We start from the raw sequence: 71,276 nt of genomic DNA on the forward strand, positions 1-71,276 counted from the left end.
TTGCGATTGGCATTGTTCTACTTTCCCCTCCAAAGAATATCACTGCTCACTCTGTCCCTGACTGACGTCCCGCAGTTGATGTCCCAGCTGATGAAGCTCCCCTCCCGCACAGTGGTGCGCTGCATCCAGTCTGATTTTTTGGGGGCCACAGTTTATACATAGAATACATAGAACAGTACAGCACAGAACAGGCCCTTTGGCCCTCGATGTTGTGCCGAGCAATGATCACCCTACTCAAACCCACGTATCCACCCTATACCCGTAACCCTTAACCTTACTTTTTAGGACACTACGGGCAATTTAGCATGGCCAATCCACCTAACCCGCACATCTTTGGACTGTGGGAGGAAACCGGAGCACCCGGAGGAAACCCACGCACACACGGGGAGGACGTGCAGACTCCACACATACAGTGACCCAGCCGGGAATCGAACCTGAGACCCTGGAGCTGTGAAGCATTTATGCTCACCACCATGCTACCGTGCTGCCATGATGGTCCCCGGTACATCCAGGGCATACCAGGGTTGTAGGCTAAAACACTTATAGCATGGTGGAGAATGCCTGGTGATTGGCCTGGAGCTCAACAGTGCCAGGGGTGAAGGCAATACCAAGTACCCGGCCCCAGTTGAAGTGGCCTTATGGGTCTGGCTCAACGTTCGTGTTTGGATTTTGCCCTTTGCGAGGTGAGGGTGGGGGGCTATTAGTTTGCAGCCATTTTTCCAAGATGCCACAACACCCCCCCTTCTTCGGATGGGGTACGGCCTCTGTGGTAGTATGACTAGAGGTACTACGGTACCTGGGAGTGAGGGCTGCTATTGGTGTAGAAGGCTCGCTGCCCATTGGCCCAAGTGTTGCCTTCTCATTGGTCAAGAGGAAGGTAGCTCCGTCCACGAGGCGGAGTATAAGAACCCGTGTTCCCCAGCAGCCATTGTTCTTTCTGTACTCAAGCTGCTGGGTACACTTCTTGTAGATTAAAGCCTTCGATTCGGACTACTCCTTCGTTTCTGTCTTCATTGACGGCGCATCAGCCTCCTTTTCTAAAAGGTCTCTTGAGGGAGTCTTTGTGCCCGGGAGGTTGTCAACATCAGCATCGAGGAAATCTAAATTAGCTGAGAGATACGTAAGCATATGCAAACACCATCAGTAATTATCAGCTCACAGTTATTTCCAAAGAATCCATCTTACATCAACTTTCTCAATGTGTTCAATTGTTCATTGTTCGGATCAGGTATTTTGCTGATTGCACCATTCAGTCTTGAACCCAGGGACTTTCCCTAGAATGATTGCAGGTTTAACCTTAAGTTAGCCTTTATGACGTGAGCTTCAACTGAAACCTGACCTGAAAGCTGTCTCCTATTTCCATCTCCAGTTTGTAGAGTACCTCTCCCTCGCACCTTCCGATTCAATCCGTTTTCCGCTTTTCCCTCTCTCGTGACACCTGGAGTGTCCGCCTGGACTGATGTGCCCAAGTCTCCGGGGATGGGGCACAGATCCACAATTTTCCAACTCGGAAGTGAGAGTGCTACTCACACAACATCTTGCCTCTTGACCCAGGACAAGTGGAATGCGCTTCAGGTTAGGAAGCCCTGGGAACTGGTGTTAGATTTCAGACACTGATCCCAGGCAACCTCAGCAAGTTGGCTTCGGATGGGAGGGGACAAAACTGTTCTGGGCCAGGGTTTAGAGAACCCCAAAGTGCATCATGGAGTTCACCTGACCCACAGCTTTTACTAGATTGTGGTATGGGGAGCACACGGCCCACTCTACAGGTGTGGTACAGCAGAAATGGAAAAGTATTTTTAAAGCAAAACAATGTTTATTCTATGAACTCAAGTTAACCTTTTTAAAACACACAGTGAACATCTTAGCAACCATTAATTAAAATCCTTTAAGCTTTCCTTTTTAACATCCATAAGACTTAAAACACCTTTTACCAGAAGCACATCAGGTTAAAGTTACTACTGTTATTATTTTTAAATCACCAGGATCGATTTACAGTCTTTAGATTACAGAGAGAGATTCATACACCTTCTGGCTGTGACTGCAGTTATCCAGCTCTGAAAACGAAACTAAAACACACCCTGCAGCAAACAGCCTAAAACGAAAGTAAAAAGCCGACAGACAGCCCAGCTCCACCCACTCTCTGACATCACTGCAGTAATAAACACCCATTTCTTAAAAGTACTCTCACTACAGATATTTATATACACACCCATTTATAAACACCCATTTCTTAAAGGTACTCTCCCATGACAAAACAAACAGGGCCGATGGACACAGTTTATTTTGCAGTTTTGCGTCCGATATCCTTGCATGCTGACACAGAGTTGAATGCATCTCTCCTTTGTCCATCTGCCAAGGGGGGGAATTGTACACCTCAACTTATCAGATTGTGGGGAGGTAAATCTGGAAATAACTGGTTCACCGATCAGTGCAGGTCCCCAACTCAGAATTTATGGGGAGGTACATTTGACGCTGGAAACTTCACCGTATGCTGAGGTAGGTTGGAGACAGTTCCGACCTCTTCTCCTTAGGCAATCCGCTGGGATTGAGAATGACTTCAGTGGGTTCTGGGATGGCCGATAGATCTGCAGACTCTGCCATTGTGGGACAGGTGGTGTTGGAAGGGTCGGCTGGACGGGTTGTTTCGGGGTCTGGGTGTTCCTTCCGAAGCCTCGACCTCGCCTCTGCGCGCTCCCGGTCCCTCCAGGTGTTCGGCACCTTCCCGAATGAACTTTCTCCATTTTGGTCGGTCGCAAGCCGTGAGTCAGCGGGGGAACGTTTGAACCCCCCCTTCATGGATGCATGGAGGACATCCTTAAAGTGTTTCCTGTTGTCCACCTGGGAGTCGCCCGCCGCAACCGAGCTCCAAGTAGACCGGTTGTTTTGGGAACCTGGTGCCAGATGTACGAACGACATGTCCCACCCAGTGGAGATGCTTTTGAGTGATTAACGCCTGAATGTTGGGTACGTTGGCCTGAGAGAAGGCCATCTTTCCTGTCACTGGATTTGGAGGATCTTAGGGTGGTCCCAAAGGTGATATTGCTCCAGTGCTTTGAGGGTAGTCCAAGACTCCAAAAGACATAGGGGTGCGTGGATCAATGCTGGCCAGTAAACCGCATGACCTTCGTCATGGCTTTGGGATCCTGGTCCTCAAATACTGGTTGGTCAGAACGTTTTTGATGGCTCCAGATTAGATTGTTCTGACATTCCCCTGGATGGCCTTCCACGCTCCCTCCATAGACTTTAACCCATCTAAAGGGGGCAGCACGGTAGCATGGTGGTTAGCATCAATGCTTCACAGCTCCAGGATCCCAGGTTCGATTCCCGGCTGGGTCACTGTCTGTGTGGAGTCTGCACGTCCTCCCCGTGTGTGCGTGGGTTTCCTCCGGGTGCTCCGGTTTCCTCCCACAGTCCAAAGATGTGCGGGTTAGGTGGATTGGCCAGGCTAAATTGCCCATAGTGTCCTAAAAAATAAGGTTAATGGGGGTTGTTGAGTTACTGGTATAGGGTGGATACGTGGGCTTGAGTAGGGTGATCATTGCTCGGCACAACATCGAGGGCCGAAGGGCCTGTTCTGTGCTGTACTGTTCTAATTCTAATTCTAAAACTCTGCTGCCGTATCTCAACTTGCTCTAGGCCCTGTTTCCCCACTGACCCTGTGCTCGCTGACCTGTTGTATCAACAGCTCGCATTTACAGTTCTTATCCTCGTCTTCAGATCTCTCCTTGCCCCTCCCTATCTCTGTAAGCCCCAAAATAACTGCATTCCACCAATCCAGGCATCTTGCCAACGCCTCACTTCCTTCGCCCCACCATGACTGCCCATGCCTTCAGGAACCTTGTCCCAAAGTTTTCGAGCTATCTCCTCACATCCCTACCTTCCTTTAAGACACTTCTGAAAATCAACCTCTTCCGCGGAGTGGCAATTAGAGCTGGGCTGTCACCCCGCCCCGAGTCACTTACCTCGAAACCCAGCCAATCCTTTCTCCCCCGACCTTCCCACTCTGGCCGGTTGAGAACCCTGTTGGGTGGAGGGTCGGGTGGTTGGGGGGGGGGGGGGTGGTCTTTCAAGGGGTCGGTCCAAATGGGGGTTCCTTTGGGAGGCGTCAGTCAGAGGAGTCGGTGAGGTGGTCAGTGGGAGGTGTTGGCCCAGGGAAGTCGGTCAGGGGGCGGGGTTGGGTCGCCAGGGCGTGCGGTCAGTGGCGATGAGGGTCGGTTTGGGGGGAGTTAGTGGGGGTGGGGGTAAGTCGGAGGTGGTCGGTCAGGGGAGATCGGTCGCATGGAGGTTGAGTGGTTAGTGGGGGAGTGGGGTTCGGGTGGTCAATGAGGGCCTCACGGTAGCATGGTGGTTAGCATCAATGCTTCACAGCTCCAGGGTCCCAGGTTCGATTCCCGGCTGGGTCACTGTCTGTGTGGAGTTTGCACGTCCTCACCGTGTGTGCGTGGGTTTCCTCCGGGTGCTCCGGTTTCCTCCCACAGTCCAAAGATGTGCGGGTTAGGTGGATTGGCCATGCTAAATTGCCCGTAGTGTAAGGTTAATGGGGGGATTGTTGCGTTACGGGTATACGGGTTACGTGGGTTTAAGTAGGGTGATCATTGCTCGGCACAACATCGAGGGCCGAAGGGCCTGTTCTGTGCTGTACTGTTCTATGTTCTATGAGGGGGAGGTTGGGTGGTCAGTCGGGGGGAGGGGTGGGGAGGATGGTCGTTCGGGATGTGGGGATTAGGTGGTTAGAGGGATGATCAGTGTGGGGAGGGTGGTCAGGATGGACCCAGGGAGGTGGGTGGCAGGTCCCAAGGAAGGTCGGGGGGGTCGAGTGGGGGGGGGGGGGGTGCGTACTGCAATTATCCAAGAATTAGAAGGGTTTTAATTCTTCGGACATACACTGGGTAAGTATTTCTGTCAGACAGCCAGAACCATCCAAAGTTTCTGATTTAAGTCAGGGAAGGGGGCGGTGCCAGGGAGCGTGCACATAGAACCCATTATACCCTCCCTTGGAGTGTTATTGGTTAGCTTTTATTGCCCAGAAAATGATACCGGTTCTAACGCAATCCTCCATCGCAGTTTTCCTTATCACACTTTCCTCTGTTTCAACCATTTCACCATGTGATCGCGTGGGCTTGATTCTCCCTTCCGGACGTTAAGTGCCGATGCCAACGGGGGGTCTGTGGTGTTTCACGATGGGAAAAGCGGCACGCAACCCTCACTGATTCCGCAACCGGTGAGGGGCTAGAACCGGCGCTGCGTGAAACACCCGCGGAACGCGGTCGGAGAATCGTCGGGTCCCGCGCTGCGCATGCGCAGGGCTGACGCAGGGCGTACGCCTACACCTCCCGCACGTTCACCGACTGCAGCGGAAAAGATGCCGCCGGTCGTGCCCGCCCACTCCGACCCCACGGCCCACCTGCTGGTCACCCCCCACCGCTGCCCCCAGCCTTGGAAGAAGCCCCCCACCCCCCGGCCAGCAGCACGGATCTCGGGCGAGTGTGGCGACACTGGACACTGTCCATACTGTCCTCTCTCTCCCTCCCCGCAGCCAGCACGCCAGGCTCACGACCGCAGAGACCACATGTGGCCCGCACCATCGGGAACTCGGCTCAGCGGAGGCTCATGGGCCGGCTAAGGACATTCCAAATGGGTTGCGACTGCACGCGACGTGCGTTCTGATGATGCCGACTTGGTGGGTGGGGAGCATCGCGACCCTGCGTCAAATAGCCGTCTGCCCCGCTTTCGGCGTCGGGAACCATTCTCCGCCCGATCGCCCTTCCCGATTTCGGCGTCGGGGGACAGAGAATCCTCCCAGTGGCTATAAGGAATGAGAAATCCGAAGCGTATTAAATCTGGAGTGAGCCACTTGCTCAAGCGTGCTGTCTTAATGCTTCACACCAAACTACAGCGTCTCCAAAAATAGATCAAACTGATGCAAAGTTGATCATGTAAATCTGATTCCCCATTCACTTTGAGAGTTCAACATACGATTTTCAACCAATCTTTGCCTGGAAATCTAATTACATAATAATTCCTGCTCGGACACGTCTGTACTCTAGTGATATTCAATACTTGAACGAACTGCAACCTTTGGGTAAAGCAAAGTGAGAGTGAGAGACTGGGTGGAAACATTCGATATTCGTCCTCCTCGGTGCTTCTGAACTCTGTAAATACCTGTCGGTTGAAAGGGTTTTCAAGTTTTGATAGGTACAGGTTTGAAGGCTGTATACTTTTTCTCAGAACTGGAAACTAAAGGAGATGCGGGCATTTTAGTAAGGTTTTGGTTTAATGAAAACGGGGCTCGCGATGGGAAGAGAGGAGAGAATCAGACAGCGGGATGAATCACAAAGAGCCGCCTAATTGGTTGAGTGGCCGACACACTGATAGAAAAGCAATAGACGATAAGTAGGATTGTCAGCCAGGTCATAGAGGATCACATTAAGGTCAAAAGAACACGGAGCTAGTTCGCAAGATGAACCAAACAAAGATAAAAGCGTAAAATTGGAGAAAGAACGAGATTAAGTGAGTGCAGCAGAACTAATCGACGCAAACAGAGAGGGGTTTCCACAGTAACTTAATTGCAGTGTTAATGTAAGACTACTTGTGACATTAATAAACATTATTATTATTATTATGTTGGCTGCGATTTTGTGCTCTCCGCAAATGGCGGCCTGGGCGCAAAGTCCCGTGAGGGCTCAAAGCGAGATTGTCGCCGATGAGACCTTGCAAAACGATGGTTCCTGTCCCTCCCACCATTGATGTAATGAGGTTCCCCGGCGGAAAAGTCGGGAAGCTCATTGAAATCTCGTTAGAGGATCCCCCCCACCGTATCGTTCCCCGCAATGGGATCTACCCCATCGCCGATGTGACATCACGCAGTGAGGTTTAGAACAGGTACGAGTCATGTGCGGGGGGGGTGGGGGGGGGGGGGGCGCACGGGTAAGTACAACCCTGGGAAGGGGGGTAGGGAGGAGGGACTTGCTCTGGCGTCCCTTGGCACTGCCTCCGGCGCTGCCCCCCGGCACTAATTTCACACAGGGGGCTTGCTGAACATTCTGATGCTGTGCCTTTAGGCTTGGATGGCGAATTGGGAGACTTCAAAAGGAAAAAGCGCGGGGAAAAACCCAAAAGGAGTTAATGAGACAGAAAATGTTAGTTTCTGGACGCACTTGAGTGGATTTCACCCAACAACAGATTCATTGGCCAAAGATCAAACTCGGACTGAAGAGCGTTTCGAGACTGGACGAACAAATAAAGAAAAAAAATTCTCCCTTGAAGTAAATCGTGCCAGCCTCAGGCATGATTTTGCCCTAATTAATCTGAAAGTTTCTAAATATACATTTTCATTGCCTTCTGACTACAGTCTTTCAGTTCTGAAGCCCTTGAACGAACTCCCAGGGAGTTTCTGAGATTCTTTCAACAAAAAACTTCCACCGTGGCAATGTTCGCACGCAATTCAAAACCAAGGGCCGCCTTCAGGTGAACTGAGGCTAACTCTGCAGTTCCTCGTGAGTTGAATGCAAATGGAGGCTGTGGACCGTGTAATACCTCGGTTGCCATGGGGATCCAGCCAAACGAAAGCAAGCAAAAAGATAGATTATTTATTTGGAAGAAAATAACTCAAACCCTGCCATGGGACCACAAGATGTAGGAGCAGAAGTCGGCCATTTAATAATAACCTTCATTGTGACAAGCAGGCAACACTGCAATGAAGTTACTGTGAAAAGCCCCTCGTTGCCACATTCCGGCGCCTGTTCGGGCACACGGAGGGAGAATTCAGAATGGCCAATTCACCTGACAAGCACGTCTTTCGGGACTTGTGGGAGGAAACCGGAGGAAACCCACGCAGACACGGGGAGAACGTGCAGACTCCGCACAGACAGTGACCCAAGCTGGGAATCGAACCCGGGACCCTGGCGCTGTGAGGCAACGGTGCTAACCACTGTGCTACCGTGCCGCCCCAGTATTTGGCCCATCGAGTCTGCTCCACCGCCCAATGAGATTGTGACGGATCTAATGTGATAGTTCGCCATTCCACATTCCCGCCGTATCCCCGTATCCCGATCAGGAAATCAGTGGAGTCGGCTGAGTTGGAGGCGGTCTTGGTTCTGAATCTGCAGTTTGTGAATGGGAGTCCCGCTCCAGGGTCTTGAGCACGGCATCCATTGTAACGTTGCCCGTTCCTTCGTTGCCAGGTGCCGTCTGCCAGGCGAGACGTTGACCCAAATCTGCTCTGAGGCGGACGTGAAGGAATTCCTGGTGTCCGGGAAAATGTTTATCCCTCTGCTGGCATCATTAACCCATCGCTGGTTGTGGGAATCTTGCTTTGTCCCAATCAGCTGCTGAGTTTCCTACACTACAATAATGCAGCGCTTTATCATAGAATCATAGAATCTACAGTGCAGAAGGAGGCCATTCGGCCCATTGAGTCCGCTCCGGCCCTTTGAAAGAGCACCCTACTTAAGCCCATGCTTCCCCCCCTATCCCCGTAACCCAGTAACCCCACCTAACCTTTTGGGCATTGACGGGAAATTGATCATAGGCAATCCACCTAACCTGCACCTCTTTGGACTTGTGGGAGGAAGCCGGAGCACCCGGAGGAAACCCACGCAGACACGGGGAGAACGTGCAGACTCTGCACAGACAGTGACCCAAGCCGGGAATCGGACCTGGGGCTGTGAATCGACAGTTCTAACCACTGTGCTACCGCGCCGCCCTGAGGCTGTGAAAGGTGCTATACAAATGCAAACTTTACTGGCTAAAACTCAGTGATGGCAGTATGGTCAGATGCCAAAGGGAATACTGAATTCAGTTTATATTTTGCCAAAACTAACCGGTAGTTGAAAAATTTATTAAAAAGAAAGCAATTAATACAATCGAAACTATTCTGTTAAAAATAGGGCAATGTAAAGGGTTAATTGTCATAACCTGGGGTTAAGCAGGTCATGGGACACTTATGAGACTGAGGGATTGATATTCCCAAGGTTGGCGATGAAAGACTGTGAAGCAGTTTACAACACTGTCATCTGGTGGTCGCTTATGTAATTACAGCGTGACACGTTTACATCAATAAAACACATTGGCCGATATCCTCCGCCCTCGTTAGCAGCTGTGATTTCCCGGTGCCGCTGAAAGTGAATGGAGATTTAGGGCGGCGCAGTGGTTAGCACTGCTGCCGCACGGCGTCCAGGACCCGGGATCGATCTCGGCCCCGGGTCACTGTCCGTGTGGAGTTTGCACATTCTCCCCGGGTCTGCGTGGGTCTCACCCCACACAAGCCAAAGATGTGCAGGGTAGGTGGATTGGCCACGATAAATTGCCCCTCAGTTGGAAAAAAACAATTGGATACTTTAAATTGAAAGAAAAAGGAAGTGAATGGATGTTTGGCTGAAACAGCAAATTTCACATTCTCGCTCGCGACACCCTCCTCCACGGACAAACCCGGAGGATCCGTCCACTTGGCCGAGATTGTTGCTCCCAAGGCGGGTGCGCAGAGACGGGAGAATTGATTGCTGATTGAAGGATAAAGATTGGCCCGGACATCAGGAGTATCTCGCCTACTCTTCTTCGAAATACTGCCATGGGATCTTTCGCATCCACCTGAGAACCCAGACAAGGCCTTAGCTTAGCATATCACGCGAAAGGCAGCACCTCTGACAGTGCAGCACACCCTCAGTAATGCACTGGTACATCGACCTGGATTGTTGTTGTTCCTAATATCTGCACAGTAAGAAGTCTTACAACACCAGGTTAAAGTCCAACAGGTTTGTTTCGAATCACTAGCTTTCGGAGCACTGCTCTTTCCTCAGGTGAATTAAGAGGTGGGTTCCGGAAACATATATATAGACAAAGTCAAAGATGCAAGACGATACTTTGAATGCGAGTCTTTGCAGGTAATTAAGTCTTTACAGGTCCAGACAGAGCAACTGGAGAGAGGGATAATTACAGGTTAAAGAGATGTGAATTGTCTCAAGCCAGGACAGTTGGTAGGATTTCGCAAGCCCAGGCCAGATGGTGGGGGTGAAAGCTCGTGATTTGAAACAAACCTGTTGGACTTTAATCTGGTGTTGTAAGACTTCTTACTGTGCTCACCCCAGTCCAACGCCGGCATCTCCACACCATGGCTAATATCTGCAGTGTGACTTCAACTCAGGAACTCCGGGGCAAGGGTGGGACCGACTGAGCGACAGCAGACAGACGTTTGGATTTTCTCCGCCCCCCCCAACATGGCCATTGGGGACGGAGGGAGGGTGGGAGTGGGTGGTCGCCTTAATGTGACTGGACGATCCTGTCTGAAAGGGCCAGGGAATCCTGGCCAAATTGTGGCAAAGGGGCGTGACAGCACAAAGGAAGAAGTAACGTGACCACAGGCAGTGGCCCCAGTCGGGACATTTTCCATATGTTATGGATGAGCAGTTCAGCATCCGCAACATTCACAGGCATCTCTGCATCTTGGAGTCAATGGCGCCGTTGAGCTGTGACCTGTTCTTAATGTGTAACTACTCGCAGCAGGGGCATGGGTGTAAGTAAGCAAATCCCACCTCATTACAGCTGTTGAGAAATTCCAGAGTTAGTCACGGGCCAAGAGCTCCAGTTTATAAACTTTAGGCGTTGGGTTTGAAAGATTTCAAGAGTAACTTTTGGAATGTGACCGTTTGCAAACCTTGAGTTCACCGACAAGTCTCACCCGGTGTCCAAACTTGTCAAATTCGGGCTGAAAGGAGTTTGAACAAAACAACCTCAACTCGCTTTTAAATTATTGGAAAAATGAAAGAAAGTGGAAAGCGATGTGTTATGGACTCTGGGATAACACAGGCTGCAACTGGGTGCAGCTTTAACCGAAAGATACTCCAGACCTTGAAGTTAGTTCAATCCGATTTATTGAACCAGTAGCACAGTTAGCACAGTTCTCTATGAGTTCGACTCTCTGCTAACCTAAGTGTGGTTACTCTGTCTGACTGAACCAGACTAGCTCTTAGCCACGTGCTGGAGGTGTGATACTGTACATACACCCTGACTCACTCTGCAGATGTTCATCAGTGGAAAGAGGCGGAGTGTGAATGCCTCGTGCCTTTTATAGTCAGATCCCCCCCCCTCCCCCCCCCCCCCCCCCTGAGTGTCCTGCCTGCTCATTGGTCATGTCCTATTCTCTGTGTTCATTAGCTGCCTGTTCTGTATATCATTATCTGCATGGTTGCATATCATGACAGAAAGTGCTGGTCCTTCCAGTGGACAGGAAGGGGTTGAGAAAAAGTATGTCTTCTGCAAAAAACATAAGTTTGTTTTTTTATCTTGTACATATCCGCCTCTATTGCAATGGGATGCCTGTCAAATGTGTAATGTCTTTCAGGGAAGGAAATCTGCCATCCTAATCCGGTCTGGCCTGTGCGTGACTCCCATCCCACAGCAGTGAGGTTGACTCTTCACTGCCTTCTGACATGGCCGACAATCAGTTGAAATGGGGTGGACAATTTGTTTTTACTCATTCAAAGGATGTAGGCTTCGCTGGCATTAATTGCCCATCCCTAATTGCCCTTGAGAAGGTGGTGGTGAGCTGCCTTCTTGAACCACTGCAGTCCATGCTGTGTAGGTACACCCACAGCGCTGTTAGCGAGGGAGTTCCAGGAATTTGACCTAGCGACAAGTCAGGGCGGTGAGTGACTTGGAGGGGAACCTCCAGGTGGTGGGGCTCCCAGGTATCTGCTGCCCTCGTCCTTCTAGATGGTAGTGGGCCTGGGTTTGGAAGGTGCTGCTTAAGGAACCTTGATGAGTTGCTGCAGTGCATCTTGTAGATGGTACACACGGCTGCCACTGTTCGCCAGTGGTGAAGGGAGTTTTTTGTGGATGAAATGAAATGAAAATGAAAATCGCTTATTGTCACAAGTAGGCTTCAATGAAGTTACTGTGAAAAGACCCTAGTCGCCACATTCCGGCGCCTGTCCAGGGAGGCTGGTACAGGAATCGAACCATGCTGCTGGCCTGCTTGGTCTGCTTTAAAAGCCTTGTGAGCTAAACCAGCCCCTGGGGTACCAATCAAGCGGGGCTGCTTTGTCCTGGATAGCGTTGAGCTTCTTGAGTGTTGTTGGAGCTGCACTCATCCGGGCAAGTGGGGATTATTCCATCACACTCCTGACTTGTGCCTTGTAGATGTTGGACAAACTTTGGGGAACCAGGAGGTGAGCTGCTCGCCAGCGGGTTCCTAGCCTCTGACCCGCTCTTGTAGCCGTAGTATTTATATGGCTAGTCCAGTTCAGTTTCTGCAGTTTCAACGGAAACGCCCAGGATGTTGATAGTGGGGAATTCAGCGATGGGAATTCCATGGAATGTCAAAGGCCCATGATTTTTCTCTTGTTGGAGATGGTCATTGCCTGGCACTTGTGTGGTATGAACGTTATTTGCCACTAATCAGCCCAGGCCTGGATATTGTCCAGGTCTTGCTGCATTTAGACATGGACAGCTTCGGTGTGTGAGGAGTCACAAATGGTGCCGAACATTGTGCAGTCATCTGCGAACATCCCCACTTCTGAACTTCCTAACGGGCAAGGCCACACGCGAGAAGGGTGGGGGGGGGGCAAAAATTACTAAAGTGCTCATCGTTGGGTGCCTAAGTCAGGGTTTAATCTACTTGCTGAGCGCTCCGTTACGGAACAATGCGCGACACCTCCATTACTGTCTACCCAGGCTCTCTCTTCTCCAGTTGGGTATTGGTTCTCACTGGGCGACAGCTTCAAGTGTGCCCCATCCGAGCGCTCGTTCTTCACTTGTGAAGCTAGGCAATGGGCGACGGGGCAGTTGGGTGCACCACAGCCTCAATCAACCTCACCCACATTCGCCCGTCGCGGGAGAGAGGAATATGAGGAAGAGCAGGGTCCCGGCAACATATTTTTGAAAATCTCGCAATGGAGACGGCAGGACGGTTTTCCTAACCTAGCCTCGATTCAACAAAACTGAGCCAAGCAGGGGGAATTTCCTGTCGAAAGTGGGTGAATTCCACAACTTGTCTCAACTTTTGCCCTTGAAGATAACCGTGAATAAACATTTACTTATTGTGAGTTAAACTGAAGATTCCAATCTGTTCTGGAAAGGATAGCTGGAACATGTTATGGTATTTTTATAAAATAAATTTAGAGTACCCAATTCATTTTTTCCCATTAAGGGGCAATTTAGCATGGCCAATCCACCTACGCTGCACATCTTTGGGTTGTGGGGGCGAAACCCACGCAGACACGGGGAGAATGTGCGAACTCCACACGGACAGTGACCCAGAGCCGGGATCGAACCTGGGACCTCAGTGCCCTGAGGCAGCAGGGCTAACCCACTGCGCCACCGTGCCGCCCCTCATGTTATGGTATTTTGAGCCGTTATTTGATCTGAGTCAGTTTGGGCGCAACTCCATGCCAATTGTTTATCATATACATTTACTCTGGCTGTCAATATTGGCCTCATTGCCAGAATTGGGTTAGCCAATTGGAGGAATGACTTGACTCTTATTTCTTTGTGATTAGATCAGGCCACTCACAACCTCCGAGTACTATTACATTCCGAGCTGAACTTCCATCTCCACAGTCTTCTCCAGCCCCATGATTGTCTCCTCCTCCAATCTGCTGCAGGAAATGCTTCTCCACATCTTGGTTGCCTTGCTGGACTTGACTATTTTAGGTCAACCAGGGCATCGTTGTAGGAGTTCTTCAGGGTAGTGTCCTAGGCACCAACCATCTTCAGCTGCTTCATCAATGACCTCCCTTCCATCATAAGGTCAGAAGTGGGGATGTTTGCAGATGACTGCACAATGTTCAGCACCATTCGCGACTCCTCACATGCTGAAGCAGTCCATGTCTAAATGCAGCAAGACCCGGACAATATCCAGGCTTGTGGCAAGTTACATTTGCGCCACACTAGTGCCAGGCAATGACCATCTCCTACAGGGGAGAATCTACCCAGTGCCCCTTGGCATTCAATGGCATTACCATCACGTAATCCCCCACTATCAACATCCTGGGGGTTACCATTGATCATAAACTGAACTGGACTAGCCACATTAATACTGTGGCAAGAAAGAGGCTAGGAATCCTACGGCGAGTAACTCGCCTCCTGACCCCCCAAAGCCTGCCACTATCTACAAGGTACAAGTCAGGAGTGAGATGGAATACTCTCCACTTCTCTGGATGAGCGCAGCTCCAGCAACACTCAAGAAACTTGACACCATCCAGGACAAAGCAGCTCGATTGATTGCTCCCCTTTCTACAAACATTCAAAACCTCTTCTACCGATGAACAGTGACAGCCATGTGTACCATCTACAAGATGGTAAGACTTCTTACTGTGCTCACCCCAGTCCAACGCCGGCATCTCCACATCACATCTACAAGATGCACTGCAGTAACTCGCCCAGGTTCCTTAGACAGCACCTTCCAAACCCACGACAGCTACCATCTAGAAGGACAAGAGCAGCAGATACCTGGGAACCCCACCACCTGCAGGTTCCCCTCCAAGTCACTCACCACCCTGACTGGGAAATATATCGTCTGTTCCTTCACTGTTGCAGGGGCAAAATCCTGGAACTTCCTCCCTAACAGCACAGTGGGCGCACCTACACCTCAGGGACTACAGCGGTTCAAAAAGGCAACTCACTGCCACCTTCTGAAGGGCAACTAGGGGTGGGCAATAAACACTGGGCCTAACCAGCGACGCCCACATCCCGTAAATTAATTTTAAAAACAATAATGTCCTGGCCACATGCCACCCCCCACCCTCCCCCCCCCCCCCCCCCCGCATCCCTCCAACACATCTTACATTCTCCATAGGGTGACATGCTGGCACAGCGGTTAGCAATGCTGCCTCAGAGTGCCAGGGTCCCAGGTTCAATTCTGGCCTTGGGTGACTGTGTGGAGTTTGCACTTTTTCCCCGTGTCTGCGTGGGTTTCCTCCGTTTGCTCCAGCTTCCACCGCACAAGTCCAAACATGTGCAGGTTAGCTAGATTGGCCATAATAGATATTGCCCCTTAGTATCCAGGGATATGCAGGTTAGGTAGGGTTACAGGAATAGGGCAGGTGAGCGGGCCTAGGTAGGGATGCTCCTTCAGAGGGTCAGTGCAGGCTCGATGGGCCGAATGGCCTCCTTCTACACTGGTTCTATAGAACATAGAACAGTACAGCACAGAACAGGCTCTTCGGCCCTCGATGTTGTGCCGAGCAATGATCACCCTACTCAAACCCACGTATCCACCCTATACCCGTAACCCAACAACCCCCCCCCCCAACCTTACTTTTTTTTCTATAAATTCGGGTTCATCTCAAACTCTGGTGCCTGAATCCTAACTTGCAACAAATCCCGTTCACCCATCGTCGCTCCGCTTGTCGGCTCCCAGTCCACCAACTCCTCCATTGAAAAACTTTTATCCCTGTTTTAAAATCTCTCTGTGACACTGTCCTTCCTCCCACAGCAGTGTATCTGCATGACATACTTCAGCCCTGCAATCCTCCGAGATACCTATGCTGTTCCAATTCTGGCCTCTTTCTTGCACGTCCCCGATGTTGATGGTTTCACCATCGGCGGCTGCGCCCTCAGCTTCGTGAGATCTTAGTTCTGCAATTATCTGTCTGAATCTCACCGCCTCGCTCTTGTCCTATCAAAAACTCCTTAAAATACTTATTCTTTGACCTTATGTTGCTCTGTGTTACATTTTGTACGGTTACACTCCTGTGAAGTACCTAGTATCTTCAAGGCACTGGATAAATGGATGGCATTGGTCTCACTGTCAATTAATAAAGGCCAGTATGGTGGGGAAGGTGGGGGGTGCACTGTACATTCTTTAAGCAGTTTTGGGGAAACCCATACATTAATGCCCTACCACTTATACAGGAGACTGGGATGGGAGGGTTGAATGGGCAGCCTATTGCACACTCTGCCCATTTCTCTCTTTCACTACCTCCAATGCTATTAATAATCTATGATGTGGAGATGCCGGCGTTGGACTGGGGTGAGCACAGTAAGAAGTCTTACAACACCAGGTTAAAGTCCAACAGGTTTGTTTCAAATCGCTAGCTTTCGGAGCGCTGCTCCTTCCTCAGGTGAATTAATAATCTTTATTCGTGTCACAAGTAGGCTTCCATTAACACTGCAATGAAGTTACTGTGAAAAGCCCCCAGTCGCCACACTCCGGCGCCTGTTCGGGTACATGGAGGGAGAATTCAGAATGTCCAATTCACCGAACAAGCACGTCTTTCGGGATTTGTGGGAGGAAACCGGAGCACCCAGAGGAAACCAACGCGGACACGGGGAGAACGTGGAGACGCCACGCAGATAGTGAACCAAGTCGGGAATCAAACCCGGGTCCCTGGCGCTGTGAAGCAACAGTGCTAATCACTGTGCTACCACGCCACCCATGAACCTGCATGTTTCAGTCAATTGGCAACCTCCAGTTATGGCTTCACTTAATACACTTTCAACAGTTAGACTGCAGGAAAGTGACTTCTATCTAACTGTGATCACAGTGAAGGATTCAATAATAAAGGAAGAAGTCCATTGGTCACACAAACAGCTTGCCGAACCCACCATACCGTTTGTACATGACAATGTACATGCAGGACAGAGAAAGCTCATCCAGCCCAACTCCAATTCCTGCCGGTCATCTTCGCAACCCCTTCAGCTCACCCCATCAACGTATCCATTTCTTTCGTCGCTCAACTTTCTCCTCCACCTGAAACCCCTTTTTCAAAATATCCCATACATGTATTGCCTCCAGGCAAACACCCCCTCCCACACCAGGCCACCTTTATTATGTTCTTAAAGTTCTAACTTTTTATTACAATCTCTCACATCTGCAACATATTCCCTCTCCCTTCAGTTCTGACGAAGAGCCAAACGAACATAGAACATACATTGCAGAAGGATCCCATTCGGCCCATCGAGTCTGCACCAACCCACTTAAGCCCTCACTTCCACCCTATCCCCGTAACCCAATAACTTCGCCTAACTTTTTCTTTGGACACTAAGGGCAATTTATCACGGCCAATCCACCTAACCTGCACTTCTTTGGACTGTGGGAGGAAACCAGAGCACCCGGAGGAAACCCACGCAGACACGGGGAGAACGTGCAGACCCCTCACAGACAGTGACCCAGCGGGGAATCGAACCTGGGCCCCTGGCGCTGTGAAGCCACAGTGCTAGCCACTGTGCTGCCCAGGACTCGACAGGTTTTCTTTCCTCACAGATGCTGCCAGACCTACTAACCTTCACTGGCGACCTCTGACCCTGTTTCCTCTTAAGTATTTTCTTTATGGTTTTAATGACTAATTTGTGGCAACATGATATATGTTCTAACGTGCTTCGGATAAGAATTCCTTGAACCTTTCGCTTTGTAATTTCAATCCTTATCTTATTCATCCACTAACCAGCGGAAAGAGCTGCTAACTATATTTAGCTTGTCAAACTGTGTCACCGTTGTGAACAACTTGATTAGGTAGTGCATAATGATGCAACTTTCTCCATTTCCTATTGTTGGCACAAGCATCCAGCAATGTGAATGAAGCTGAAAGACCAGTTGCAATAGAGGAAAATATATTAAGCGTGCATCACACTTCCAGTGCAGGACATGTTGCATTTGCAAGTAGCAACGTATCAAAAGATTGAGATGATGGGATAGGTTATGTAACCCAAACTTGATTAGCATCACTGCAGCTTTCCGCATGTTACTGCATACAGCGTACTCAAGAGTTCATTGTTCTGGATACATTAAGGAGCAGTTACATTACCGATCACATCTCATCATTCTGTTATGATACAGTAATGAACAGTCATTTCTGACACTGAAAGCACGCAGTGATATCTGTTTTTTTTCCCCAGCCTTATTGAACCCTGCAAACAGAGCAGGCACGAAGGGCCGAATGGCCTCCCACTACGTCCTGTGCTCCTCTCTTCTCATTAACCACGTCAGCTTGGCTCGGTGACCCACACTGCTGCCTCACAGTGCTGGGGACCCAGTTAAATTCCGGCCTTGGGTCACTGTCTGTGCGGAGTTTGCACGTTCTCCCCGTGTGTGGGTGGGTTTCCTCCCGGGCGCTCCGGTTTCCTCCCACAGTTCAAAGATGTGCAGGTTAGGTGGATTGGTCATGCTAAATTGCCCTTAGTGTCCAAAGATGTGCATATTAGGTGGGGTTGTAGGGATAGGGTAGTAGAGTGGGCCTAGGTAGGGTGATCGTTCAGAGTGCTCGTGCAGACTCGATGGGCCGAATTGCCTCCTTCTGCACTGCAGGGATCCTATGGAATCTATACATAGTCAGAGGTGTTTTTGGACAGGTTGCAAGTAGCCTCGGTAGCAAGGAGAGTTCTCCCCAGGGTCCTGGCCAATATTTATCCCTAAACCGACATCACTGAACTCACCAAGGCTCCTTAGGCAGCACCTTCCAAACCCGTGACCTCTACCATCTAGAAGGGCAAGGGCAGCAGATACATGGGGACCCCGCCACCAGGAGGTTCCCCTCAAAGCCACTCACCATCTTGAAATGGAAATATACCGGCTGTTCCTTCACTATCGCTGGGTCAATATCCCGGAACCTTCTCCCTAACAGCACTGTGGATGTACCTACACCTCAGGGACTGCCACGGCTCACCACCACCTTCTCAAGGGCAATTAGGGATGGGCAATAAATGCTGGCCCAGCCAGCGCCACTCACATCCCGTGAATGAAAAACCGAAGCAGGTGGTCATTATCTCCCCAAATGTCTCAACCGACAGCGTAAAAAAAAGGATGATCTGGTTACTACTATTGCGTTGGTGTCTGTGGGAGCCTACCACACGTGAATTGGCCAAATTGCCTCCCTGCATGACAAGAACTGTGACATTTTAAAGGTGGCTGCGAAAAGCCTTCTCCTGCCCCCACATTTCCAAAGCACTTTGGAATAGCTCGCTGGCCTCGAAAGGCACCATATAAATCTTTCTGAGGGATTCTCCATTAAGATTTTCCCAAACTCGGAGCATTAAACTTTGCAATTTTGTCCCACACGGCCTTATCCCGTCTGTAGTCAGCTCGGTAACCGAAAGGAGCAAACCTGGGGTTAACGATAAAAGCCAAATGCTGGAAAAAGGCACGGTAGCACAGTGGTTAGCACTGTCGCTTCTCATGGCCAGAGTCCCAGGTTCGATTCCCGGCTTGGGTCACTGTCTGCGCGGAGTCTGCACGTTCTCCCCGTGTCTGCGTGGGTTTCTTCCGGATGCTCCGGTTTCCTCCCACAGTCCAAAGATGTGCTGGTCAGGTGGATTGGCCGTGATAAATTGCCCTTAGTGTCCAAAAAGGGGCTGTTTTGCTCACAGGGCTAATCGCTGGCTTTGAAAGCAGATCAAGCCAGTTCGATTCCCGTAACAGCCTCCCCGAACAGGCGCTGGAATGTGGTGACTAGGGGCTTTTCACAGTAACTTCATTGAAGTCTACTCGTGACAATAAGCAATTTTCATTTCATTTTCATTTTCAAAAGGTAAAATGGGGTTACCGGGTTACGGGGAAAAGGTGGAACCGGATGCTCCGGTTCTCCCCCCCCCCCCCCCCCCCCCGCCCGCTCGTCTGGAAAGATGTGCTTGTTGGGTGAATTGAACATTCTAAATTCTCCCTCCGTGTACCCGAACAGGCGCCGGAATGTGGCGACGAGGGGCTTTTCACAGTAACTTCATTGCAGTGTTAATGTAAGCCTACTTGTGACAATAAAGATTATTATTATAAAGCAGTAAAATGCTGGATAAACCCCGCAGGTCTGGCAGCATCTGTGCAGAGAGAAACAGAGCGGTTCAAAACCAGCCTCCTCGATCATCGAGATTAATCCTGAGTTCTATAAACGTTGGGGAAGCTCCTCCCATTCGCCCAGTGCCTCTTCCAAGTTCCATTGCTCCCTCTCCTCTGTTACAAGTCCATGATTGCTACACACTCAGTTTTTCCCTTACTGTTCCTCTCTCTCTTGCTCACTTCGACCTCCTTCCTTCCACTCAATTCTGCACAGAATTGGTCACACCTCCCCCACTCCGTTCCCCTGGACGGGGGAACCACACGAATTTTCCAACCCCTACCCACCCTCTCGCCTGAGTGGATGTATGGGCACCTTCTAAGAATCAGCTGGGCTTCACAGCACGTTTGTCACACAAAACAACACGCCCATTCACTGCGGAATAAAAGCGAAGATGCTGCTTTTGCTTGGGGTTCAGAGCGGTGATAGGAGCCACTGGTGATACAGCTGAGAGAGGAGAGGAGACAGTGTGGATTTAGCGCACACAAACTGGGGGGAACCTTCTCAACTCCGCTACAGGTAAAGGACAACTTTGCTGGAACTTTTTCCTTCTTCTATGCACCACCCCCTTTCGGCAAAACCCAAAAGTTTATTTCCTCTCTCTTTTTTGTTGTTGTTTTGTTATTTAAAAAAAAAAGACACTTTCATCTCAAAGTGTCTGATCAGTTTCAGTATCGACTCGAAATTGTCTCTTGATCAGTTTCTGGGGGGGAAGGAAGGGGGATGCACGCGGGGTGAAAATGTAACAACTTTGCCTGAGTGTCAGCCCCCATTGCAACCTTCAGAGCTGACACAGATTTCTCAAATCCCTTCCCTGAATGGGATGAATCCTGCTTGTTGGTGCCCCGGGTTTATTTTTTTCTCTGTGAACTCACTCTTTTGGGTTTCTTTTCAAACTACCTTGCACCACAGATTGCCCCGGAGTTCTGAATAAGTTTTCTGCCCTTGTTTAGTCCCTCACCTGTACAAACGTTGCCACAATATGTCTCCACATTCCTGCCCCCAGTGTGTCTGCGCGAACAAATGGTTCCAGAATGTGTCGATTTATGCATGACCTTTTTTGGGAGCTCAAAAAATCCCCAATGAAATAAGTTTTTGTTTTGGATGGAGTGGAAGCAGGGAGGACAAATTGGGACAGGTTTTGCACTCCCCCCCCCCCCCCCCCCACTCCCCAGTCTCTGGGATTCATTCCCTGCACGCCACACAACAACAAAAAAAGACTTGGATCTTTGACCTACCCTACCCTTCCCTTCCCTAATGTTTCCAATTGAGCCCTCGTGGCAGACTTCTGCGGCGTTTGCAATCCTGTGAAGCATCTTCCAATGTGCGACTAAAAGTGGGGGGTGTCCCTGTCCCCCCCCCTCCCCGCCCCCCCCTGCAATCCTCCCCCCCCCCCCCCCCACGCACCCCCCAACCACACACACAACTACCAGTAACCTTTGCAAAACTGGCAGGAAAAATGCTGGATAAACTCAACAGGTCTGGCAGTATCTGTGGAAAGTAATTAAGGAGGGGGTGAGATGGCGGTGGGGGGGGGGGGGGGCGAGATTTTCAATAGGTTCCCCGGGGGGCGCGAATAATGGGGGAACCCTGCTGCTGGGCGATGATGGTCTACTCAACCACCAGGACGATGCCAATGGCGTGGGTTCAATCCCTGTACCAGCTGTGGCAGTTCGTGGAGACCCTGACTCCCCTCATCTTGCCGCCTTGTGGAATGGTCCCCTTCCAGCTCAATAATTTAATTTCTCTCTCGAACAGAGAGAGATGCCGATGGGCCTCAGTGGACTGATTACCGAGCCCGGTGTATGGTTGTTCTCCGATTTAAGTAAGAGTGCCCTCCTGGTGTGCGGTGACCTGTGTTCCAGGCTCTGACAGGTTCAGCTCCGAGGCTATGCTTTATCTGCTGAATCAACCGCCCAAGTATTCACCGTCAGTGAGCTGTTGGTTTTGTGTTCAACACTTGTGGCTGAGTCTGGGCTGCTCTGCTAACCTGTACAAGGGTTAGGGTAGCGCAGCGAGAGCAGTTACACTGCTATTCGCTTCCCAAAGTTATGGAGGTCCAGGGTTGGGGGGGGGGGCTGACTCAGCTGGGATTTCTGTTCCTGATCCCACTATTCACTCTATTGGGGGTCTCGTTCTCCCTGTGTCTGCGTGGGTTTCCTCCGGGTGCTCCGGTTTCCTCCCACAAGTCCACAGAGACGTGCTGTTAGGTAATCTGGACATCCTGAATTCTCCCCCATGTACCCGATGTGTCGCCAGAATGTGGCGACGAGGGGCTTTTCATCGTAACCTCACTGCAGTGTTAATGTAAGCCGACTTGTGAAAAATGAAATGAAATGAAAATCGCTTATTGTCACGAGTAGGCTTCAATGAAGTTACTGTGAAAAGCCCCTAGTCGCCACATTCCGGCGCCTGTCCGGGGAGGCTGGTACGGGAATCGAACCGTGCTGCTGGCCTGCTTGGTCTGCTTTATAAGCCAGCGATTTAGCCTTGTGAGCTAAACCAGCCACTTGTGACAATAAGCCCACATTCTCCACTTCATTTTAAGGGGCATCACGGTAGCATTGTGGACAGCACAATTGCTTCACAGCTCCAGGTTCAATTCCAGCTTGGGTCACTGTCTGTGCGGAGTCTGCACATCCTCCCCGTGTGTGCGTGGGTTTCCTCCGGGTGTTCCGCTTTCCTCCCACAGTCCAAAGATGTGCAGGTTAGGTGGATTGGTCATGATAAATTGCCCTTAGTGACCAAAATTGCCCTTAGTGTTGGGTGGGGTTACATGGTTATGGGGATGGGGTGGAGGTGTTGACCTTGGGTGGGGTGCTCTTTCCAAGAGCCAGTGCAGACCCGATGGGCCGAATGGCCTCCTGCTCCACTGTAAATTCTATGATCATAAAGATTGTTATTATTAAATAGCCTATTCTATTGTATTCAATAAGTTGGCTCACCACCACGTTCCTGGGGGCATTTATGGTGGGCAATTAGTGCTGACCTTGTCCGTGACGCACCACAGACCATAAATTAATTTTAAAGGTTCGACGTTGGCCATTAGCGCGAGGCATTGGAGATCTTGCTTCCTGTGCCCATAGCGCTGAACCACAGCAAGAACTTGTAAGAAATCCGAAGCAGGCAAAACAAAACCGCACATGTACATCTATTAGGAGTACAGCATCGAACAAGTACAGGCAGGTGCGGAGGTGAAATGAAAATCGCTTATTGTCACGAGTAGGCTTCAATGAAGTTACTGTGACTGACATTTCTAAAACACCGGCTGGTCTGACACTGCCAACATTCCTCTCGTTAAAACAGAAGGTGTCAAGTGTCCCGAACAACTGATTCACTGGGTAGCTCTCGTGTCTCTGAAATCAGAAAGTTGCGGGTTCCAATCTCGCTCCCTCGAGACTTGAACAGAGAAACGAGGCTGGCATTTCTGGTCGAGCTGTCGTCCCTTTTCAGGTGAAACCATAAGCCCAGGACCCCATTGGTGACTCGGGTGAATCTAAATAAAATCCCATGAAACTATTTTTTGAGGGGGGGGGGGGGGCAGGAATTGGTTTTGTGGTCACCCTGGTGTCTATCCATCCATCCGCCAATTGCGGAATGGTTAGCGCGGCCGCCTCACAGCGCCAGGGACCAGGGTTTGATTCCGGCCTCGGGTGACTGTGTGGAGTTTGCACCTTCTCCCCGTGTCTACATAGAACAGTACAGCACAGAACAGGCCCTTCGGCCCTCGATGTTGTGCCAAGCAATGATCACCCTACTCAAACCCACGTATCCACCCTATACCCGTAACCCAACAACCCCCCCCCCTTAACCTTACTTTTTAGGACACTACGGGCAATTTAGCATGGCCAATCCACCTAACCCGCACATCTTTGGACTGTGGGAGGAAACCGGAGCACCCGGAGGAAACCCACGCACACACGGGGAGGACGTGCAGACTCCACACAGACAGTGACCCAGCCGGGAATCGAACCTGGGACCTGGGACCCTGGAGCTGTGAAGCATTTATGCTAACCACCATGCTACCATGCTGCGTGGGTTTCCTCCGGGTGCTCCGGTTTCCTCCCACAGTCCAAAGACGTGCAGGTTCATAGAATCAACGAATTTACACAGGTTAGGTGGATTGTCCGTGCTCAATTGTTCCTTGGTGTCGAAAGATGTGCAGATCGGGTGGAGTTACGGGGACAGGGTGGGGGGGGGGGGGGGGGGGGGGGGGAGTGGGCCCAGGAGGCGTGCACTTTCAGAGGGTCGGTGTTGACCTAATGGGCCGAATGGGCGCCTTCTGCACTCCAGGGATTCGATGAAACATTGTAGTTGATGTGTGCAAATTGTCTGCAGTCTTTGGATAGGTTAAGAATGTAATCGATAGAGGGGTGGGGGGAGGATCCGGGGGGGGGGGGGGGGGGGGCATGGTGGCACTGTGATTAGCACTGCTGCCTCACGGTGCCAAGGACCCAGTCGGTGTGGAATTTTCACATTCTCCACCGTGTCTGCGTGGGTCTCACCCCTACAACCCAAGAGATGTGCAGGGTAGGTGGACGGGCCACGCTAAAATTGCCCCTTAATTGGAATTTTTTTAAAAATCATTCATTTTAAAGAAAGAATGTGATTGCTAGGAGCTGGTGAATTTGAAATAGTGGATCTTCTCATCAAGAGGTGAGCTGTAATCATGGTGTTTGCCTAGATTCCCCTTTGCGGTCAGTGACACAGAAACTGTGCGGATGTGAAGATTTGAAATACCGCAGCAGTGCGCACATGTCATTTGATGCCAAATGTGTGAGATTGTTGGGAAGGAGTGTGAAAAGTCTATTTATATTTTGTACGGTACCAGCCCAATCACGGTGAGTAACATTCTGAGTCAGTAAGTTCAGAGACTTGAGGGCACAGTCGAGGCGGAATAAGAGGGGCTGCACTGTCAGAGGTGCAGACCTTTCGGACGGCCTTCAAATCGAGGCCTCATTTCGCTCTCGGGTAAATGCTAGAAAAAGAAAACATTCTGAAGATTTATCCCCGCTGTCAAGGCCAATATTTACCCTCGACCGACATCATGGAAACAGGCGAACTGACCATTGAATTTAGGATGATCTGATTGACCTATCTGTTTCTGACAGCAGTGGAGTTACAAGACATTTTCCCTTAAATAAGTGCCACCAGCCGCTGATGAAGGCCACCATGAACAGCGTAGGGGCCACGATTGAAAATGGTCCTTGTGACCAGACGGGGAACTCCCATGATCACACAGAGTTCAGAATACCATGGAGGTCTAGTCACGGCGGTAACATAGATGATAAAATCTCTCATTGAATTCCCCTCTGGATTATTGCAAAGGTATTGGGCGGGATTCTCCCAGCCCGGGGCCGGAGAATCCCAGCAACCCGACACCGGCACGCGATTCTCCGGCCCGGATGGGCCGAGCGGCCGCTCTAAAAAGGCAGTGTCCCCGCTGGCGCCGTCCACACCAGGGCGGGGGGCGGCCTGTGGGGGGTGGGGGGGGGCTCCTCCGACCCCGGGTGGGGGGGGGCGGGGTCCTCCAATGGGGTCTGTCCCGTGATCGGGGCCCAGCTGCCCGGGCCTATTTTCTTCCGCGCGCAGCCCCTGACCTCCCGCGCCATGTTGCGTCGGGGCCGGCGCGTTGAGGGAGGTCACCGCGCATGCGCGGGTTGGTGCCGGCGCCGCTGCGCATGCGCGGATCCCCCGGCGCACAGTTCGCGCCGGGATGGGAGGCTGGAGCGACGTGAACCACCCCAGCGACGTGCTGGCCCCTACGGTACTCCCAGCGGCACGTTCACACCGTCGTGAAAGGCGACAGCGATTCTGACGGCGTGGACACTCTGCCGCCGAATGGGAGAATCCCGCCCATTTTACTTGCTCCCACCTGAGCAAAGAAGCATAAAGTTTTGTTTTCAGTTGGCGAGCATTTGCATTCCATTGAGAGAGAGAGAGAGAGAGTGCAAAGTCCCAGATAAGAGACCACTTGAGAGGGATGGGTGTAAGAAATGCCATTAATACATTATATTTGCAGAGGGATTTGGATAGGTTAAGTGAATGGGCTCGGGTCTGGCAGATGGAATACAATGTTGACAAATGTGAGGTTATCCATTTTGGTAGGAATAACAGCAAACGGGATTATTATTTAAACGATAAAATATTAAAGCATGCCGCTGTTCAGAGAGACTTGGGTGTGCTAGTGCATGAGTCACAGAAGGTTGGTTTACAAGTGCAACAGGTGATTAAGAAGGCAAATGGAATTTTGTCCTTCATTGCTAGAGAGATGGAGTTTAAGACTAGGGAGGTTATGTTGCAATTGTATAAGGTGTTAGTGCGGCCACACCTGGAGTATTGTGTTCAGTTTTGGTCTCCTTACTTGAGAAAGGACGTACTGGCGCTGGAGGGTGTGCAGAGGAGATTCACTAGGTTAATCCCAGAGCTGAAGGGGTTGGATTATGAGGAGAGGTTGAGTAGACTGGGACTGTACTCGTTGGAATTTAGAAGGATGAGGGGGGATCTTATAGAAACATTTAAAATTATGAAGGGAATAGATAGGATAGATGCGGGCAGGTTGTTTCCACTGGCGGGTGACAGCAGAACTAGGGGGCATAGCCTCAAAATAAGGGGAAGTAGATTTAGAACTGAGTTTAGGAGGAACTTCTTCACCCAAAGGGTTGTGAATCTATGGAATTCCTTGCCCAGTGAAGCAGTTGAGGCTCCTTCATTACATGTTTTTAAGGTAAAGATAGATAGTTTTTTGAAGAATAAAGGGATTAAGGGTTATGGTGTTCGGGCCGGAAAGTGGAGCTGAGTCCACAAAAGATCAGCCATGATCTCATTGAATGGCGGAGCAGGCTCGAGGGGCCAGATGGCCTACTCCTGCTCCTATTTCTTATGTTCTTATGTTCTTCTTATGTTCTTATATTTCACCTCCTATTCCCCAAAATGTCTCCCACGACAGGCCCACTCTGGGACCAGAGTATTTATGTCCCAGAAGCCGCTGGATTAACGGGATAGCTCTGCCCCCTTCCATCTAGTTACATTGTACTCGGGTGAGGCCCCAGGGACTCTGAGGTTGCAGATGCCTTGGCCTCCTGTCGGGTTATTAGACAGAGGGAATGTTGTTGCTGATTGCCTGTCAGTTTTAGTTGGAAACATCATTTCGGCAGCAGCGGGGAGAGGGTCTTGCGCAATGTGCTTCCTTCCTCATCTGGATGCAAATCACCAGGAAAAAGTAAACCTTGTCCCGACCTGACCTGAATGCTTAAAGGGGTTCCCTCCAATATTGTTTGCAAGGAAAGGGTCTGGGGCGAGTTTCTCGGTTCCCCGACGGCGATTTCGTATTTGCCGATTGAGCGGAGAATCCCCTTTAGACGCCGAAATCGGGGGGGGGGGGGGGGGGGGGCAGCGCCTGTTTGACTCAGGTTTCGTATGCTCCGCCCCCAATGGGCCGAGTTCCCGGCTGCGCGGTTCACTCCTGGGTCCCAGCCGCGCGGGAAGCCGACACGGCGGCTGCGGACTGTGCCCAGCGCCGCCACAGTCGGGCGGGCGCTGTGCCGCTGGCCGGGGTGTGGGGGGGGGGCTTCCGCGAGGCCCGGGGGGGGGCTGGTGGGGGGGGGGTGGCCAGGGGGGGCACTGTCTGGCAGGTCGGGGCTGCGCATGGCCGGCGCCATGTTTTACAGCGCGACTGCTGCAGGTCGTCGCCGTGCGCAAGCGCGGCCACGGACCCGGCCAGTCGCCGGCCGTTTATTTCGTGGAGGCCGGGAGTTTTACGTGCGCCATGGCTGCATCGGTGAGGGGGCTCCGCCGATTTTTTTCAACGTAAAATGCTACGGACCTCCCGCACTTAGGCTCGGCATCGGAGTATCTGGCCCCCGGGGTTTGGGGGTGGTGGTACAAATTCTGCGACAGAACATTGCCGTTCAAAGCCCCTTTGGAAGGGACCATTCACTGTGTTATCTTTTTCTTTTTTAGCCAAGCCGGTACGTCAGTGATTGGAGGGTTGTGGAGACACTGTTGTTGCGTCACGTACCCATTTCCTGGGTGTTGGGGAAGGAATTAATGTGAAGGCTTGTTGGGCGGTGTTGGATGCGGAACCCGTGGCCCAATGCTCCGATATAAACTCTACGTGGCGCAGCCGCTGATGGAACCATCAATTCACTAGACACGTGCTTTAAGATATGAACAGTGGTTTTAATCTACTTACAACAGAGCCAGCCTGTTCCGCGTTGAACTCTCGATGAACTGAACGACTGGCTCTGAGCATTGGTATTTATACAGCAAGTCCAGGGGGAGGAGTCGTGGGAGGAGCCAAGGGTGGAGCCCTGTACAAACTCTTAAGCATTCCCAGCACTACTCCCCCTAGTGGTCGGGCAATGCAACCGCGCTTACAAATGCATGGTCTCATGTATATACAATACAGTGAGAATTACGGAGTTACATTCACCACACCTGCGAAGCACAATTCTTCCCAAAAGCCACAGAGGCCGCCATGATCTTGCCCCCAAAATGGGCATTGGGTTGGTGATTCCGACGCCACCACCCCAATAACTCTTCCCCCCCCCCCCCCCCCTGCACCTCCCATCCCCGTTCCTTCTGTCAATGGCATTTTAGCATGCTTCCAATAAAAATGCAAACATATAATTCAAATTAAAAAACATTGAAGGTGTCCATATTACCCCTTGCTCAGCACTTGTAAACCTCGAGTTTTAAATCAGGGCTCCATCCCACTGATGGATTATTCCAAAGCTCAGTCCCAATTGTTCTTTTTATTGAAATCTGTCTTTAATTAATTTAAATTGTATTCCCTTTCATTCCCCGCTGCACAAGGAGGAGGAATGAAAGAGCAGATCCGGTCGCCCTTGAATAAATACAAAAGCTGGCACTCTTTCTTTTTTTCTTTTTCTCCTATGCGTATCTTTCTGTTTTCTCCTTTTGGAAGTGTTTCATTTTTTAAAAGGCGGTCCGGGTATAACTTTGTTCGATTTTCCCCTCAGTCTGTGTGTGTGTGTGTGTGTGTCTCTCTCAAAAGAACTGATCTGAATTTGTAACACCAGCCCACACACCCCCCACAACAGTGCCAGGTCACGAAGAGAGAATTGGCCATCAAGTATGTGGCAATCGAGCCAATTGATTGGACGTAGGTAGCAGGAGGAGGCCCCTTGGCCCCTCGAGCCTGCTCCGCCATTCCATAGGGAGGCACGGTAGCACAGTGGGTAGCACAGTTGCTTCACAGCGCCTGGGTCCCGGGTGCGATTCCCCGCTCGGGTCACTGTCTGTGCGGAGTCTGCATGTTCTTCCCGTGTCTGCGTGGGTTTCCTCCGGGCGCTCCGGTTGCCTCCCACAAGTCCCGAAAGACGTGCTTGTTGGGTGAATTGGACATTCTGAATTCTCCCTCCGTGTACCCGAACAGGTGCCGGAGTGTGGCAACTAGGGGATTTTCACAGTAACTTCATTGCAGTGTTTTTTTTTATAAATTTAGAGTACCCAATTATTTTTTCAAATTAAGGGCCAATTTAGCGTGGCCAATCCACCTACTCTGCACATTTTTGAGTTGTGGGGGCGAAACCCACGCAGACACGGGGAGAATGTGCAAACTCCACACGGACAGTGACCCAGAGCCGGGATCGAACCTGGGACCTCAGCGCCGTGAGGCAGCAGGGCTAACCACTAGGCCACCGTGCTGCCCTTGCAGTGTTAATGTAAGCCTACTTGTGGCAATAATAAAGATTATTATTAAATATAAAATAATCTGATTGCAAACTCCACCTCGACATCCCTGCCATCTCCTGCCAACCGGTAACCTCTGCAAGCCCACAGTGGAGGCCAACAGATTCGGTCTGATGACCATGGTAAATGGGTAACCAAGTATTCTCTTGCGTTTTAAGGAAACGAAAAGTCTTTGAGTGTGGAATGTAAAGCGTGGCGATGTTGAGATGAAATTTCGTCATGTACATCAGGACTCATTAAAGGAACGAGGGGCCGTGAAGAATCTGATTGTGAGTACCTGTTCTATTTATATATCTATATATTTCTTTTACTTCCCATCCCAGTTTTCCAGACAAGTAACGAACCCCTCCCCTCATCCCAGAGATCGAGAGAGAGAAAAAAATGAAAATCGCTTGTTGTCACGAGTAGACTTCAATGAAGTTACTGTGAAGGCGGGTAAGGCATCTAACCTTGTGAGGTTCCTCCAGGATTTCAGTTAGTGCCTTGCCCATCATTACTCATTTTGGGCACAGCACAACACAACATTCTCTTTCCCTCCCTCAGGCAGTTTTGCTCTTTCAAGATTTTGGTTTTTAAAAATCGCTGAAAGAAGGAGAACATCGATGCTGGAAAGGGCTTTCCTGCGAACATGATAATCGACGCTTATTGTCACAAGTAGACTTCAATGAAGTGACTGTGAAAAGCCCCTCGTGGCCACATTCCGGCGCCTGTTCGAGGAGGCTGGTACGGGAATTTGAACAAGCGCTGCTGGCCTTGTTCTGCTGTTGCAAGCCAGCTGTTTAGCCCACTGTGCTAAACCAGCCCCGGGTTGGGCGAATATGCCCAACGGTGTGTCACAGTTCACTCAGGGGAGTCTGAGTTGCCGTGGCAGTGGGCACTTTCCCAGGCCCGTTGTGGTCTGGGGGGGGGTGATGGCAGAGGCTCCAACATGGCCGATCTGGGATCCCTCCCGCCCTCGCCTCCCACCATCGGGTGGCCGTTCGGAAGCATTTTGCAGGTCGACACACCCAACCGCTTTCGGCCGAGTTACGGACGCACCTTCCTCGGCCATCGAGCCCTGAGGCGGGACACGAAAACCCGGAGCCTCCGGCTCCGAGACGGGGACTGCGAGCCACCGCGAGACCTGCCGGATGTTACAATTAAGTGACGAGAGCCGGGCGTGGTCAGAGTAGGAAGGTGGAATTTTGGCTCCCAGAATTTAGGCTTTTAAAAAAATTTTGAGCTGTGAGGTAAATTTAATCCATCGGAGCAGTTCTGGAAACACAGATTGTAAATGGTGAACTGTCCATGATGTCACGGCGCTGACTCATGCTTTTCGGAGTTTTTCAGAGATGCCATCCTTCCAACTGGACTGAGGGGCCTCACCCCCTGCTTGGGTGGATGTAAAAGGTCCCAAGTCCACTATTTTCAGGCAAAAGTAGGCCAGTAATCCCCAGTGACCTGGTCAATATTTGTCGCTCGGTCAACACCTGGCCGTTATAACATTGCTGTTTGTGGGATCATGCTGTGCGCACATTAGCTGCCCTGTTTCCTACATTACAGCAGTGACCACGCGTCAAAAAAGTTCTTCATTGGCTGCAGAGGCTGTCCAGTGGTCATGAAAGGCGCTACGTGAATGTAAATCCAAAGATGTGCCGGTTAAGGGGGCTTATGGGGATAGGTCTGGGTGTGGGCTGAGGTAGGGTGCTCCTTCAGAGGGGCGGTGCGGACTGAATGGGCTGAATGGCTTCTGTCAGCATCGTAGGGATTTCAATTGTGTTGCTTGCGGGGGGGGGGGGGGGTGGGGGAGCAATGTGCAATCCTGTTGGATGTTGCTAGGGGGATCAGGACGGGGAGAAAGAGGAGAGAAATGAGCTTTTATTCGGCAGAGGGGCAGAAGAACAGAGAACATATGGTGCAGAAGGAGGCCATTCGGCCCATCGAGTCTGCATCGATCCACTTTAAGAAGAGGATAATGTTGTGGGGTCCGGTGGGGGGATGGGGGGGGGGAATGGCTGTCGCGTTGCTCGTTTGGAGAGCTGGTGCAGACATGATGGGCCGAATGACCTCCTTCTGCACCCTAGCAACTCTAATAAGTAAGTGGGCTGGTTTAGCACAGTGGGCTAAATAGCTGGCTTGCAATACAGAACAATGCCGGCAGCATGGGTTCAATTCTCGTACCAGCCTCCCCGAACAGGCGCCGGAATGTGGCGACTAGGGGCTTTTCACAGTAACGTAATTGAAGCCTACTTGTGACAATAAGCGATTATTATTAAGTAAGAGGCATTTGCCTTTAGGCCTATTTCTTGGAGACCACTTGCCTGGATTTGATTAGATTTGATTTATTGTCACAGGTACCGAAGTACAGTGAAAAGTATTTTTCTACGGCCGAGGCAACGTACACAGTACTTACTTAGTAGACAAAAGAATAATCGACAGAGTACATTGACAAATGGTACATCGACAAACAGTGATCGGTTACAGTGAGGAACAAGGGGCCAAACAAAGCAAATACATGAGCAAGAGCAGCATAGGGCATCGTGGATAGTGTCTTACAGGGAACAGATCAGTCCGAGGGGGAGTCGTTGAGGAGTCTTGTAGCTATGGGGAAGAAGCTGTTCCTATGTCTGGATGTTACGGGTCTTCAGACTTCTGTACCTTCTGCCTGATGGAAGGGTCTGGAAGAGGCAATGCCTGGGTGGGAGGGGTCTCTGATAATGCTATCTGCCTTCCTGAGGCAGCAGGAGGTGTAGACAGCATCAGTGCGCAGGTGGCAAGCTCGTTGGGCTGAGTTCACCACACTCTGCAGGAGGCCTTGGAGTAAAAGGCATAAGGGGGCAAGAAGGTTGGAGACTATCCTGTGAAATACTTCCTTTAAAAAAAAAAGATTACTTTGTTGTGAAGTAACTTTTTTTTCCCCCGCTTTCTCTCAGGTGGCTTTCTTCTTCGTTATATTTTTATCAGGAAGCTGCCGGGCCTGCAACTTTGGCGGTTTTGAACCATACTCCTCATCCTATGGTTGGAAGATTGACAATCTGGTGAGCATTGGGGGGGTACGGGCCTGGGAGTAAAATCTGTAACTTTCGGAGCACTGCCCCTTCCTCAGGTGAGGTTTCACCTGAAGAAGGAGCTGCGCTCCGAAAGCTGGCGATTCGAAACAAACCTGTTGGACTTTAACCTGGTGGTGTAAGACTTCTTCCTGTTCTAATGGTGGGTTCACGAGCAGGGTTGGCACAAAGTCATTGGCGTCATCGGGGTGAGGGCCCGGACAGGAGTGGGTGCTGAGAAAATGTGTTTCTCCAACCGGAGGAATCGAGGGCGCAAGGTCACAGTCTCGGAACAAGGGCGTCGGCCAAACTTAGACAATGGGCGGGATCCAATGGCCACGTGGCACCGGAAAAGCAGCGCGCCGTGGTGCAGTGTGGCCGGTGAAAGCCGGGAGACCCCGATCCCGGGATCTATCGGCCCACCGCGCCTCGTGAGATTCAACGTGATCTTGCTGGACGTTGCGATGTAAACGGTGGGATAACCTTTTGGCAAATCCTCCCTCACTCTCTTCCCTCTCCAAGTGGCAAGGCCCTCCTGGCCCCACCCCTTGGCAGTGCCAACCTGGTGGCCTCGCAGGGCCCAGATGACGGTGCCAGGGTGCCACCTTGCCCTGTCTCTGACCACCCAAGGGTCCCCAATGGACTGAGAGACCCCCCCAGGTGCGGTTATGCCTGGCCCACCTTTGCGTTCATTGGGCTCATTTAAATATTCGGATCCAGATCTCGTCCAGTGAGGGCGAGATGCAGATCTGGCCGGGCGAAACAAGTCGGGTCACTGGCGAAGTCCAATTTGGGGCTGTCACATGATTCACCCGCTCCCCTCCGGGCGCAACCTGGTTGCTGAATCGCGCCCATTGTTTTATTTTTCAATTCGAGCTCCTGACTTTTAACTTCGGAAACAATCCTGCAAAGAGAAAAGTTCCTTAAATCTCTCTTTCTAAAACCTTTTATTGACAGATAACCCATCTTCCTACAGACTACAACATCACCGTCTTCTTGCAGGACTCTGCCAGTCTGGTAAGTTTTGCATCAATCCTCTTCTGTTTAAAGGACAATTAAATAAATTGAGGGGGGGGGGGGGGAATCGGGGGTTGTTGGTGAATCGTCTCAAGTGGTAAAGGGGACATTCTGTTCAGTGACGAGCGTCGCTGTCTCAGGGGAGCGTTCCCCACACAAGCTGATCCCCCTCCCCCATTCCAGCCCCCCCCACCCCCATCGTTATCACACTACTGTTTGTGGGAGCTTGCTGTGCACGAATTTCCTGCCACCTTTCCTACGTGGGAGCGGCTCTTCAAAAAGCAGGTCATTGTCTCCAAAGTGCTTTAGGGTCACGAGTTAGATTTATGTAAAGTACAAGTCTCTTTTTCTTTTACTGTTTAATCCACCAGCGCCCTCGCCCTATGTTGGTGGTAATTCTGGGCAGGAGCATTTGCGCCCTCTTACATTTTCTGTCCGCGTTTGAAACGGAAACCGTACGCTTTTAAATTCGAAACAATATTAAAACGGAGAATGCCCGGAAGGCTCGGCTCAGCTGCGGAGTGAGAGACGAGAGTTAATGGCCGACATCATCGGGCCCCGCCCACCGCGGGAATCGTCACGAGAGCAGGGGGAACGGAGAATTCGCCGGAACAAACCCGTTGACCTTGGGCGGGAATTTTCCATTCCCGGGAGGGTGGCGCTGGAAACCCCCGCCCAATGTTTCGAGTCAAATATGACTCCTTGGGAAACCCGTTTCGAATTTTACCAGACGCCAGGAGGGGAAAAGGAAAAAGCGGCAACGAGGTAAAAGAGACAAACTGGATACCCGTCGGGAGGGGAGAGGGGAAGCAAGGTAGAGAAGTAGTCGTCAGTTCAACACCTAGAATAACGCGGGCGCCGGAAGCCTGAATTACAACCCGAAAATGCTGGAAAAGTTGGGCGTATATAGAGAGAGGAACCGAGTTAACGTTTTGGGCCACCGCACCCTCCTGAAATTCATCCTCTCTCTCTCGCTATCCCAGTCTCCTCAGTATTTCCTTCCTACCTCCAATCTACACGAGCTGTTGAAAACCACATCGACAGCATCCAGTCAGGGGCTGGTTTAGCACACTGGGCTAAATCGCTGGCTTTTAAAGCAGACCCAGGCAGGCCAGCAGCACGGTTCAATTCCCGTACCAGCTCTCCCCGAACAGGTGCCGGAATGTGTCAACTAGGGGCTTTTCACAGTAACTTCATTGAAGCCTACTTGTGACAATAAGTGATTTTTATTTCATTTCATTTCACACCCCGACACCTTTTGCCCCGCATTTTCAATCCTCTGGCATCCTTTTTTGCTCAGAAACAGCCTGCAATTTGGCACCGCAAAGAATGCTGGGTAATACTACGTCGACAGCCTTTTTTTTTTAAAAAAAGAAAGAAGTTGTTTGGTTGGGATGAAAACTGTCTGTTCAACAGAGGCAAAGCGGTGCACATCGTGGGCTCGGTTGTCACGTAGGGTCTTTCATGTAACTTTGCAAATCTGGATTTCTTTTTAATTCCGTTGCATTTCTTGCACCAGATTACCACTTTGAGCTGTTTGAAGTTTTATGGGTGGGAGAGAGTGCAATATTGGGTGTTTTGTTTTTGACGCTGCAATGATTTATCTCTGATTAGCACTTGAGATGTGGTCTTCATTTCCTCTTTGTCTTTTCTTGCCGCCCCCGCCACCCCCCCCCCCCCCCTCCCCCCACCCCACCCACTGCAGGCGAGAGGTAGAAGGAGCTGAATGCTGCATTTTAAATTGTTATACATTTTCAGCAGGTACAATTATTAACGTAGACCAATCACAAATTTTCATGATTTGCTACTTCAATACATTTACCCAATCAATACTCATTCGCTTATACAGTGATTATAACATCATGGGTGGGATTCTCCGACCCCCCCCCCCGGCGGGTCGGAGAATCGCCGGGTGTCGGCATGATTCCCGCCCCCGCCGTCCTCCCAATTCTCCCGCCCGCCAAAAACCAGCGTGGCGTGAGTCGCACCGCCCGCCTCGGAGAATGGCGGGGTCCGGCGCGACTCAATGGGCCGCTCCGTCCGGCCAGGACCCCCCGCCCCGCCGGGTACAGGAGAATCGCGCCCCATGTATCCTGAGTCCTTACAGTACAATTTTACTTGAATGTTGCTATTAACCCATACTTTCCCCTTACAGTCCCCCCTTTTGGCCCTGGGTAAAGCCCAAGTTGGCCAAATTAGCAGTTATGGGTCCCTCCCCTCTAACCCCTGCTTGTCTCTGAACAGCAAACAGCACAAAAGGACTGAGATGAAGACAATTTCTTCACCCAGAGAGTGGTGAGTCTGTGGAATTCTCTACCACAGAAAGCAGTTGAGGCCAAAACATTGTCTGTTTTCAAGAAGGAGTTAGATACAGCTCTTGAAAGTGGGATGATCAGCCATGGTCATGAAGGGCCGAATAGCTTATTCCTACTCCTATTTTCTATGTTCCATCCTCGATGCACAAACTGCTCAGTGAAAGCTGCCCAAACCACGGATTAGATTCTCCGATTCTGAGGCTAAGTGCGGAGGACCTGTGGCGTTTTACGTGGGGAAAAAAATCGGTGGCGCCCCCTCACCGATGCTGCGAGCGGTGAGTCGCTAGCAGCCGCGCCACGTGAAACTCCCAGCCGCCACCAAATAACCGGCCGGAGAATTGCCGGGTCCGTGGCCGCGCATGCGCATGGCGGCGACCTGCAGCGGGCCCCAGCATTTCGAAGGGGGCGGAGCACGCGAAACCTGCGTCGAACAGGCGCCGCCCCCGGGATTCTCCGCCCGATCGCCGATTACGAAATCGCCGCGGGAAACGGAGAATCTTGTCCCACAACTCAGTGTGACCATTGATGTTATTCAATCTAATTGGCCTAAATGAGGCAAGGCTAATTCTTAATTGGCTTAAGGATCAATCTGTCATTGGCCTATGTGGGCGCGATCAGTTTCTAATTAGTTTCTCGCGGTGATTCAAGTTTGTTTGCTACTTTACATCTAAAACAAAGAATAGAGTAATAAAGTTGAGCATTATGTACAGAGAATGTAAGTGAAAATAGTTTTCATGTCGGCCTTTCCTTAAGATAAAACAGCATGCGATATCTGGGAGCATGGGTTCATTGGGTGTCTAATTAATCTATCTTTAATGTGCGTTTGTTGAGAACTGCTTTGCTAAAGTATGATGTTGTTGTGACTGGTGTAAATTAATTAAACTTGCAGAATAGGGAACAGTTACAGAAATTAGATACTTGAAAGTGACTGTTCTGCTAAATATAACCGGTATGAAAATTTAAAAGAACTAACCATTACAAGGGGACATAAATTTAAGGTGAATGGTGGAAGATATAGGGGGGATGTCAGAGGTAGGTTCTTTACCCAGTGGGGGCATGGAATGCGCTGCCTGTGGAAGTAGTTGAGCCGGAAACATTAGGGACCTTCAAGCGGCTATTGGATAGGTACATGGATTATGGTGGAATGATGGGGTGTAGATGAATTTGTTCTTAACCTAGGACAAAAGTTCGGCACAACATCGTGGGCCGAAGGGCCTGTTCTGTGCTATATGTTTCTATGTTCTACAGAGTTACAAATGCTAATTACAGAACTTAATTCCAAGATCAAAGATGGCAACACAAAGTGACCATAGAAACCTAGGAAGCAGAAGGAGGCCACTCGGCCCTTCGAGCCTGCTCCACCATTCATTATGATCGTGGCTGATCATCAAGTTCAATACCCTGATCCCGCCTTCCCTCCATATCCCTTGATCCTCTTTAGCCCTGAGAGCTGTATCTAATTCCTTCTTGAAATTACACAACGTTTTGGCCTCAACTACTTTCTGTGGCAGCGAATTCCACAGATTCACCACCCTCTGGGTGAAGAAATTTTTCCTCACCTCAGTCCTAAAAGGTTTACCCCTTATCCTCAAACTATGACCCCTAGTTCTGGACTACCCCCCCCCCCCCCCCCTCCATCGGGAACAATCTTTCTGAATCTACCCTGTCTAATCCTGCTAGAATTTATCTATGAAATCCCCTTTCATTCATCTGAACTCCAATGAATATAATCCTAACCGACCTGGTCCCTCCTCATATGACACCCCCGCTACCTCAGGAATCAGTCTGGTAAACCGTCGCTGCACTCCCTCCATAGCAAGAACTGCACACAATACTCCAGGAAATGTAATACTCATTTAAACATCACAAGTTAAACTGTACTAAGTGCACAAAGCTGAATGTTTTACTATTTGTTCCCCTTTTCACAATCGAACTTTAGAGCACAGAGCGTATCATTTTAATTGCGAGCGAGCTGGATGGTTCCATACCAGTAATTGTTCAACCTGACGCCTCGCATCACTGCCTCAAAGACCACATATTCTTTGTCACTTGTTCATTTTGAGTGTGGTGCTAAGACCAACGTTGTGCTTAGCACTGCTGCCTCACAGCGCCAGGGACCCGGGTTCAATTCCGGCCAGGGGTGACTGTCCGTGTGGAGTTTGCACGTTCTCCCCTGTGTCTGCGTGGGTTTCCTCCCACAGTCCAAGGGTGAGATCTACCGGCCACAGTGCTGTCTCATTCACGAGCTCTTGGAGGTATTTTGCAGATCCAATTAAATACTGTCACATCGGAAATCAGACACTTCTGTTTGATTCCAGTCATTAATTAACATGTTTTCATTGCTCGTTGGTTATCTCTGATGACATCAGAAGTAACTTTACATATCACTTCCGCACCTCCGAAATTGTTCCGTAATCAAATAACAGCCTCGTTTGGTTGACAGACTTCCATTAATGTTTGTTTAATGTGCTCTTCAGGATAACCTTTGTTCTCATATCCATAGGAACCACTTTGCCTGCGTGTGTGTGTTTTTTTTTAAATTGTTGTCTCAGAGTTCCTTTCAATGTCAGGGTTTATTTTTCTCCTTTTTGTTTCTTAACAATACCAACTTGAATGAATTAAAATGAATCCATCGATGCCAATTTCTTGTGCTTGGTGTTTTTTAAAAAGTTGAATACCCGTGGGTCAAATGCATGTACATCGGGGCCGGGATTCTCCGTCGCGGATCCCGCGCCGGTTTCACTTGCTGGCAAGGACGGAGAATTCCGCAGCCGTGAATGGATGGAGAATTCAGCCCTAGCCTCCCCAGACACAAGCACTGTTTCTGGGATTAACAAACACCCTGAATAGGTTACAGTTTAGACCACAACACCCTAAGACATAGGAGCAGGATTAGGCCACTTGGCCCATCGAGTCTGCTCTGCCATTCAATCATGGCTGATATTTTTCTCATCCCCATTCTCCTGCTTTCCCCCCATAACCCCCTGACCCCCTTATTAATCAAGAACCTACCTAGCTCTGTCTGAAAGACACTCAGTTATTTGGCCTCCACAGCCTTCTGCGGCAAAGAGTTCCACAGATTCACCACCCTCTGGCTGAAGAAATTCCTCCTCATTTCTGTTTTAAAGGATCGTCCCTTTAGTCTGAGATGGTGTCCTCTGGTTCTAGTTTTTCCCGACAAGTGGAAACATCCTCTCCACATCCACTCTATCGGAGGCCTCGCAGTATCTTGCACGTTTCAGTAAGATCCCCTCTCATCCTTCTAAACTCCGACGAGTACAGACCCAGAGTCCTCAAACGTTCCACATACGGCAAGTTCTTAATTCCAGGGATCATTCTTGTGAACCTTCTCTGGACCCTTTCCAAGGCCAGCACATCCTTCCTTAGATATGGGGGCCCAAAACTGCTCATAATACTCCAAATGGGGTCTGACCAGAGCCTTGACATGAATGCTAACATTGCATTTGCCTTCTTAACTGCCGACTGAACCTGCACATTAACCTAAAGAGAATAGTGAACAAGGACTCCCAAGTCCCTTTGTGCTTCTGCTTTCCGAAGCATTTCCCCATTTAGAAAACAGTCTATGCCTAGATTCCTCCTTCCAAAGTGCATAACCTCACACTTTTCCACATTGTGTTTCATTTGCCACTTCATTGCCCACTCTCCTAGCTTGTCCAAGTTAGTTTAATTTTTTTCAAAATCTTTAGTCCATGATGGTTGCTGTCATACTTAAAGACCACGGATTAATTCTTATTCTTAAAGCCATTGCAAATCTGGTCATACTTGAAGTTACCTGCAAAAAAAATACAGATCTATTCTGCTTGGGGCAAAATGGATTAAATCATCAGAGCTCACACTGTATCAGAGCTGACACTTCAGAAATTTAAAATTTTGCAATTTCCATCCACTGTTTTAAAAAAAACATTTTCAACTGTGATAAGCTTAAGCTGGTAGCTGGTCTCTGCTTGTTTGAAAAGGGTTGGAACAAAAGTTCTCAAATTGACATTATTAGCTGTGTCTAACTCCGTGCTGTACCTGTCCTGGGAGTGTTTGATGGGGACGGTGTAGAGGGAGCTTTACTCTGTATCTAACCCCGTGCTGTACCTGTCCTGGGAGTGTTTGATGGGGACAGTGTAGAGGGGGCTTTACTCTGTATCTAACCCTGTGCTGTACCTGTCCTGGGAGTGTTTGATGGGGACAGTGTAGAGGGAGCTTTACTCTGTATCTAACCCCGTGCTGTACCTGTCCTGGGGGTGTTTGATGGGGACAGTGTAGAGGGAGCTTTACTCTGTATCTAACCCCGTGCTGTACCTGTCCTGGGAGTATTTGATGGGGACAGTGTAGAAGGAGATTTATTCTGTATCTAACCCTGTGCTGTACCTGTCCTGGGAGTGTTTGATGGGGACAATGTAGAGGGAGCTTTACTCTGTATCTAACCCCGTGCTGTACCTGTCCTGGGAGTGTTTGATGGGGACAGTGCAGAGGGAGTTTTACCCTGTATCTAACCCCGTGCTGTACCTGTCCTGGGAGTGTTTGATAGGGACAGTGTAGAGGGAGCTTTACTCTGTATCCAACCCCGTGCTGTACCTGTCCTGGGAGTGTTTGATGGGGACAGTGTAGAGGGAGCTTTACTCTGTATCTAACCCCGTGCTGTACCTGTCCTGGGAGTGTTTGATGGGGACAGTGCAGAGGGAGTTTTACCCTGTATCTAACCCCGTGCTGTACCTGTCCTGGGAGTGTTTGATAGGGACAGTGTAGAGGGAGCTTTACTCTGTATCTAACCCCGTGCTGTACCTGTCCTGGGAGTGTTTGATGGGGACAGTGCAGAGGGAGTTTTACTCTGAATCTAACCCCTTAGCTTTATTTTATTCAGTGCTATTCTGAATTCGAAGATATGGAGAGCATCCACTTTTAATCAGAGTCAGAATTGAAATGTAGAGACAGTAGAATCCAGGTTTCCATGTGACCCACTAACTGTTGACTTATAGATTTGAGGGTTACGTTGGTGTAGGAGCAGGTTGGGAGATTGAAAGGAGAAATACTGGCTAACACTGGGTGCCAGAATGTGATGTTGCCACAAAGACGGATCAGCTTTGAACCAATTATTAAAGGGAGGGGTAGCGAGTTTAAAAAAAAATAAACATGTCCCTCATTTCCAGTAAGATGGATTTCTCTGCCAATATTCACATTTTTCATTCAACTCCTATTCGAATAGGTGTGGTCAGAACTGAAATGATTAACGTGGGCAGTGAGTGCAAAGTGATTTCCTTGTGATAATGTACCGCACTTAATTGTGATTATATGTGGGCCCCACATTATAATAGGGAAGTTGGAAAAGGGGCAATCGGGTGCCGGCAAATTACATTTCGTGTTTTTAAATGGTGTGTTCCTGGTGGCAGCCATTTTGGTTGGAACGCTGACCCTCGCCGTGATACCCTTGCGAAGAAAATCGCAATGTTTGCACTCCACCATGCACCAGCCGCCACTCTGCATCCACTGTTGTTCCTGTTTGTGGTTTGAGTTGCGGTTATTTAATTCAAACACTTATTTCCATTTTCAATCTTTGCAGTTCCTAATCTCTTGAAATGGAGAACCTTCCGCCTCCCGTTTCCCCCGTTTTAGATGACGGCTTTGCCAAACGAGCCGGCACGTTGCGCGACGTGCTGAATGTTTGCCCCCCTCGTCCCACGATTCTACAGTCTCCAGCCCTGCGGTGGGTCATTTGTGGGCGGTCTTGCGGCTCCCACGGAGTGCTAACGTCCCCGCCTCTTCGGCCAGGGGCTCTGGGTTCGGGTCCCACCCCAGGACCTGACGGGCCGAGGAAGGTGCGTTCGTAGCGCGGCCAAGGAGGCTGGGCGTCAACTTGTAAATCCTTCCAAGCACGCCAATGGCGGACGAGGTGAGAGTGGGAGAAGTTCCTGGTCAACCACCTGGCAGAAAGAACATTTGGAACCATCGCTATCCATAGGGGCTGGTTTAGCTCACTAGGCTAAATCGCTGGCTTTTAAAGCAGGCCAGCAGCACGGTTCGATTCCCGTACCAGCCTCCCCGGACAGGCGCCGGAATGTGGCGACTAGGGGCTTTTCACAATAACTTCATTGAAGCCTACTCGTGACAATAAAGCGATTTTCATTTTCATTTCATTTTTCATAGCTCTAGGCTACAAAATGCATGGAGAAGTGAATGTTGCCATGGCAACTCTGACTCCCTGGGTGGGCTGTAACCCACTTGTAGGTTAATACTTCACAAGAGCCTTCCATCCAATTTACTTAATCTAATCCCATCAGCGTTGCCTTCTAACCCTTTCTTCCCCGCCATGTGTTTGTCTAGATTCCCTTAACAGCTTTCCTCTTGTTTGCGTTGAGCACTCCATGCGCTGGTAAGTTTAACTTTCTTGCGTGACTCGGCATGTCCTGATCTGCCTCTTGCATCTATTAATTGCCCTTTCCAATTTAGCTTCTACGCCTGCTCTGTTGAACCCCACTCTGGAGAAAGATTTGATTTGGTTTCGTCCCTTTGCTGAGTGCAGGCGGCTCCAAAATGCTTGGCAGACAATGAAGTACTTTTGAAGTGTAGCCACCGGTTTAATGCAGGAAACATTACGCACAGCAAGATCCCACAAACAGCAACGTGGTAATGACCGGAAAGTATGTTTTGGTGATGTTATTGAAGGATGAATATCGGCCGGGACACTGGGGAGAATCCCAGCGTCATGGGATGTCGGTAATTCAGAGCTTTCAGGTGCCAGGGTCCGCGATGTCGCCGCAATATAGGAAGGATGTGAAAGCATTGGAAAGGGTACAGAGGAGATTTACCAGGATGTTGCCTGGTTATGGAGGGAATATCTTGCGAAGAAAGGCTGAGGGACTTGAGGCTGTTTTCGTTAGGGAGAAGAAGATAAAGAGGTGACCTAATTGAGGCATACAAGATGATCAGAGGATTAGATAGGGTGGACAGTGAGAGCCTTTTTCCTCGGATGGAGATTTCTAGCACGAGGGGACATAGCTTTAAATTGAGGGGAGATAGATAGAGGACAGATGTCAGAGGTAAGTTCTTTACTCAGAGAGTAGTAAGGGCGTGGAATGCCCTGCCTGCAACAGTAGTGGACTCGCCAACACTAAGCGCATTCAAATGGTCATTGGATAGGCATATGGGCTTTAGAGGGGGTTCACAGGTCGGCGCAACATTGAGGGCTGAAGAGCCTGTACTGCGCTATAATGTTCTATGTTCTATGTTTTCCGGTCTTGCATTGCTCAGGACAAATGCAAGAATGCCAAATTTCAAACAATCATCATTTACACTACAGGAGAAAAAGGGCACTGATTGGCTGGCAAGCCGACACTCTCAACACTTTATACTGCGCGATTGCTGATTTTTGTTTTGTCCATGGCAACGCCTCACTTACGGTTGACTTGCCAACCAATCCGCACCCTTTTCTCCTGCATTGTTGCGATCGTGTGAAATTTGGCATCCCTGTGTTTGTCCTGATGAGTGCAAGGCAAAAAATTTTGGCAACGTGCCTCTTCTTTTCTGCCATATTTACTCTGTCCCTAAACCCATGTTGTGCCTGCCCTGGGATGTTTGTGCAGTATTGGGCAAGTCGACCACCTAAGTAGACATGTCCTCTGTTTAACACTGGCACCTGCGGCAGTCCAGCACTCCTTCAGTGGGGTTTTGGAGTACCTGCCTAGGTGTTTGTCCACTAGTCTCTGATCTGGGATTTGAACCCGCAACCTTCTGACTTGAGGGGTGTAAGTGTTACCCAGTGTGCCGCAGCTGATGCTGATAGGTTATCCCAGGCACATTGGCAGCTGATTATTGTTGTCGCCTAACCTTGCCTGACTTGAGGACTGTATTGTTTCCCTTTCCCCCCCCCACAGGACGGCTGTTGCGTTGAGCTGCAGGAGATGTTGGCGTTGAATCGGTCAATTGGGCACCTATACCACCACTCCGTCAACCCCCTCCAAACAGTGACCTCCGATGTCTTAGCGGAGCTGAGGTTTCTAATGGACTGTCCCATTCGTGTAAGTTTCCCATCTGTTTTTACAGGTCTCGTGGGGAAGGGCGTTATTATTGCACAGATTTTACAGTGCAGAATAGGCTATTCGGCCCATCGAGTCTGCACCGGCCCATGGAAAGAGCACCCCACTCAAGCCCACGCCTCCACCCTATCCCTGTAACCCAGTAGCCCCACTTAACCTTTTTGGACACGAAGGTTCGGAGCTAAGGTTAAGGTTAAGAGTTCACAGTATTCAGTGTCGGTCAGTACAGACCAGGTAAGGACGGCAGTATTGCTGCAGGGTTTTTGTGCGGCTCACCCATCCTGCCCCAGGGGAACCCACCGCGGGGGGGAATCGCCTTTGGTGAGGCTGGAACACTCTTCCGGGGGATGTGCCAGAACACCCCGCCCCTTCAAGCCTTCAAGCCAAGTCTGTTGCAATGTCGGAAACATGACAGGTGCCAATTTAACACCGTGAGCTCCCACAGACGGTAATGCAATGGTCTGGGTTTTTTTTTTAGTAGTATTGTTGGATACATATTTAGTCAGGGCATCTGTAGGTGGGGGGAGGAACTCTCCTCCCTTTGAGTCTCATGGGACCCCATCACCGTATTCCTCATAATCCTGTGGGTTTTCAAGAAGCGGGGGGGGGGGGGGGGGGGGGGGGGGGGGGGGGGCGGGATCAGTCTATTGAGTTGGATCATCAGCCATGATCATAATGAATAGCGGAGCAGGCACGAAGGGCCGAGTGGCCTCCTCCTTCTCCTATTTTTCTTTCAAACGAGGGGGAGGGAGATTGCCGGCGATGATGGATGTTGGGTGGGGGGGAGAGGTGGTGGGGTCCCTATGCCTCTGAGTGGAGGGGGGTGGGGGGGGGGGGGTGCCTGTCTCTACTTCGAGATCGGTATGCTCTTTAAAAAGGCACCCGGTCTCTGTGGAGCTGGGCTTGCTGGTGTCGTTAGGCCCCCGTCCCTCAAGAATGACAGCGGCAAAAATGCACCCCTTTATTTGGACAAAGTGTCAAAGATCTGGAGAGAACGCCTGGCTGTTTCTCTGCAGAGGAGCACTAGAGGAGAAAAGGGTGCTGATTGGTTGGCAAGTCGACTCTCTCAACAATTTACACTGCAGGATTGCTGATGGTGTTTTTTTCCGTGGCAACGCCTCAATGACGGTTGACTTGCCAACCAATCCACGCCCTTTTCTCCTGCATTGTCGCGATCGTTTGAAATTTGTCATTCCTGTGTTTGTCCTGATGAGTGCAAGGTGAAAAACTTTGACAACGTGTCTCTTTTTTCAACAATATTTACTTTGTACCCAAGCCCTGTTGTACCTCGTTTAGCACAGGGCTAAATCGCTGGTTTTGAAAGCAGACCAAGGCAGGCCAGCAGCACGGTTCAATTCCCACACCAGCCTCCCCGAACAGGCGCCGGAATGTGGCGACTAGGGGCTTTTCACAGTAACTTCATTTGAAGCCTACTTGTGACAATAAGTGATTTGCATTTCATTTCATTACCTGCCCTGGGATATGTGGGTAGTATTGGGCAAGTTGACCACTTTGCCATTTGGAAGCCGGTATATTTTTGGCCCCCGTGCTCCCTGTGTACCACACGGGGAATATCAGTCCAGCTCCCGCGTTTAAGCCTTTGGAGTGTCAACTTTCCAATCCAGATCTTAGCACTACGCAATGAGCTCGGGCTGACACCTCTTTGGGCTGCTTTTGAGTAACGTTTTTAGAGAAATAAACAAGGAAGTAATGTGCGTATCTTTCTGCTGATCGGGCCTATTTCTCGTTCCTCAATCCAGGAATCCTCAAACTGTGAAATGGTGCGATATAGTTCCTCGCATCTTCTCCGGAGCTTGAAGGAGCGCTTCAGATCTCTCGATGCAAAATTTAATGAATGCAACTTTAGCCAATGCACTTTAAGTTCCTGCCGCACAGGTAAGCGGCCGATCTCTCTCCGTCACTTCCATGTGTTCTTGTTGTGGGGGTTTGAGGGGAGGGGTGGTCATTTGGACGTCGCACACGAGGGCGACGGGAAGGTGGCGGAGGGCATAACGCTGTTCAGACTTGGGAGAGAGACTCGCTGCGGGTTGGATACACACATTACCCAGTCATAGAATCGTACAGCACAGATTAGAGGCCATTCAGCCCAATGCTGCCTATGCCAGATCTCTGGCAGAAATGATCCACTCAGTCACAAAACAATGTCAAAGGAAGCTGAACTAACTAAACTGAAATGGAATGATGATGATGGGTGATGTTGCAATCCAACCTCTGCGGTTCCACCCGAGCACGGAAGGCTTGAAATGAAATGAAATAAAAATCGCTTGTTGTCACGAGTAGGCTTCAAATGAAGTTACTGTGAAAAGCCCCCAGTCGCCACATTCCGGCGCCTGTTCGGGGAGGCTGGTACGGGTATTGAACCGCGCTGCTGGCCTGCCTGGGTCTGCTTTCAAAGCCAGCGATTTAGCCCAGTGTGCTAAACCAGCATGCCGGTTGACATTGCATGCTCCCCCTCCAAGGCTATCCAGCCATGAATGTAGCCATGGTAGAGAGTAGACAGTCAGGTCGATGACCTCCTTGCCGCCCCCCCCCCCCCCCCCCCCCCCCCCTCCTCCTCCCGCACGTCCAGCTGCCCGAACCTGTTAATGGGCACCGTGGCTAGGCCCAGGAGTACGCTGACGAGGCGGTCTTCCTCAACCCTCCCCTTCGGCACATACAATTTTCCCAATCCCGTTTGAAGATTACAACTGGACTTGTTTCCCCCAAAGAGCCAGCACAGGGATGATGGGCCAAACGGCCTCCTTCTGTTCTCCTTGTGTCTGCAAATACCGGCAGCGGGTATCTCTCCACCCTCCCGCCTGTGGGTTGATGCTCTGACGAGTCACTGTGCGACAGTCGGAACAGAAAGACAAAAGCCGGTCCTCTTCCACAGGAAAGGGCTGGAAATTCCGAGGGAGCGCGTCCACCCCGGCTAATGATCAAAGAACAATACAGCGCAGGAACAGGCCCTTCGGCCCTCCAAGCCTGTACCGGTCATGATACCAACCTTTTCCAAAACCCTCAGTGCTTCAGAGTGCCGTATCCCTCTATACCCATCCTATCCATGTATTTGTCAAGATGCCTTTTGAACGCCGTTAATGTATCCGCTTCCATAGCCTCCCGTGGCAGCGCGTTCCAGGCACTCACCACCCTCTGTGTAAAAACAAAAACCTGCCTCGCACATCTCCTTTAAACGTTGCCCCGTGGACCTTAAATCTATGCCCCCTGGTGACTGACCCCTCCACCCTGAGAAAGAGTGCTTGCCCATTCACTCTATCCATGCCCCTCATAATCTTGTAGACCTCTATCAGGCCCCTCAACCTCCGTGTTTCTCATGAAAACAGTCCGAGTCTATTCAGCCTCTTCGCATAACTTTTGTTTCTTCTTTTTTTTAAAATTTAGAGTGTCCAATTCGTTTTTTCCAATTAAGGGGCAATTTAGCGTGGCCAATCCACCTACCCTGAACATCTTTGGGTTATGGGGGCGAAACCCACGCAAACACGGGGAGAACGTGCAAACTCCACACGGGCAGTGACCCAGAGCCGGGGTCGAACCTTGGGCCTCGGCGCCGTGAGGCAGCAGTGCTAACCCGCTGTGCCACCGTGCTGCCCCTCTCCGCATAACTAATGCCCTCCAGACCAGGCAACGTCCTGGTAAACCTCCCTCTCCAAAGCCTTCACCGCCTTCAGGTAGTGTGGCGACCAGAATTGTGCGCAACATTCCAAGTGCGACCTGACCAAGGGTCCATACAACCGCAGCATCACTTTACTTGTTCGGGCCTCTTGTTTTCTTTTGATTGGCTCCGTCACGTGACCTTGCTGCCAGGCGTGGAATTTAGCAGAGAAAGGTTTGGCATGTTCTGTTCTGCTTGGCACTGTACCTGCTTCTTGAGGGGGTGGGGAGCCAAAACTGTGCTGTCCGTCAGATTGGATAAGCAGGAATGTTAGGCGTCCTTTGCACATGCCTGAAGCTGACCACTACTTTGTCTTTGCAAAGCAGGGGCACAGAGCCTACTTGAAGCCCCTTTTCCATTGGTTCCTGATACAGGTGTGGTCATGTGGCGAACGTACTCTGTGGCTCACATCCCTCCTCACTTTGCGCACCCACATGTAACTCCCGTGATCGCACCAATGCCTCCCAGTCAGAAGGGCGTTAGTAACATTTATTTTTGAACCCCTTGTTTTAGGACGCATTGAAATAACGCTACCGACAGTAACAAATGCCACAACGCCTTCAATGGAACCAGGAATCTTCGCCAATGGAACCGACAATCCAACAACCAGTTCCATTCCAACCACTCCAGGCAACACAACCAACCCCACTCCAACCTCAACCCACGGTGACCCGACCGACACAACCAATCCACCCTCTCCACTCTTCGCCAATGGCAGCTTATTGGGCTTGACTGATAGAACCAGCGCCACTCCAGATTTAGCCGGGAGCAGGCTAGCAGACGGCAACCTGACCAGGCCGCCTCCATCCTTGATCAACGTCAGCCTCATGGACCTGACCAATGGCTCCAACGCCGTTCCAGTTCTAGCCAATGGCAGCCGAGCAACCGCGGCCAACCGGACCGAGGTCAACACGGCATCTTTAGAAAAAGGTGGTATCATGGCGGCAACACTGACATGCAACACTGAGCCCTCCCCGGTAGTCGCGCCACTGGCAACGCAAATGGTCGTAATCATTCTGGTCGTCAGTGTCCTCATAAACATGTTCCTTGTCGGATGCTTATTGAAAAGGAACAGGCGGCTGGTAAGTAGACTTTCTCCCCCCCCCAAATAAATATCGGAGAGAAGTCTTTCGGGGCCCTCTACTTTTCAAAGCAAAATGAATTACAGCTCAGCACTTGTCAAAATCGCTATTGCACATTACAACAGCATATTTTACCCACTTGCCCAAACGCAACGGTGTTGAATAGTTTCGCTTCTTTCAAGTATGAAGGCCTCGTGGTGCAGTGGTAGATTCCCCGGGCCTCTGGGTTTGGAGCTTGGGGTTGATGTCGCACACCAGGGCCCAGGCCACGGATGGAGCCTTCATTAAAAACATTTAAAAAAAAAAAAATTTTAGAGTACCCAATTAATTTTTTCCAATTAAGGGTTAATTTAGCATGGCCAATCCACCCAGCCTGCACATCTGCAGGTTGTGGGGGAGAATGTGTAAACTCTACACGGGCAGTGACCCAGAGCCGGGATCGAACCTGGGACCTCGGCGCCGTGAGGCAGCAGGGCTAACCACCGCGCCACCGTGCTGCCCGACGGAGCCTTCACGACACGGTTCAACCAGCTGACAATCCACCCAGGAATCTGTCCACCACCATTCCCCAAGGGGAAACCGTGTGTGTGTGTGTGTGTGTGAACATATACCTCCTGTTTTTAAAAAAACAACCTATTCTTAAAAAGTTGCGGATGTTGAGGCAGACTTGAAACTACCAAGCAGGTTTTCTTTTTCTTGAAGGTCATCAATATGAGCGAGGCACCAAGACTGGGGGAATTCGGGCGAAAAGTCTTTTAGCCAGAGAGTGTGGAGAATGTGGAACTCTCTACCACAGGGGGTGGTCGAATCGAAGAGTATAGACACATCCGGAGGGGAAGCAAGACTAGGGGGTGGAGGGTTACGGTGGTATCTGCAGCTGAAATGAGATGGGAGAAGGCTTGAAGTAAGTTGAGTGTCAGGGTTTTTGGGACGTAACTGAGGTCACGCAAGGTTTTAAATCCACTTGATCACTCGAGTAACTTGCGTGCTCACCGGGGTCTTTCACGGTGCTCCGAGTGATGGGCCCTGCAGGCGCTGACTCCGCGGTTTGTATCGCTTGCGTTTGGCCGTGCGGTAAAGCAGCATCCGTGAGCAAAAGGTCAAAGCAGGCGGTCCCAGTTTAGACCCCGGGACGTGGTGAGGCTGCCGAATTTCGACGTTAGGAGTGGGGTGAGGTTAGTGGGCCTCGGTATCCCCCCTCGTCCCAGTTCCTGCTGTTGACCCCCGTGTAGCAGCGCTTGCTGGGGCGCACGCCAGGGCAGTCAGCGATTTGATGAGCGATGCAGTGCGCGGCTGATTAGCCAACGTGACGCGGCGTGGACGTTGGAACGATTTGCAGGCAATGGTGCCAGAGAAACTGCCCCCCCCCCCCCCCCCCCCCCCCCCCCCCCCCCAGAATGAAGCCGCAGCAGTCCAAATCCTGGGATCAGGGAACCAGATGACGCAATAGGATAAAACTTGAAGATGGCTGAAAAGAGAGACATGTTGCTGAAGCTTTTCATCTGCTACTCATCAGGACAAAGGCAAGAATGTCAAATTTCAAACTAACTCAATAATTCATACTCCAGGAGAAAAGGGGGCTGATTGGTTGGCATGTCATCTCTTGATTGGCTGAGGTGTTGCCATGGAGATAGCAACTGTGGTTAGATGGAGTGAAGGTAGATGTCGGCCATGATCTCATTGCATGGCGAAAACTAGCCCGAGAGGCCAAATGGTGTCCGACTGACCCTACTCGTTGGCACTGACCCCACCCCTTTATGTTCGAAGAACTTGTGCCACTTTTAGTTCAGCTGTATTAAAGGGCTCTCTTTCTGTCATGTAGGCCCCTGCACATATGACTGAAATGGAGCCATTGTCATTGGCAGAGCTGGAGATTGCTGAGGCCTAGGGAAGAGAGCTTTGGAAAGGAATGAGGAGGTGAGTTTTAATTTTATCGCTGGCGATGCCAGCATTTGTTGCCCATTCCCTCGGGTGTGTTGGCGAGCTCTCCTCTCGAGTGCAATGGAGTAGCTCACAAGGCCGCTTCAGAGTGGGGGAGGGGCAGCTCAGAGTCGCCCGCCTTGCCGTGGGTCGGGGGTCACGTGTAGCTCAGACCAGGTACAGAGGACAGATTTACTCCACTTGAGGACATCGGTGAATCAGATGAGTTTCCAACTGACAATCTGGTAGTTTCGAGGAGACTTTATTGAATTGGATTCAAATTCTCAAGCAGACACAATGAGAATTGAACGCCTGCCATTAATAGCCCAGGCCTCGGCATTGCTCACTCAGTAACACCACCATTGTACTTCCGTTCCCTGTGTGAGGCGGTTGTAGGCGACATCAAGTGAATCGCCAGCAAGGTCTCCTTTTCACTTCTCAAATTTATGCACAGTCGCCATTGGTAACTCTGCTCCCATCTCCCTTGGCAACCGCAGCCGGGGACCCACTTCAATAGGACTGAGTCACTGCGTTCACAATAGCGAATCCTTTCTCACAACTGGGCTCCGGGTTAGTGGTAGTGAATGCTCAATGCTCTTTATTTCCTCCCAACATTTAGACCAATGTCTACTCACGTTCCTGTGGGAAGGTGCCAGTTTGATAGGGCTAGGGAAATCCTGTGACCTGAGTAAAACTTGGCTGTGTGTGAGAATGTGAGGATTATATTCACCCTTTTCTTTCATGGCATTGACTCTCATTGCGTTGGGAGGGGTGTGGGGGGGGGGGGGGGGGGGCTCTCCACCAACCCCAGCCAAATCATTTAAATTTCCTCCAGTGTGGCGCACATTTACATGCAGCCTGATTCTCGCCCTACCCCGAATCCCATAACTTTTTGCCCACTGAGAGGGGGGGGGGCAGTGGGTGTGGAGCGAGATGCATCGCTGGACTGGGATCAGAAGTGGAACCCCTTGCCTTATTTCGTTTTCGCTCCTCGCCCCCGAGGTTCAAATACTCTTCAACCTGCCCCCCCCCCCCCCCACCCCCCGCCCCCACTGCGTGAATAAAACCCACGCCTTTTGTTTTGTGGGCCGCCTTACTACGAGAAGACAACAAAGAACAAAGAAAAGTACAGCACAGGAACAGGCCCTTCGGCCCTCCAAGCCTGTGCCGACCATGCTGCCCGTCTAAACTAAAATCTTCTGCACTTCCGGGGTCCGTATCCCTCTATTCCCATCCTATTCATGTATTTGTCAAGATGCCCCTTAAATGTCACTATCGTCCCTGCTTCCACCACCTCCTCCGGCAGCGAGTTCCAGGCACCCACTATCCTCTGTGTAAAAAAACTTGCCTCGTACATCTCTAAACCTTGCCCCTCGCACCTTAAACCTATTCCCCTGAGTAATTGACCCCTCTTCCCTTGGGAAAAGCCTCTGACTGTCCACTCTGTCTCTGCCCCTCATAATTTTGTAGACCTCAGGTCGCCCCTCAACCTCCGTCGTTCCAGTGAGACCAAACCGAGTTTATTCAACCTCTCGACATGCCATTATCATGTTTGAGTGAGTGAGAGAGAGAGAGAGAGAGAGAGAGAGTGAGTGAGAGAGAGAGAGAGAGTGCATGTTCGGACGTGAGCTCGCAGACCCTGCACAGCTTTCACAGTGAGACAACTGTAAGGAGGGGGCTGGAGGGTGGGATTGAATAATCAATTGGAGACTTCCTTCAAAGCAGGAACCACCTTGTGAATAACGCAGATCAGGAAGAGGCCATTCAGCCCACTAGGCCTCTGCACAACGTTTTTCCCCTCCCCCCCCGACCCGATGACGTTCCTCTCGTCCCTCATGCACCCACCTTTCCCCGTTTTTCCTTCCCTCCCTGGAGTCGGACTTGAACCCGGAGCTCCTATCTCCGATTTGGGGAGGCTACCCACTGTGCCATAAGACCATCTGGCATATACTTACCTCTGGGGAGGGACAAGAGGGAAGGTTTGTGATAGGGCGGAAGCCGGGAGAGATTAAAAGACTAAACGAATAAGAGCGCAAAGGCACAGGGGACGGTAATGGGACTGTTCTATGTTTTATATATTTGATTTTCCACGGAGATGCCACCAGTTTCTAACTGTGCAACGGGTTTATTGTTGCCTCTGCAATCACTCGTGCTTATCCCTTCGACCAGCTTCTGCGATGTTGGCTTGCTTTGCTTGTTTGCTTGGCTCTGAGTCTATCCCTTAACCAATCCAGCACAGTGAGCATACATCAGTTGCCAGACTCACATGAGACACAGAACAATTGAACGATACCGGGACAAATAAACAAACAGATGATGGGCTTGTGAAGGTGTAAAAGGGGATGCGGGGGTGGTGTGGGGGGGTGGTGTGGGGGGGGGGGGGGGGGGGGGGGAGTGTTAGTGAGGCCGGTGGTTATGACCAGAATTTATTGAACTCTTTACGGAGAAGGTTGCAAATGTGTAACCGTGCAAGTGGGTTTGAGTAGATGCTGCCGTAAAGCTTGCGAATTTCAGCCTTCTATTTCGGCAGGCGTCATTCTGTAGTCCTCGCTGCCGAGCATTTTGTGCTCCACTTGTTATTTGGGCACCCGTCATGTCACGTTAACTGATGAAGGTTTATTCTTTGTTGCAGAACAAGTGAAAACCAAGATGACTTCCTGAGGACTTCTACTTTTGAGAGAGCCCTTCCTGCTTCCCGCCATGTTCAAAAGTCTCAGCGTGCATTGCCTGGTCTATAATCTATTTTGTGCTGTGATTCTGACTCGTCTCTCATGTCTGTATCCCCCAGCCCCCCTCCCTCTCCCCACATATCACCTCGAATTGTGAAATAGACTGCCCCCCCCAGTCAGCCAAGTTGGCGGGAGGGGGGGGCAAAGTTTTCATTTTGGATAGGGAGGATGGACGATCGACTGGAGGGAGAAGGGCTGGGGAGGGAAAGAGTGACGTTGCCTTTTTTATTATGCAAACTTCATCGACGAGCAAAAGATCCCATGGCTGCCTTGGTAACCCTGGCTGGTTGACCTTGGGCAGGGTGAACCGACAGACCCTGCATTGCTCCCTCTTCCCCCGGTAACGCAGCCTCAATCTTCAGGGAGGGACCATTTGCTGCTCCCTCGGAGGCAATGAAAATGTCTCCTCCCTCTCGTGGAGGTACGTGACCCTCGGCCAGCCCCAACCAGGGAAGGGAAAGAAGTCGGTGTCTTGAGTTGAGAGAACAGCAGAGAAAATGGCCACTCAGCCCAGGAAGATGCCTAGTAATGGGGCAAGTGATGAAATATTGGCACCAGATGCTTAATGGCTTTCTGTGGATCATTACCCACGCAGATCGCCTGACCTTCTACAGCCTGGCTGAACTGTGATCCAAAGAATTAGGACTATTGACTTTCTTGCTGTGTTTTATATATATATATATATTTGTTATCTTTTGTGCCTATTGTTGTCCTGCTATTTCATTTTTTGTTTAATTATAGCTTTTGAATTTCACTCTGCCAAGGGAGCAAACCCTGGGGCAGGATCCGAGCGGGGAGGCGAGTGAGACCCCGGCCCAAAATGAGGAGGGGGCTAGGCTGGGAGCAAACCAGGAACGAGGCAGTGTCTGACTGGATCGGGACTGCCGTGAGACAAGTGACTATGTTTATGACAGCGGGATGGGGCGCAAGCGAGTGCAGAAGGAGGGCAGGGTTGGCCCCGGGGAAAGAGAGAGGGAAGAACTGCGGAAGACGTGTGCTGGATCATCTCCTGGCAATAATAGTCTGAGGGAGGACTAATGGAGCAATGAAGGTGTATGCTACTTTTTTTTTGTTGAAAAAAACAAATTGTACTTGTACTTGCTATTTCACAAAGGGTACATTTGACCAAGATGGCAGACAAACCATTCGAGGACTCTCTGCAGTGTCCAAAAAGTCTTAAGGCCGGGATAGCGAGTCCTCCCCGCTTTGCCGGGAGCGAGGACAAAGAATTTTCCCAGCCAGTTCTCCCACGGGGGGGGGGGGGGGGGGGGGGGGGTCGCACTGTCGGAGAAGCTGCCTCAGGGATGAGATGGTTAACCAAGAACCCGTCTGCTTCTTCTGGTGCACAGATTTATAACAGAATCCCAGTGTTCCGGCCAATACTTCTCCCTCGATAAAACAAAAATGGATTGTCTGAACATTGTCAACTGCATTCTTTCATAATTGCTAGCAGAATACAGATGTTTGTCCGCAATGCTGACAAGACTGAAGCCAAAGTGTACCTTTCTCCTGTGAGGTATCTTGGTCGAGTAACAGACCTCATTGGGGGCATAATTTTTTTTTAAAAGTATATATGTATTACGGCTGTGCTGTACCATGTCCAGAGAATGTGAGCTTATAAAAACTATTTATTTTTCTTTCCTTAAAATAAAAGCAAATTTTCGTATTGATGGATTCTAGTTTTAACTATTGTGAATAGATGCTTTAATTTTTGTTCTACCCGGGCATCTCCTATTTTGGATGTCATGAGGAGGGGGGGGGGGGGGGGGGGGGATGGGATTGCTGAGAGTAGGGTTTTGTAGATTGTATTTGCGCAGGGACCCTAATGACCACCCCTCCCCACCCCCCAGTTGGCATTACGACTGGTCCAGGATTGTGGCAAGGTCTCGCAATATCGGGGGGGGGGGGGGGGGGCGACTTGGCAACATGGTAGCATTGTGGATAGCACAATTGCTTCACAGCTCCAGGGTCCCTTGTTCGATTCCCGGCTTGGGTCACTGTCTGTGCGGAGTCTGCACATTCTCCCCGTGTGTGCGTGGGTTTCCTCCGGGTACTCCGGTTTCCTCCCACAGTCCAAAGATGTGCAGGTTGGCCATGCTAAATTGTCCTTAGTGTCGAAAATTGCCCTTAGTGTTGGATGGGGTTACTGGGTTATGGGGATAGGGTGGAGGTGAGGTGGGTAAGGTGCTCTTTCCAGGAGCCGGTGAAGACTCGCTGGGTCGAATGGCCTCCTTCTGCACTGTAAATTCTATCTATCATGATGAGGCGGCTAAATTTCGCAATATCTCTCTCTCCCCCTCTCCCTCTCTCCTCTGTCTCTCTCTCTCTTTCTCCCTCTCTCCTCTGTCTTTCTGTCTCTCTCTCTCTCTCTGTCCCTCTCTCTCTCTCTCTCTAGATTTGCGACGCTCAAAACGCACCGAGAGATTTAAGTCTCGCGAGATGTCACGATCTGGTACTCGCCCTCACTGACCGTGACGCAGATATTTAAATATGCGTTCGCTGGATTCTCCCAGCTCTTGGGGCCTAATGAGAAGCGACAAGAAGGAAGGTCTGTGAGAGGGCGGAAGCCGGGAGAGATTAGATGACTAAAGGAATGAGGGGGCAAAGGCACAGGGGATGGTAATGAATGAAAAGATGAATGAAAATCACTTATTGTCACAAGTAGGCTTCAAATGAAGTTACTGTGAAAAGCCCCCCCCTAGTCGCCACATTCCGGCACCTGTTCGGGGAGGCTGGTACGGGAATTGAACCCGTGCTGCTTGGTCTGCTTTCAAAGCCAGCGATTTAGCCCCTGTGCTAAACCAGCCCCTCGTGGGGCTGTTTTATGTTTTATATGTTTGATTTTCCACGGAGATGCCACCGGTTTCTAACCGTGCAACGGGTTATTGTTGTCTCTGCAGTCAGTCAATGTCTGCACTCAAGCGAGACCTTGCCACAAACCTGGACCAGTCGTAATGCCAACTTGGGGGGGGGGGGGGGGGGGGGGGGGCTATTAGGGTCCCTGGGTGGTCGGGGTCAGGAAAAAGTGGCACCCTTTAAATGCCCTGCCTGTGTGGCGGGTGGGCAGTGCCAGGGATCGGGTCCGGGGTGGGGGTGGAAGGGGGGGGGGCTTTACAAGGTGAAGGAGGGGGGTGAACCCAGGGGCCTCCCCCCAGGTAGGGGAAAGGGGCGTCTATGAGGGGGGGGGGGGCGAAGGAAGGAAAGAAAGATTGGGGCAGCCAGACAAAAATGGCGGGGCCCGGTTCTCGAGGAGCCTTTCCTGCTGGGCCTGCCAGATGGAAAGGACTCTTATGCGCGACCCAATGCGGCACAGTGCTGTCGAATAGCGGGTTGTTCCTCCGCGCCGACGCCACCAAGAAACACCCGGCTAAGGGCAGCACGGTAGCATTGTGGATAGCATAATCGCTTCACAGCTCCAGGGTCCCAGGTTCGATTCCGGCTTGGGTCACTGTCTGTGCGGAGTCTGCACATCCTCCCCGTGTGTGCGTGGGTTTCCTCCGGGTGCTCCGGTTTCCTCCCACAGCCCAAAGATGTGCGAGTTAGGTGGATTGGCCATGATAAATTGCCCTTAGTGTCCAAAATTGCCCTTAGTGTTGAGTGGGGTTACTGGGTTATGGGGATAGGGTGGAGGTGTTAACCTTGGGTAGGGTGCTCTTTCCAGGAGCCGGTGCAGACTCGATGGGCCGAATGGCCTCCTTCTGCACTGTAAATTCTATGTAAACATGCCCAAAACCCGACATGGATCTTTTTTCAGCTAAATCGCGCCCCAGGACTCTCCTGTTCTTTAAATCACTCTCTCCTAAGTGAGATTTTATCTCTTTGCACTATCTCCAGTATCTTTTCAGCCTTTGATATCTGGTCGGGGTACCAAGTGGCCTTTTTTTTAAGGTAAAGAAAAAATTGGCCACTGGAACTGTCTGTGCTTTGAACCAGTTTCACTTCTGCAAAGTGTTGCGACATCAGCCCCTTGAGTCAGTCTTTGGAAAAACTCTCCAAACAATGAGAAACTGTTTCAAACCTTATTTCCCAATCTCGTGCTTCAGTGCCAACTTTTCTCTAATAAGTTCTGGTGTCCTTAACTTAAAAAGAAAAGTATTATCCTCTGGGATGTGGGCAGGGCCGGCATGTGTTGCCCATCCCTTGAATGGAGTGACTCACTCGGCCGTTTCGGAAGGTAATTCGGAGTCAACCGCATCGCTGTGGGTCTGGAGTCACGTGTAGGCCAGACCGGGTAAGGACGGCAGATTTCCCTCCCTGAAGGGAACTCGTTCACTATAAAGTAGACGGGGTCTACTTGCCTCTCGACCAATTGGTGAGCAGTCACGTGACTAGTCCCAGCCAATCGGACGAGAGGCACATGACCAGCCAGAGCCAATGGGAAACCAATGCTCTGCACCAATGGCAGTGCTCACATTCATACCATCACACACTATTTCTGACGAGCCGTTAGTTTCATGGCCGCCATTATGGAGGCGAGGGGCGTGATTTGATAGTCGCGTCGCGCGTGAGCAAGAGTCGGTGAAGTCGTGGGAGAGGCCAAAATCGAGAACCGTGCTGGCGCCGAACTGTTGGCAATCTAACCGGCAATGCTGCTCGGGGGTCCTGGGTTTGCTGCCTCGGTGCACTGTGGGGGCCAGGGGAGGGGGAAGTGTCCCTGGGTGGGGGGCCGAGGGTGGGGAGATGGATGTCTCAGTGCCTATGGATCCCACATGCCAATCCCTGGACTGTGTGGTCCTGTTCCAGAGGCAACCCCACCCCCCCCCCCCATCCCTGCCTGTCTGTCCCACCGACCACCCAGAACTCCCCCTGACCGCCGGAGGCCTCTGGCCGTGCGCTGCAGGCTATTGCTAATAGGGAATTGGCAATCGCACTTCAGTGAGCGCGTCGCACAACCCAAGTGGATCCCCGTGGGTAAGCGTGTCATGTGGCAGCTGATTGCCAGCATCCCGATCAGACCTTGATGCCTAGACACGGTGGGAGGCAACACCACAGACGCAGCGGCCGACATCCAAACAGCCAGGGGCTGGGCCCGAGGGCATTTCCGTGACCAGAGGGTGGATGTGTGCACCTGGGAGGGGACCAGCGCCTGGTCCAGGTAGCATTGCGTGTGGGTGTCTGGGGTACAGGCGGTGGGGTCTGGTGACCAGGGGTACCTGCTGCAGCCGGGGTGCATGGGCAGGGTGTGGTAGTCTGGTTAGAGGTATTACGGTACCTAGTAATGCTGGAACACCATTGGTGGATAATGCATGTTGTCTATTGGTCGAGACTGTATGGTAGCTCCGCCCTGCAAGGCGGAGTATAAAAGCCCGTGCAGCCCCAGCAGCTTCCTTTCTGTACTTGAGCTGCTGGGGAAAACCTCTAGCTTCTTAAAGCCTTCAGTTGGACTACAACCTCGCTTTAGTGATCATTGATAGTGCATCACAGGGCATGCCGGGGATGGGGGGGGGGGGGGGGGGGGGGGGGGAAGAGGCACCGAGGACCTCAGTGTCCTGGGCAATGGGGCACGGGATTGGTGCTCGGCCCGCATTGCGGAGGAAAGTGCCAGAGTTGTCACATTGGTTGAGGACAACGATTTCTACTGTACAGCAAAAGTGTCCCCAACTGCCCCGATCCCCCGATGATGTCCTCTTTCCACATGCGCCCCCCCCCCACTCCGTCTCCTCTCAGTGACCTTCGACCTGCTTAGCCTCCCGTGCTCTACCGCTGCACCTGGGTGTGTCCCGAGGATGCACATCAGAGGTGGGCCTGTTGCCCACCACGTCCCAAGGCTTTCGATGCCCCTGGCGGGCATCCTCTGGGGCCGGAGTGTCCCGGTGCACTTGCCAGCGCCACTTGCACAGCCCTGTTCCGGGTGCTGACTCCGAGACGTGCGCTGTACACCCAGTGCCCCCTCCTGCAAGTCGGTGGCCATAGGGCCCTGGGGTTCCCCTCGGGATGGAGGGGCAGCTGGATTGGGCCCCGGCTGCCCCTGCGTCCTCTGGCTCTGCCAGGCCTTCGCTGCTCGCCAATACCTGCAGCAGAATGTCAACACCCTCAGTGATGCTCCTCAGTGACTGGGACATGCCCCCGAGCGACTGGAACACGCTCAGCAGCGCCTCGGCTATGCCCACCTGAGAATGGGAGACCTCCCCTCGCGATCGGGACGTTCGTACTGGGTCACGTTCCCCCAACGGCTGGGAGGTCCTCAGCCATGGCCGCCTGGTACTGGGTCACGTTCCCCCAACGGCTGGGAGGTCCTCAGCCATGGCCGCCTGGTACTGGGTCACGTTCCCCCAGCTGCTGGGAGGTCCTCAGCCATGGCCGTTACTGACTGAGCCCAGGACACCTCCACTCATGCTGCCCACGTCGTGCAGCAAGCTCTCTACAGCGATCAGCACCCCGTGCAGTGCAGGCCTCCATGCATTGCGCCATCTCCTGCACCCGTAGTTTCTGGGACTGCAGGAGTGTCGCTCACATCCCCCTCTGAACCTTACCGCTGCGCCCTAGCGTCTGCATCAGCCCCGGGTCAAACTAGTCCAGAGGCTGAGCACCAACTGGGACCCAGCTGGGTCCTCGGGTCCAGCAGACCGTCAACTGGGCGTTCCTGCCTCCGTCTGATGTGCGTCAGCGACTGTGTGGCGCTCACCAGACTGTGCCCCAGACGCCCGACCACTACTGTTTCCCACCGAGGTGTGTGTGTGTGTCTCTGTGTTATGGGGGGGGGGGGGGGGGGGGGGGGATGACAGCTGTGACGTTTCAACAGTACTCTTCTCGGTGCTCCCCTCCGAGGTGTTCTCATGGGAGGTGGCGCGGGGCTGGGTGGGAGGCGGGGGGGGGGGACCACCCCCGGATCTACCAGCATCGTCAGATGGAGATCCTGCGGGAGAATGGACATGTGGTCAGTGGGAGGGATGGATGGGTCAGTCTAGAAGGCTTCACCAACTCACGCGTGACAGGTCATCTGGGTGGGGAGCTAGTGCACCCTCACTTCTGCGTCATGTGCAGACCTCTACGTTGGTTACTGATCTGTCCTCGGCCACACACACCCCCGCGACCTCCAGGGCCCGTTCCTCGTACGGGTGAGGACTCTGATGTCTGGCACCCCGCTGCCCGTCTGGGCCCTCGCCCGCCCGTTGTGGACCAACCTATCCTGCGGGGACACGGAGGGGGGTATCGTTAGCCAGAGGCGTCGTACATCGTGGGGGTGGGGGGGGGGGTTGGTTCGGCGGGGAGACGGCTCATATGGGGGGAATGGCGAGTATGGGGGCGTGGGGGGGGGGGAGGTGGGAGAGGTCGTTTGGTCTTCTTGCGGAACTGGGTGCCGGTCCTTCTGGTCACACTCGCCGAGCTGATGGCCCTTGTCACTTCCTCCCAGGCCTCACTGGCTGCCCTGCGGCTGACCCTCCGAGACCCTCCGGGGGGGGAACAGGGTATCCCACCTGACCTCTACTGCGTCCAGTCATCCGTCCAGGCCGGCAGCCCGGAATCATGGGGCTGGTGGCACGGCTGCCAGCTGTGTGGTGTTGACTGTCCGGGCTCGGTTTAAGTGCTGCCCTCCCTTGTTAGCGGGGGGGGGGGGGGTTCAGCGAGCGCCGTCCCAGTGAATCATCCGGCGGGACCATCATTTGGGGCGTGAAGCCCGTCTAAGTGGGCAGCACGGTGGCATGGTGGTTAGCATCAATGCTTCACAGCTCCAGGGTCCCAGGTTCGATTCCCGGCTTGGGTCTGTGCGGAGTCTGCATGTTCTCCCCGTGTCTGTGTGGGTTTCCTCCGGGTGCTCCGGTTTCCTCCCACAGTCCAAAGATGTGCGGGTTAGGTGGATTGGCCGTGATAAATTGCCCGTAGTGTCCTAAAAAGTAAGGTTAAGGGGGGAGTTGTTGGGTTACGGGTATAGGGTGGATACATGGGTTTGAGTAGGGTGATCATTGCTCGGCACAACATCGAGGGCCGAAGGGCCTGTTCTGTGCTGTACTGTTCTATGTTCTATGTTCTTAAGTGGACCCACTAACGTTTTCTAGCGGCAGTTCCCGCTCGTTATCACACTTAGACATGTTTCCATCGGCTGCCCTCGTGGAATCTTAAACTCATTTGCCCCAGAATATTGGCCTGGATGTTTTATTTTTCACTTCCTGGTCCAGTTGTGTTACCATGACGTCGCCACCTCCCTGGTGTTATCTGCCTATGTAAACATCACACTGTAGTAACGCTCTCCTGCCAGGGGTGGCGCTCTTGCACCTTAGTTTGCATCTCCTTGTACCTACACCTGTACCGCAGAGATTCCTCGGCATCCCTCCTCACTGTGTTTAAGACCCCCATCTCCTCCCCCTCTCCCTCGTAGCTCCCACACGGGGATTCCTAAATGAATGATTGCATGATGGGGCCGGCCAACCTTAAATAGATTTGAAATCCTGTTGGCGAAATTGAAATGAATGCTGCCAGTTATGTGCCAACTGAGCAAAGCCACCCTGTCCTGAACGTGAGTTGGCTCCCTCGACCTGGTTCAAAGGCTGCCCAGAGATTCTTTACGACAGAAGAAAATGCTGGATAAACGTAGCAAGTCTGGGCATCTGTGAAGAGAAACAACAGTTGCCGTTTCGGAGCGAAAGTGATCCTTCTGCAGAACCTTTACGGCGTGTTCCCTGGAATCAGTCTGAGTTTTGAACGCAGCTGGATTTTAAACTCCTTGTGAATTTGGAGTTTGAATTTGTTTTTAGTTGCTCTCTCTGAGGTTTCGAAGAATGAACGGCGATCTCAATGGAAGATAGAAGATTGGGCCGGCCCGTGACCCCACATGACCTCCTCTTGCTCTTATCTTGTATAGAACATAGAACATAGAACAGTACAGCACAGAACAGGCCCTTCGGCCCTCGATGTTGTGCCGAGCAATGATCACCCTACTCAAACCCATGTATCCACCCTATACCCGCAACCCAACAACGCTCCCCCTTAACCTTACTTTTTAGGACTCTACGGGCAATTTAGCATGGCCAATCCACCTAACCCGCACATCTTTGGACTGTGGGAGGAAACCGGAGCACCCGGAGGAAACCCACGCACACACGGGGAGGACGTGCAAACTCCACACAGACAGTGACCCAGCCGGGAATTGAACCTGGGACCCTGGAGCTGTGAAGCATTTATGCTAACCACCATGCTACCATGCTGCCCCATGTTCACTTTGTGTTCTTTTACCACAAAGCCCGGGTTCAGCTCTGCAAACGCACGCATGTTCAGGCGGCCTGGCCTATGTTTAGTCACCTTGACATCGCCGCCGGTTGCTAGCCAAGTTCACAGGTGAGGAAAGAACCCTTGACCCCAGAGTTGGCACTTTGCAGAAGAGAGGAGACCAATTAATGAGGGAGTTCTGTTTCTGTGCCATAGAATCATAGAATCCCTACAGTGCAGAAGGAGGCCATTCGGCCCATCGGGTCTGCACCGACCCTCTGAAAGAGCACCCCGCCTAGGCCCACTCCCCCACCTTATCCTCATAACCCCACCTAATGCTTCACAGCTCCAGGGTCCCAGGTTCGAATCCCGGCTTGGGTCACTGTCTGTGCGGAGTCTGCACGTTCTCCCCGTGCGTGCGTGGGTTTCCACCGGGTGCTCCAGTTTCCTCCCACAGTCCAAAGATGCGCAGGTTAGGTGACCTGGACAGGCTAAATTGCCCTCAGGGTCCAAATTGCCCTTAGTGTTAGGTGGGGTTACTGGGTTATGGGGATAGGGTGGAGGTATGGGCTTGGGTAGGGTGCTCATTCCTAGAGCCGGTGCAGACTCGATGGGCCGAATGGCCTCCTTCTGCACTGTAAATTCTATGTAACCTTTAGACACTAAGGGGCAATTTATCACGGCCAATCCACCTACTCTGCACGTCTTTGGACTGTGGGAGGAAACCGGAGCACCCGGAGGAAACCCACGCAGACACGGGGAGAAAGTGCAAACTCTACACAGACGGTCACCCAAGGCTGGAATCGAACCCGGGTCGCTGTGAGCAGTGCTAACCACTATGCCACCTGATTCTCTCATTTCTGGGGTTTTTCTCTCCCCCCACAGATTCTGCCTGACCTGCGGAGTATTTCCAGCCATTTCTTGTATTTTTTAAATTTCTGATATCCCGCATCGTAGATGGGCAGAATGGTACGATACTCAACGAGCATATATGGTCCATTATGCCTGTGTTGGCTTTTTTTGATTTGGTATCCAATTAGTTTCTCTCTCCTGCTCTTTCCTCGCAACCTTACAAATGTTTCCCCTTGTTTATCCAACTTTCGAATGTCGTAAGGTCAGTCAGTGCGATCCAGGTCGTAACACCACGCTACGTTACAGTTCATTTGCCAATTTTGATTTGATTTGATTTATTGTCACACGTACCGAAGTACAGTGAAAAGCATTTTTCTGCGGCCGAGGGAACATACACAGTACGTACATAGTAGACAAAAAGAATAATCAACAGAGAACATTGACAAATGGTACATCGACAAACAGTGATTGGTTGCAGTGCAGAACAAGGGGCTAAACAAAGCAAATACATGAGGAAGAGCAGCATAGGGCGTCATGAATAGTGTTCTTACAGGGAACAGATCAGTCCGAGGGGGAGTCGTTGAGGAGTCTGGTAGCTGTGGGGAAGAAGCTGTTCCTATGTCTGGATGTGCGGATCTTCAGACTGCTGTACCTTCTGCCTGATGGAAGGGTCTGGAAGAAGGCGATGCCTGGGTGGGAGGGGTCTCTGATCACCTTGAATGTGAGTCCCCTGGTTACTGACTCTCCCCCATCAAAGAAAGCAGTTTCTCCTCGTTGACTCCTCTCCCAGGTACCCTGCTCCAAGGGGGCAGAGGCTTCCATTGCATTGGCCAATGATGCTGCTCGGGAAAGGACTGCATGAGTTTGCCTCGCCATAGGCCGCCTGGTTGACCAGGAACCTCCCCCCCCCTCTCTTGATAATCTTTCCCCCATCCATCCAGTCCTGCACTGGGGCTTGAACTCAAGACATCTGGGCCCAGAGGTAGGGCTGCCACCCACTACGCCACAAGATCTCTCTTTATCTCTCTTCTATCAAATCTCCTCTTGACCATTTCTCCCTTAAGGAGGACAACGGCAGTCTCCCACACACTCAGTGACTTTTATTTTGGCTGTGGAAATCGCTTTTAGAGATAAAATTCTGTATAGCAGTGCCAATATATTACTGGAAGTTGGCTAAAGATCTGGGATATTGCCAAGAAGCAGACTGTTTAAAAGGCTTTCACTTGTTGCTTCTGCCTTTGAAATATTGTTTAACACTTTCTGTCAACAGAAGACACACATGTCTTTTTGATCGCTGCGAGGCTCTCTACATGTTTGAATTCCACTTGGCCATCCGACAAAAGTAATAAAGATGCTTCAGGCACCCCTTGTTGGGAGGTGCGGAGAGTTGGAAGAGAGAGAGAGAAAGAGAGAGAGAGAGAGAGAGAGAGATGAGGGAATCAGTGAGAGTAATTTGTATCTGACATGCGTGAAATAATGGAGAAGACCACACCCAGATTAAAAAGCTTCTCCACAAGGAGTCCTTTAATCTGTGGACATAGGCCATTGGCATCGCAATGGGCAAAGCAAACTACCCGACCATAAGACCATAAGAGCAGAATTAGGCCACTCGGCCCATTGAGTCTGCTCCGCCATTCAATCATGGCTGACATTTTTCTCATCCCCATTCTCCTGCCTTCTCCCCATAACCCCTGATCCCCTTATTAATCAAGAACCTATCTATCTCTGTCTCAGTGATTTAGCCTCCACAGCCTTCTGCGGCAAAGAGTTCCACAGATTCACCACCCCCTGGCTGAAGAAATTCCTCCTCATCTCTGTTTTAAGTCTGTCCCTTTAGTCTGAGATTGTGTCCTCTGCTTCTAGTTTTTCCGACAAGTGAAAACATCCTCTCCACTCTCCACTCTATCCAGGCCTCACAGTATCCTGGAAGTTTCAATAAGATCCCCCACCTCCTTCTAAACTCCAACAAGTACAGACCCAGAGTTCTCAACCGTTCCTCATACGACAAGCTCTTCATTCCCGGGATATAGGGCGGGATTCTCTGATCCTGAGGCTAAGTGTTGACGCCATCGTAATGCCGTCACGTTTCTCAGGCACAGTGGTTCTGACCCCTACAGGGGGCCAGCACGGCACTGGAGCGAACCACGCCGCTCCAGCTGCCGATCCCGGCGTCAGATGGGCGCCGCGGGTCTGCGCCTGCGCAGTGGGACCGGCGCCAACGTGTACATGCGCAGTGGGACTGGCACGATCGCCGCGCATGCGCCGTGGCGCCCTTCCCCGCGCCGACCCTGACGCAACATGGCGTAGGGCTACAGGGGCCGGCAGGGAACAAAGGAGGCCCCCAGACCGAGAGGCCGGCCCGTCGATTGGTAGGCCCAGATCGCGGGACAGGCCACAGCGGAGCCCCCCGCCCCAGGTTCGGACACCCCTCCCCCACCCACCAGGTCGCCCTGGATCCATTCACGCCGAGGTCCCGCCGGGTAAGAGCAGGTGTCAACGGCACCGCGGGAGTCAGGTTTTTTTGTACGGCCTCTTGCCCCATCCCGGACCAAGAATCGCCGGGGGGGGGGGGGGGGTGCCCCGTAGAGCGGCCCCCCGACCCGCGCCGCGCAGCGCCGACTGTGCCGGCGCCAATGGCGCCGATTCTCCACTCTCCGGAATGGCGTCGGGGCAGCGGCGCGCGATTCCCGCCCGTCCCGGCCATTCTCCGGCCCGGCCTGGGCTGAGGGAATCCCGCCCATTCATTCCAACAATAACCACACCCCATCAGAGAATTTCTAAACATTCAATAAAACAATTAACCTCGGTAACAGGAAAAGAATAAACATTAATAAACATCAACCTCGTGAACAGGAAGTTGTCTGTGGTTGATGATAAATTGCACCAGGCTCGGGGGTAATTCCACAACAAGGCGATAATGATCCAGTTAATACGATTTGCAATTGACTGTCGCCAATTCTTTGCCATCGTCGTCACAGCAATAGGGTTTTTTTTTAATGTACCAATTCCTCCTCCTCCTCTAGTAGCCTTCAGGTACCTTGATCACTTGAGCACAAGTATAGGCAAGCTATTCCACCATGGTAGAGTGTCACAGCTGAACACCTCCCCCCCGACGCTCCAAACAGAAACAACTTGCATTTATAGAACATAGAACAGAACATAGAACAGTACAGCACAGAACAGGCCCTTCGGCCCTCAATGTTGTGCCGAGCCACGATCACCCTACTCAAACCCACATATCCACCCTATACCCGTAACCCAACAACCCCCCCCTTAACCTTACTTTTATTAGGACACTACGGACAATTTAGCATGGCCAATCCACCTAACCCGCACATCTTTGGACTGTGGGAGGAAACCGGAGCACCCGGAGGAAACCCACGCACACAGGGGGAGGACGTGCAGACTCCACACAGACAGTGACCCAGCCGGGAATCGAACCTGGGACCCTGGAGCTGTGAAGCATTTATGCTAACCACCATGCTACCCTGCTGCCCCCATTTATGTAGAGCCTCCTATAAACCAATTTGAGGTGCTTCTGATGAGTGTTTTGAAGCAAAATTCAGCTCAGTCAATTCGATGAAGGAGTGCCTCAAAGTAGGAGAGCAAGATAGAGAGGCAGAGGGGTTTAGGGAGGGCATCCCAGAGTTTGGGGCCTTTGCTGCTGAAGACACATCCGTTGGTGCTGGAACGATGGAAGTGGGGGATGCCAAGCAAAGGCAGAGTGCAGAGGACATGTGGGATCGGTGGCGATTGTAAAAGTAGGGAGGTGCAAGGGCTGGAGAGATTTGAAAAGAAGGATGAGAATTTCATTTAATTTATTCATTCACGGGGATGTGGCCGTTGGCTAGGCCAGCATTTACTGCCTTTGTGAAGGAGACGGTGAGCCGCCTTCTTGAACCCGCTGCAGTGGTGTAGGTGCACCCACAGTGCTGTTAGGGACGACGTTCCAGAATTTCCGCCCAGCGACAGTGAAGGGACGGCCGATGTATTTCCAAGTCGGGGTTGGTGAGTGGCTCAGGGGGGAACTTGCAGTCGGTGTTCCCCGTGTGTCCTTCCAGATGGTCAACGTCACGGGTGTGGAAGGTGTTGTCTCAGAAGCCTGGTTGGGTTCCTGCAGACTGCATCTCCCATTGCAGTATTCCCAGCTTCTGACCTGCCATTGCAGCCACAGTATTTGCAAGGCTCGTTCCGATCCATTTCTGGCCAATGGTAACCTCTCGCTTGTTGATAGTGGGGGTTTCAGTGATGGTAATGTCACTGAATGCCAAGGGGAGATAGTTAGATTCTCTCTGGTTGGAGATGAGAAATCAAGGCACTGGAAGCTGTCCTGTGTCTTAAATAACAGAAAGTCCCGTTTACCCAACACCTCCTGTGCTCCACGGCCATTGCTCCTTGCCAAGCACCATCTTGAGTTTAAAATTCTCATTCTTGTTTTCAAATCCCTCCATGGCCTCGCCTCTTCGTATCTCTGTTATTCCCTCCAACCCCCCATAGCTCTCCAAGATCTCTGTGCTCCTCTAATTCAGGCCTCTTGCGCAACCTGCATTTGTTGCGATTCGTTCCTATACTCTTTTCTCTGTCCTTTCGTTGGCTCTGTTCCAATTATGGCAATCAGTGAATTTGCCCTTCTTTCTATGTTATCTATGTCCGAAAGCTTAGAGTTGCCAGGTGTCAAATGATACCACCACAAGTTTCAACCGGCTATCGATCAAAGAGCCAAACACCAGTTAGTTAGTTCAAGGTCAAGGGTACTTTATTTACACACAATTAGTCATGCAACATAAACACTACAAGTTAACTACACCTATTGACTAAGACAACCTGTACTTAACTTCGGGCACCTGGCTTAGGTCAGAGGAACAGTGGCCGCTGTTCGATTCTGGATCTATCGGGTCCAGAAGAGTAACTGATTCTCAGCTCGGCTCATCCGTTTGGTAGAGAGCGTTGAAATGTACTTGCTTCTGGTGTTGCTGCGCTTGGCGATGGTCGTGACCGGGGTACCAGGACCAAGAGAGAGCAAACAGGTGGTGGACTCTTCGTCTTATACTCGGGGGTTTTCACGTTTGGGCGGTCCTTCGGTTTGGGCCTTCCTAATTGGGCGATCCCTGATCACTCCTTTCGATTCCTTAGCCAATAAGTAGGATGGCTGGGCTTGTCCCAAGTGGTCACTGACCCCGTTGTTTGCGTTTCCCTTGAACAGGGAGTGGTGCCAAAATGTCTGGGACTGTACCAGTCGCTCGAGTACCAGTCCTTTGTTTTGGTGAAGATGGGGCTAATCGGCCCCATTAAAATGCTAATTGGTCGGAGTTTCGATACCGTCTGGACTTCTTGCTGACGAATATGCATTTCAAGCACTGAGCCGGCCTGCGTTTTGGCTTGTCCATTTTACCCATCAGGCTTTGCGAGTTTCTCTGTACCCAGTTGGAAGTGGCCATCCCAGATGGCTACACTCACATCCTAATCGCTCCGATCATTGGCTGCCATGCCTTCACTTACCTCAGCCCTGAGTTCTTGAATTCCCTCCCTACGCCTCTCAGGCTCCATCACCTCAATTCCTCCTCTGAGACACACCTTAAAACCTAACCCTGTGGCCCAACCTTTGGGCGTCTGATCTAATATCTCCATATGTGGCTCAATGTCAGATTTTGCAGACAGGATAGAGTAGAGTTAATTCTTTAGAAGACCAAAGGAAGCGGCAGAGATGATTTGAGAAGATAGGGGAGCGAGCTCAAAGCTGCCAGATGGGAATTCAATGTCATGATGCATGAGGTGACCTAATTTTGGTTTTTCGAAAGAATACGAGCCCTATTTATTCTTCGAATTCTGGCATCGGGTCACTGTCTGTGCGGAGTCTGCACGTTCTCCACGTGTCAGCGTGGGTCTCCTCCGGTTTCCTCCCACAGTCCAAAGATGCGTAGGTTAGGTGGATTGGCCATGCTAAATTGCCTCTTTGTGTCCAAAATGTTAGGTGGGGTTACTGGGTTACAGGGACAGGGTGGAGGCGTGGGCTTAAGTAGGGTGCTCTTTCCAAGGGACGATGCAGACATGATGGGCCCAATGGCCTCCTTCTGCACTGTAAATTCGACGGCTCTCTGAAATGGAAGCAGGTTCGGTGCTCAGGGAGAGCAGAGGGGCAGCATGGTAGCATTGTGGATAGCACAATGGCTTCACAGCTCCAGGGTCCCAGGTTCGATTCCGGCTTGGGTCACTGTCTGTGCGGAGTCTGCACATCCTCCCCGTGTGTGCGTGGGTTTCCTAGGTGGATTGGCCACGCTAAATTGCCCCTTAATTGGAAAAAATGAATTGGGTCCTCTAAATTTATTTAAAAAAAAATCTTGGCAAGTCTTTAAAAAAGCATCTTGGAGCGATTTCAAGAGTGGCGAAAAAGTAGCGGTTTCTGTAATCGGCAGCGAGGCAGGAAGCACTGTATGTGTTCGCAACAATTGATGCAACACTGGGTGAGGAAGAGAAAGAGGTGGTTTGCTGCTCGATCAAATTAGAACAGAATTTTTTTACATTTATTCTGGCAATATGAGCATCACTGGTATTTATTGCCCACCCCCGGTTGCCTTCATGAGGGCGGTGGTTAGCCGCCTTCTTGAACCGTTGGCAGTCCGTTCGGTGAAGGTGCACCTGAGGTGCCGTTAGGGGAGGATGTTCCAGGTTGTTTGGACCAGCGAAGGAACGGCGACAGATTTCCAAGTCAGGATGGTGTTGCCAAAGGTCGGACGGGGATGGAGTTGCGTGCATGGGTAACCTCCCCCATCCATCTTCTGCCGAAGCGTCGGAAAGGCCCAAACGACACCGAGCGAGACTCGAAACTTTAAGCTAGCGAGTCGACCTTGAGCTGCTCCTCAAGAGACGTGAGGAGAAATACTAACCGGCGCTGAGCTGGAGAAAGAAAGTCCAGACAAGGGTGAACGAAAGCTGAGTCAAAGATGTTAGGGGCAGCAGGGTAGCATGGTGGTTAGCATAAATGCTTCACAGCTCCAGGGTCCCAGGTTCGATTCCCGGCTGGGTCACTGTCTGTGTGGAGTCTGCACGTCCTCCCCCTGTGTGCGTGGGTTTCCTCCGGGTGCTCCGGTTTCCTCCCACAGTCCAAAGATGTGCGGGTTAGGTGGATTGGACATGCTAAATTGCCCGTAGTGTCCTAATAAAAAAAAGTAAGGTTAGGGGGGGTTGTTGGGTTACGGGTATAGGGTGGATACGTGGGTTTGAGTAGGGTGATCATGGCTCGGCACAACATTGAGGGCCGAAGGGCCTGTTCTGTGCTGTGCTGTACTGTCCTATGTTCTATGTTCTATGTGGGTATTAAATTGAGGATTGAGGTGGCGAGGGCTGAGCGAGGGAATTGCATGGTTGGGCGCGATAAATGGCCTTCATCAGCTGGCACGCGCGGTTATTCAAACTCCCTCTCAAGTGTACGGGATCAACATTGAAATGAAATGAAATGAAAATCGCTTATTGTCACGAGTAGGCTTCAATGAAGTTACTGTGAAAAGCCCCTAGTCGCCACATTCCGGTATCCGGGGGAGGCTGGTACGGGAATCGAACCGTGCTGCCGGCCTGCTTGGTCTGCTTTAAAAGCCAGCGATTTAGCCCAGTGAGCCCCTTGGGATGAGGAGAAATTTCTTTCCCCAAACGGTTGTGAATCTTTGGAATTCTCTCGGTCAGCGAGTGCGTTCAGGGCTGAAGTCGACAGATCCTTGGGAATCAAGGGCTCTAAACTAGAGTTGGGGTGGGAGATGTTTTGGATGCTGGATCAGACTCGAAGGGCCACATGATCTGCTCCTGCTCTTATTTCTAACTTCTTTAACTTCGCTGGAGAGGAAGTGATTGGGACCCGTTTTATACAATCCCAACCGAAATATCAGCTGCGTTGGCTTTGAGCCTCAGCTCCGGATGTGAAAGACCCACAATGTCATCAGTTCCCTGTTTTAATGCTGAATGCACTGAATCTTCCAGTCCAACGGGGAGCAGGAATGCGGCTGAT

At 51.2% G+C, this 71,276-nt stretch overlaps 1 protein-coding gene across 2 annotated transcripts; it reads left to right on the top strand.

Moving 5' to 3' along the window:
- The first annotated feature begins 19,893 nt into the window (after positions 1–19,893).
- Positions 19,894–54,552, top strand: LOC119956575. Of its 2 annotated transcripts, XM_038783891.1 has the most exons (9): positions 19,894–20,282; positions 29,639–29,749; positions 32,393–32,497; positions 33,464–33,523; positions 43,719–43,862; positions 45,641–45,776; positions 48,067–48,635; positions 50,458–50,552; positions 53,188–54,552. In XM_038783891.1, exons 2-8 carry the CDS (start codon positions 29,687–29,689, stop codon positions 50,521–50,523), a joined length of 1,143 nt encoding a protein of 380 aa, XP_038639819.1. In that variant the 5' UTR covers positions 19,894–20,282; positions 29,639–29,686; the 3' UTR covers positions 50,524–50,552; positions 53,188–54,552. The 2 variants fall into 2 exon arrangements, with proteins under 2 accessions (XP_038639819.1, XP_038639820.1); XM_038783892.1 differs by lacking the exon at positions 50,458–50,552.
- The last annotated feature ends 16,724 nt before the right edge of the window (positions 54,553–71,276 follow it).

Source organism: Scyliorhinus canicula, chromosome 23 (genome assembly GCF_902713615.1).
Source record: "Scyliorhinus canicula chromosome 23, sScyCan1.1, whole genome shotgun sequence".
Classification (NCBI taxonomy): Eukaryota; Metazoa; Chordata; class Chondrichthyes; order Carcharhiniformes; family Scyliorhinidae; genus Scyliorhinus; species Scyliorhinus canicula.

Bases quoted from the DNA above. Each gene is read 5' to 3' on its own strand.
- LOC119956575 (XM_038783891.1), top strand. From the start codon at position 29,687: ATGAAATTTCGTCATGTACATCAGGACTCATTAAAGGAACGAGGGGCC. The intron at 33,524-43,718 runs GTAAGTTTTGCA...CCCCCCCCACAG, and splicing joins TGCAGGACTCTGCCAGTCTG to GACGGCTGTTGCGTTGAGCT. The intron at 45,777-48,066 runs GTAAGCGGCCGA...CCCTTGTTTTAG, and splicing joins TTTAAGTTCCTGCCGCACAG to GACGCATTGAAATAACGCTA.